This window comes from Eublepharis macularius, chromosome 2, assembly GCF_028583425.1.
Source record: "Eublepharis macularius isolate TG4126 chromosome 2, MPM_Emac_v1.0, whole genome shotgun sequence".
Classification (NCBI taxonomy): Eukaryota; Metazoa; Chordata; class Lepidosauria; order Squamata; family Eublepharidae; genus Eublepharis; species Eublepharis macularius.
The window spans coordinates 46,967,497-47,028,444 of record NC_072791.1 but is presented as its reverse complement, the minus strand read 5'-3'; the positions used below and the strand labels follow the sequence as shown (position 1 = coordinate 47,028,444).

Sequence of the window (60,948 nt, the reverse complement as noted above, 5' to 3'; positions counted from 1 at the left end):
GGTGGAGACACCAGGTGGAAGAACGCAGAAACCAACCCAAGCTGGACAGTTTCACAGACCTCTTACAATAACCCTGCAGGGTTGGGAACCACTGGCCTAACGCACAAAAAAAACCCGGTTCAGTTCTTCTCCAACTCTATATTCGATTTCTGCCGGTTTTAAATCTTTGCAAACTTACATTTATAGTCTCTATTACATTGTTTATTGAAATTCCCTTGAAATTGACTGAACCGCCTTCAATGACACAGGCATACTGTAAATGCTGTGAATAAATAAAATGCATTCAGCTTAACCCAAATGCTGGGATACTTTTTTTTTTTGTTTGGAAATCTTGAAGGTGCCATTAGGCCCGGTGCCTCTGGAACTAGCCGAATGACACCAAACTCGCGCCCGCTCTCAGATCTCTCAGAGACCGTCAACAAGCCAAGCCCCCTCCGTCGTTAGGAAGGAACAAATTAAGAACCCCGCGCCGCGCCTCTTCCCGGCATCCTCTTCGCCCTATAGAGAGCCGCGCTGCGTTTCCCTCGGAGAGGCCTGGCCCGGTGACGTCATCACACCGCGACGAGAGGAGAGGGCAGGTTCTGGGCGGTGGAGGCGGCAGCGGCTGGCGATTGCGCGGGTCGCTCTCTGACCGGCTGCTCCCCTTGTGCCGTGCCACTGCGGGTGCCGCGGATGGTAAGAAGGCGCCGGGAGGAGGGGGAGCCTGGAGGCTTCGCTCGCTCACTCGCAGGGCTTGGCCGCCTCGCTGATGTGGAGTGGTGGGCGAACTCCCGGAATTGTCAGAGGGCCGTTGCTAAACTATTCTTGTGAAGAGATCAGGAGCACGTTTGTCAGGCGAGTGGTGCTCCGGGGGGAGGGGGGACATACTCAGAAGTATACCTTCATTGAGCTCAGTGAGGTGTATTTCGTGGCCAGCCACGAAATAAACCTCATTGAGCCCAGTGAAGGTATACTTCTGAGTAAGTGGGCACGCAGACCAATCCTGTGCACCTTTTATTTGGAATATGTACAATGCTTTCTTATTAAACGTAAAGTTATTTTGCTGCTTAACATAAAATGCATCATTCATTATTTAGCAGATAACACTATACTGATTGGCATATTTATGGAATTTAAATTTGGAAGCATTGAACCCATGTCTGCCTGCATTGGATTGAGTCCTTAGACTCACACCACGGTCATTGTGGGGTAATGGTTAGTGTGTCTAACTATGGTTTGGGAGGCCTTGGGTCAAATTCCCACGCAGCTTCTAAGTGACTTCCTGTTTATGTTGCTGCTGTAGGATTGACCAGTCCTTCTGCTCTATGAATTCGATTGAATAACCTTGAGTTCTGCTTGTAGCTCAGCATTAGTGTTTGAATAGGTTTAAGATGTCTGGAAATTTTAAACACATGGGGGGATCATTTTGAACACTGTCTATTTTGGGAGAAATTTTTGCATGTGTGCACACACACACACACAGTCCTATCAAATCTAAAGTTATTTTTCTGCTTAAGCAACATAAAATGCATCATTCATGTCTCAGCATATAGTAATTGGCATATTTACAGAATTCAGATGTATAAACATGCCTTAGTTTTTTACAAGCAAAACTGCAAATATGCTCAGTATTACAGAGAGAGCTGCAAACTGCAGTACTCTTTGCTTGATATCTTGTCACACAGGCCTAACAGGTAGGAATATGTTGAAATTAGAAAACAGATTTTTTTGTCGGAAAGAAAATAACATTTCTTTTCAAATAATAGTCAGGTAGGACTAACAAGTAGGACTGCCCACCTGCTTTAATGCTAGGCTAAACTTTATAACATTGAAAACAACCATCTCTAATAATTTATCATGTAGCCCACCACAATGATTATTCTAAGTATCACCTGCTTTTACTGCTTTCTCTTTACCTTGTAATCCATTGTATTGTTTACAGTATACCTGTGCCTTAAATAGGTTGTTTGCATACTTTTGTAATTCTGTAAACCTAGTTGTATTGCAGTGCTCATTGGTCATTTTATGTGCTGTTGATTGCAGTACTTTATATCCTGTAATCTGCTTTGAATCTCAGCAAGAACGGCAGACCTAAACAATTCCAAAGGCTGTCCATAGTTGTTATTCTGTTATAGATGGAGAATGAGAATTGTTGGTTCCCATGGCCTGTGATGGGTAGTATGCAACGGTTGTAAATTTTGGTCTAATGCAGTTAATGTTGACAAACGTTGAGTCCTTCCCTATTCTGAATGGCTGAGGTAACAGTGAGGACCTGTGTTCTGTGTCAGCTTCAACTTGAATAGTCCCTACTGGGAAAGACAAAGATCCGTATGATCAGAATCCTGTGTGGCCAGTCCAGTGCCTCAGAAGTTCACACATAAGACATGAAGGTAACAGCATTCACCTTCCATTCTTTTTCACCTTCCATTCTTTTCCCCACTTTACTTGTATTTGGTGCCATGCTGCTTCTGAACTTGTAGGTGCCATTTAGCAATCATAGCTAATAGAGTTATCAACAGCTGTCCTTCATGATTTTTCGAGTCCATTTTAAAGCCAGCTGCAGCTACCTCCACATCTTGTATCAGTGAATTCTTTTTTTCTCCCAGTTCTGCTGCCAGTCAGTTTCATTGTGGGGGGGGGGCTCTGTTCTACTGTTATGTGCAGCCGTTCTTACTACTCACTTTTTCCAGGTCAGTCTCTATGCCACACACAACCTTTTGAGCTCAGAAAAATATGCCCCCCCTAGACATTGTCTCCCTAGGAGGAATGTTCAGCCTTTTAATCATTTTGGTGGTTCTTTTCTGAACCTCTCCTAGCTCACTGATAGGTTTTTGAAATAGGGTGTCTAGAAGTGTCAAAGTATTCCAAATACAGCCACATCATAGATCTGTATAAAGGTGTTGTGATGCTGGTAATTGCCTTAAATTCCTTTTATAATAATTTTTTCCATGTTAATGATACGATGTTTTGGAGGTCTTTCATGCATAGGGTCGCCATAGTTCGGAGGCGACTTGACAGCCCATAACGCACATGCACTATAATATTTAATGTGAAATTTGCTTCTTTTTAAAAATTGCTGCTGCTTACTTGAGTCGACATTTTCATTTTCTATGACTATCCACCAAGAATTTTTCCTGGTTAGTCACTGCTAATTTAGACCCCCCTCCCCGTGTGCGAGGGAGGGGGTTGTGTGACAATTTATGCCTCAGTCTGCATCACTTTACACTAAAGCTCAGCAGTGCCTTCATTTCACAGATAAAGGAGGTAACAGGTTAGTTAGGCTTTCCTAGGAGGTCAACCCTAGATAAGGGTGTAAAGTTTTAAGGTACGCTGCAATTCTTTTTATACTTACTGGAAGTAAACCTCATGTAAGTTGGACTTACATTGGAGTTAACAGGATTCAGTGTAATATTTAATAGAATATTGAACATCCCTCCTGAATACATGATAGCTCCAGTAGTTATTTTTTATCACTGGTCAGATCAAAACTTCTAGAAATAAAGGGCACCAATCTAGAATATTTTTAAACGGCCAAATACTATATCCCTTCAGAGTGGAGATGTCTGAAATAAAAAACATGTGGTGTTCTTACACTGTGATATAGTAGGACAGAGCAATTCTTAAAATGCCCAGAAACGTGTCCAAATTTTCTGTTTAATTGGTTGTCCTTAAATGCCCAGAATTTAGACATTTCATAAGTTCTACAAGATGGAATTCAGAGTAAATTTGTATTACACCAGGCAGGGATGGGAAGGTGAGAGAGAGAGAGAGAAATACCCCAACTAGTTGTGTGAAGTTGAAACACCTCAAAGTATTTAGTGAAAGACCTCAAGGACTCATCTGAGCTCCATTTTTCCTGTGTCTTTTTGACAGGACTTCCAGAGATATAAATTGTTATGTAAGTTGTATTAATGTCTGCAACTGTCTCGCTTCTGCCTCCAGTGTCTCTATCAGTTCAAAGGAACTGAAGTTACATTTGAGGAGACTGGAGGAAGTTCTTTTCTTGATAGATGGAAGACATACTGTGAAAAGGTTTAGGGTGGTAATCTTTATTTAAAACAGATCTACAAACAGCTTTCCTACTTTGTGCCTTGACAGATAAAGAGGGGGCAGGAGGGAAGGAAAGTATTACCTTTGAGGAGAAGGAGCATTCTTGCTGATCACTATATAAGACAATCTGCAGTATTAGTTATAATTCCTATATACTGTGGATATGTGCAACTCTCAAATTCTTTCACTAGCTTCAGCTTTTCCTATCTTGTGCGGCGTGCTTTTTAAAATTATTGTTATTAATTAACATATCCCACCTTTTCTCTTGGCTCAAGGAAAGAAACTCCTATGTGTTTAGAAGTATACACACCAAATCAACACACACACATGGAAAAAGAGAAGTTTTGTTCCTTCTATTTTTAAAAAAATTCTATGAAAATAAAAATAGAAATTCAGAAATCGAAGCTATTGATGTTTGAGGATGCGAAAAAATCATCTTAATATGGTGATATTTTTAAGGTACCTTATTGTTTGAGTGACATAATTGGTTTCATGCAGCTCATTGGGTCTGCAGTTACTATGGCACTTATTCAATGCAGTTATGATACCTGAATGAAAAAATCAATTTTAAAAAGTTTAACAATATCCAGGTTTACTGATAGTCCTTAATATTGTTATCTGTTAGGCTAGAGGCAGACTCTTGGCCTTTTTCAGAGGGCTGGACACAGTTTGAAAGAGGAATATAATAGTTTGTGACGTCTATGCTAATCCCACAGGCAGGGGGAGAGTTGCATTGTTTCTGGCTAATGCTGACTGGAGAAGAAACTGAGTTTTTGTTGTTTTAAGTTGATTATTTCTATTTTCAACTTAGTTTTTTGTCAGTTGGGAGAAGAAGAAGAAAAAAAATTGGGTACTTTGGGGATGTCTGTTACTTATACTTTTAAATCTGCCTTGAGTCTCAGTGAGAAAGGTGGACTATAAGTAACATAAATAAAGATAAATTACAAAAACATACCAAACAATAACATTTTATGTATTAATCGTATACGTAATGCATCCTATGTTCTTTATTGCAAATCGTATTTTCACGACTGATTAAAAAATACATATTTCAGATTTTCATCATTTCAGGGGTCCCCCTCGAAAAAGTAATAGGACCCCTACCTCATGGCTTCAGAATTTCCAGGAATCATACACCTTTAAGTAAATGATGTTATAGCATGTCCTTGGCTGAAGGCAATGTTCATCAAATTTTGATTTATCAGTCTTAAACAGGGGTTAGGTTTTCTTTTAAGAGATCCAGTTAAGAGCTTAGGGGTGATCTTGGACATGGCCTTATTCATGGATAAACAGGTCAGTACTGTTGGAATGGGGTGCCTTTGGTTATGTCTTGCTTGTAAGGTGGACCTTTATTTAGACTCTGTCAATCTAGCCACACTAATCTATGTGCTAACAGAACCTCCAGATTGTACTGCTGTAACACTCTCTACTTTGCAAACATCTCAGAGACTTTGTACAAAATGTGGCGAGCAGGACCCTAGTCTAGAGCCATGTAGAACACATGACTCTAGGGCTTTGCCAACTGTACATGTTACCTGTCTGCATCGTGACCCAATTCAAAGTGCTGGTTATTGCCTTTGAAGCTCTTTATAGCTTAGGGCACTCATACTTAGCAAACTCCTTCTGGTATATTCCAGTCCTATGTACCAGCTGTGCTCTTCAGACAGCTTTCTCCTAGTGTAGTGCCTTGGCTTTGTGCCAACAGTCAGAACAAAGGTGTTTCCTGCCTTTGGAATGTCATATTAGAGTGGTAGTGGAGGGCAGCTTCTTTTCCCACATTCAGGAAAGCATGTCAAACAGTCTTGTTTCAGGTAGGTAACCATGTTGGTATGCAGCAGAACAGCAGGATTTGAATCCACTGGCACTTTAGAAACCAACAAGATTTTCTGGGTATAAGTTTTCAAAAGTCAAAGCTCCCTTCTTCAGATACAAGGAAATTTGTGTGTGAAGAAAGGAGCTTTAGCTCTCCAGAGCTTAACAAAGCACCTCTCTAAGGTGCCAGCCACTGAATTCAAAGCCTGCTAATCTTATTTCAGAGATCATTTGGGTGAAATTTTTGTGGGGGTGATCAAGCTATGATGTTTTTATCTTATTGGACAGTTATTACATTATTTTATGTTTTTAGCTGCCACATCTAAGGAAAAATGAAATGTAGGATGTAATAATATTAAATAAGCAAATAAATGTGCAGAAGCAAAGGTGGGACTCATATCTGTGAAATAGTCCCTAATTTCATTGATCAGCTTTTAGTTCAGTAAGATGTGCAGTACAAAATGATGCTCATCTCTTTTCTGATTTTCTTAGGGTGTTTCTTCCGCAGAAGGCAATTTTACAATAAAGAGTGCCTGGAACGGACCAGAGGCTGTGCCCTTGAAGAAAGCAAGATGGATAAGAAAGCATTTGAGATGGTGCTTGATGAAATTAGAAAGGTAATTTGTTGGTTAGGCAAATAGCATGTTGTAAGTGCAACACAATATTTAAAGAAAAGAAAATCAAAATTAAAATAAGGAACAAGCTGTTTCTTGTGTATAGTACAATGAAAAATGCATGTTTTGAGTTGAGATGTGGAAACAATGGAAGGCATTAAGTAATTGAAATATTCTTATGGTCATGTGCAAAACAATGCAAAAATGCTTGAACTCTTGAAACACCTTCAACTTATTATTCTGTTGAGTAATATTTAAACTGCTGTCACCATAATTTGTCAGAAATATACCTTTTAATGAAATTGATTCTTACCATTTTAATGAGTTCTGTATATTTTCATACATCCTACCTGTGCTTTGATCTCTTTCACTGAAGTACATGGGTTGGATCCAGTGATCTGTCAACAGACGACTCTTCCGCAAATCTTTCCTGCATTCCTCCTCCCTTTAGCAGTCCATTCCATCCTCAGGAAGGTTAATTCCTGGGGCCACAGGACTCTCATGACCTAATAACCCCATGGTTCAGGTGGCAGCAGTGGAGCTCACTACTGCAGCCTGCTGACTGCTAGTCCACAAGGATCTTGCAACCCTGAAAATAAACTTCCCCAGGACTGGAAAGAATTTCTTGGTGAGAGGAATGTGGGAAAGTCTTTGCATCCCAGTTCACATCTTCAGGATCATCATGTACGCTCTTGCTAAATCCAGTGAGACTTTCTTCATACATTGCTGCTGAAATCAGCATTTTTAGAATGTATACAGACAGTTTATTCCTATCTAAAATGCTCTGGCTTCTGATTGGCCAGCAGTCTTAATTTCTGTAGCATTGCAAACTATAACATCTAGTCAGACTTTGACAGCTACTTTTTTTTGTATTTTGTAGGCCGTGTTGATGGAATACAAATTAAAAGCCATTGAATATGTACATGGATACTTTTCTAGTGAGCAGGTAATGACAAGTCTAAAAAGTATTATCTCATTAGACAGTCCAGTGAAGGGACCCTAGTTATTCTTCATTCAGTTTAGGATGGTGGGGTCCGTGTCCCTGTTATGAAATACTACAATCAGAAATTGATACGTCTGGTGTCATCATCTCTCCCCTCCTCTGAAACTACAAATTGGGAATTTTTTGAGCCTGATTCTGTACTCAGTTGGTGCTGAGCAATGTGCTGGTCTCATGACACACGCAGGGCAGGGATTCATCCCTTTGACCCATTCCTCAGTGCCAGGAAAGGCAGCTGCCACCAGTGTTTCTTCACCTGCCTTCACATTTAAATTACAATAGCCAAATGTTGACTCAAAAAGCGAGTCTCCATGTTCAGAGGCAGTGAACTCTGAATATCGGTGCCAGGAGGCAACGTCAGGGGAGAGCCTCAGCCTCTATGCTCTGTTGGTCTTCCATAGCAACTGGCTGGCCACTGTGTGAGACAGGATGCTGGACTAGATGGACCACTGGTCTGATCCAGCGTGGATTTCCTTGTGTTCTGATGTTAAAAACCTAGTCTTAAAATACAGACATTTTAGATTTTGTTTTTTAATAATTGTTAAATTGGTTCTCATCTTTGCTACAGTTTGAAGGAATATCTTGGAGAATTCAGTAGCTGCAAATATTTCACTTGTTGGGCGAGGGGAGCTGTGTGTATGTATGATATATAGGAGGGTTGGTTTTTGTTTCTTTGCAGATTGTGGAGTTGCTGAGGTACTTCTCTTGGGCTGAACCACAATTAAAGGCAATGAAGGCATTGCAACATGTAAGTTCTCGTTGAAGCAATAGATTGATTGAATCAAATGTATCTGCTGCGCCTTTCTGTAGAGACATGCGTCTATCTTTCTTTGTGGCTTATGATGATTAGTTTTGCCTTTTGATTGAGAGCATGCAGTATCAGCTGCCTTCATGTTGTGATAAGTAACTTCACTCTGCTTCACTCTGGAGAAGAATATGTACTGCTATAGCACACACTAAAACAAAAAAGAAGCAGTGTCTTAGATCTTAGATACTGCTGAAAGATTGCTACCCACCTTTTCTTGAAAATTTCAGATGCAGTCTTCTAGGACATCTTTTTATTAACTGCTGTTGTTTCATAAGACGTATAAGAGAGCTCTCTCTTTTTTTTGCCCTCTTCTATGCATAGAGAGGACACTGCTGTTCCCTTTGCCCTTTCTGGATCCTTTTCCATGTCTACCCTGTTGCCATTTTCAAAGATATGCCCAGTTTTTTCACTTTTTCATATTATTCAAGTTCTAGACTTTTTATCATCCTATTAGTTTTCTTTGGAATTCTTTCAGACTTCCCCTTTTTTGTGTTGTGTGGCCTGGAAGTTCAAATGAAATCTCACCAGTGCTGAAGAAATTGGCCCTGCTTTGAAATAGATGTTCATTCTTAGTTAAACACCGTCATGCAGTTTTTTCACCATAATATCACATGGTTGACTTGTATAGTCCTCTCACCATCTGCTGTAACCCTAAATCATCCTCCATGCTGTTGCTTAGCTAATTACCCTCCTCTTGTATCTGTGCATCTTTGCTTTTTCTTTTGCTCTGTGTAACAATTTATTTCTCCTAATTCAGTTTCACTTTGTTGCCCTCTCCTCAGGTCACTTGTTGAGTGTTCAGATAAGTGTGTGTATGACCCATTCATAATTTTATCAAGATTCTATCTTTTGTGTACTACCAGTGCTGTTTAATTAAGTTGTCCTGATAATTCCAGTTTTCTTCTTATTGTCATTCAATGACATTTTGAAATTAATTTATCATTTACAATTCTTTTTGAGTGTTTTTTAAATACCGATATTGATCTTAAGATGAGAGCTCTGCTTCCCATTTCTCAAGATACCATATAGTCTACATATGTCAGCTGCTTCCCTCAATCCACATCCCTTAAGTAAATGAGAAATTTTATCAGAAGGCAAGTAGGTTTGGCTGCTAGAAATCATTTTATTTTCCTCTGCGTGCTTGCAAAGTGATACTTATGGTGTTCTGGTGTCTGTAGCTCTGTCGTAATTCACGTGATTTTCCTTACTTCCCTTTTTCCCCCCTCTCACTTAAGTAGTACAGATACTCTTGGCTAATGTTTTAAAGCCCTCCAAATTCTGAGAAGTGATAGCCATTGCTCCAACTCCTTCTCCCTTAAATTTTTGCAGAGTGAATAATTCTGGCATACTCACTTTTGGTCCTTTTAGTTGCCTTGTTACACCTTCCGGTTTTTTGCAATTTTAGCTAATGATACGGCTGGGATCCTAAGTGACCTTTACACTTGTGGTGGGCACTTCTACTTGCAGAAGGGGGGAAGGCAGTTTTTTTGTTAATTCTTCTCCCTTTGTATAGCCCTCTACTTTGACCCTCTGGGACCTGAGGATCCATTTTCCCAAAGGGGTAAAACCTCTGGTGGAGGGAGTAACCAGAAGACAGTAGTGGAAGGGGAGACAGGAAGTCACTATGTGGCGTAGTTCCATTCATACCACATTGGATCCAAGCCTAAGTAAGTCACACACCATTTTTGTCAGTATCTCTCTGGAGCTGAGCAGCCAGTCTAGCAGTGTCCTTTGAGTTTGTGCCTTCTTTCTGTGACCCACTTCAGAGTTGAAACGTGCCATATAATTCAAATTTCTTTTGCAGCCAGCTGAAATGTTAATTGTGTGAGCTTAAAGCAGACATGTGATAGGGACTGAGGCAACTTGCATTTTCTTTTGTTTCTAGAAAATGGTAGCTGTTTCTGCCTCAAAAGTGGTTAACATCCTCAACTGTTTCACTTTTAGCAAAGACAAGCTTATTGCACTAGAACTGCTGGCTTCGTAAGTATCAGCTGTTGATTTGCTTTGCATGCCTTCTTTTAATGCGTAATTTAAATTTTGTCAATGTTTTTTTTATGACAGAGGCTTGAACGCTTAAGAAACTTGATCTAACCAATTGATGGGCTGTGACTACTAGGTGTTAAATATATCTTGCTTTACGTACATCATTTAGATACACCTTTTCCTCTATCATTTAAAAACAAATTCAGTGCTAAATCTTAATCATATAATGCCCTGTTAAAATGCAATGAGTATTACTGATTTTAGGCATGAGGATCAGTCATTGTTTCTAAATAAATTGCTTCTTTTTCATAGCAATATTGTTGATGCTCAGAATTACCGCCTGATCGAAGACCTCTTCAAAATTAGCCTGTCTGAGAAGAAGAGGTGTAGGAGAATTCTTGAGCAGGTATTGCTGCATGGCTGCCACTTTATATCCAAAGTGTAGCTCAAGTCATAAGCCCCTCTGCAGTGTCAGATCTGAAGTATTGAAGTGTAAGATCTTGTGATGTGTAGGGACTGCTGGAGCACATGAGGAAAGGCTGGAGGGTCTGGGGCTCTTCAGTCTAGAAAAGACAGCTAAGAGGACACATGATAGAAGTTTATAAAATTATACATGGGGTGCAGAAAGTGGATAGAAGGAGATTGTTTCCTCTCCCATAATACTAGAACTGGAGACAACAATGAAATTGTGGGGAAATGAGTTCCTAGCAGACAAAAGGAAATACCTTCTTTACTCAAAGTAATTAAACTGGAATTCACTTCTGGGGGAGGTAGTGATGGTCACAAGCATAGATACCTTTAAAAGGGGGCTAGACAGATACATGGAGGAGAGGTGCATCAATGGGTACCAGCCATGGTGACTGAAAGGAGCATTCATACCTGGGGCAGCAAACCTCTGAATACCAGAGATGGGTGGCAGCTGCAAGGGCAGGCTTCAGCCTCTGTGCTTTGTTTGTTTCCCAGGGCAACTAGTTGGCCACTAAGTGAGATAAGATGCTGGACTGGATGGGCCACTGGTCTGATCCAGCAGGGCTCTTCTTATGATAGGAACACAGGGATGAAATGCCACAGTGTTAAGTAATAAACAGTTCTCTTTAGGAAAGTTTTCTGGTTGTTGCAGTGTGTTACTGTTGCACAATATAAAAATGGAGGTTGAACTAAACTGTGGCTACATGTAATCCCAAGGGATGGGTTGAGTGAGGCAGGGGCAGTTGCTCCCACTCTTATCTGAGTGTAGAGTCATGCCTGATCAGAGCTGCTGGAGGGAAACTGATACTCAGTGCTGTGATCAAGGAGATTAGCATCAGGAGGCTGCATCTGTGGGTGTTGCAATAAGTAGGAAGGGCAAAGGTTGGAAAGAACAAATAGAGTTGGGGATGACGAGGCTAAGATAAAATGAGAGTTGTGGGCAAGAAAACCTTGAATAAGAACAAGGTGGTGGTTGGAGCAGAAATTGAAAAGACTTGTGAGGCATTCGAGAAGTAGGGAGAGAGGGGCAGCTGCTAGGACACCAGCCTGTGTTGAGCCTGGGAAGGCATTTCAGAGCAGGTATTCAGAAGATCTTTTGTTTAGCTGCATTATGTAGAAGACAGAACTGAGTTCCTAAAAGCGAAGAGTCTAGGAAGTTGCTGCGTTCAAAACAAAGCTGGCCATGAAGAATCTGGTAACCTAAATTTTACTGTTAAGGCTGTACCTTCATAAACTCTGATGGTTTATCCACACACAAATTTGGGCTCTCATAGGTCAATCCAGTTGATGGTTGCTTTGTTCTTATATTTCAGGCTTCCAAAGGAGGTTGCAAAGCACCTCATGCTATGATCTCTTCCTGCGGTATGATTCCTGGAAACCCTTATCCCAAGGGGAGGCCCAGCCGGATAAATGGCATCTTCCCAGTATGTGCTGTCGTAATGAATTTTGGTCATGTTCAGTTTTGCGGGGAGCTGTTGGGGTATTATTAACTCCTGCCCATTATTAACTCCTCCTGTACTGAGTCTCTTCAAATATGTGCATGTTATGTGAATTGCTTACAAGAATGTGAGTGATATAAAGCAACTTGCATCAGAACAAAGATAATATAAAGAATTTGTTCCTACAAAACATAATTTTTTCATCATCCATTCAAGTGTAAGTAAATTCAGATATTTCTGAATGCTAAGAGAATCGATTGTTCTAAAATAGTGTTGTGGTTGTGCTGTCTTTAGTGCAGTTGTTTGTTTGTGAAGTGGCTTGCACTTGGAAAGTACAGTGGTGATTTATGAGCTGTCTTCCTCTACTTTGAGGGAGGAAAAATACCATGGCTCCATGTGCAGAGATCATTGGTCATAGCTGTCTTAATCAGTAACAAAGAAACAAAATCTAAAATCCATCTAGCATGCTATAACATGTTTATTTCCTTCATTTATGGTCTTTATCTTGCTAAGACTCAAGGTGGATTACAAAATATTTTTAAAAATTCAATAAGATAGCATAAAACATCTCACGGACAATGCAAACAGACTAGAATCACAGAATCCTGGTATACCATAAACAATGCAGAAAGTGGATTACATCAGTAGAAGATGATGTATACAATAAACATGGCAATAGATGACAATGAAATTCCCTTATAAAAGTGCTCTCCTGAACTATTCCATGATATTGCAATTCTAATCCATTTATAAAAATGACCTCCCAAACATTTGCTTTGCACATTTTGTGGAATGAAGCCTTCCTGACCTCCATGGACAGATCCTTCCGCAAGGTGGAAGCCACTACAGAGCATGCGTGTGAACAGGCAGTTGCCAGTCTTACCCATTTGCAGATTTTCACCTTCGGTTGGTTTTGCTGAGTTAAGCAAAGCTGCCATGGCGGAGCATAGCAGGAGATGTAGTCCTGCAGATATGAGGGTCCAAGACCCTGAAGGGTTTTATTGGTGATAACAAAAACCTTCACCTGAGCCTGGTAATTCATTGGTAACCAATGGAGTAACTGCAGAATGTGTGGGCTATCCATGCTCTACCTACCTCCAGAAGTCGGTTTTGTTTTGAAAATTGCCAGTGTCATTCTTTCAAAGTAACATCCCAAAACAAACTTTAAGAAAACCTATTTTATGACTCTGAACTACCATTCAGATGGTAGTCTACCATAGTTATCAATAGTTTAAGATAATGTACAGGGCTGAATGGTTGTAGTTGGACAAAGGCCTTGTACTATAGCTGCAATCTTAGAGACCAACAAACCATTTGACACATACACCCCCACCCCAAGAAAGAGGGGCAGATATTTCATCTCCATGTTTGGCATGTTTTTGCTTTTCACATTCCATAGATGCTTAATAGTGGATTCTCTGTATGTTCTAGGGGTCACCTATCAAAAAGGAGAATGAAGAGTATACGAATGAAGGCAAAGGAATTGCAGCCCGTATTCTTGGCCCATCCAAGCCAGTATGTCTTAGTAATTACATTAGTAGCTTTATTCATGCTGTTGGAAATAAAATGCATTTTGTTGGGAGCCGTACATTTCAGGGCAGCCAGTATACTCTGTCGCACCAGCTGCTAATGTCATTGGGCATGACAGACTATATCCTCTGCCCTGGCACCTTCTCGGCAGTCTCAACTGCTGCCTTCTCTGCTGGCCTCTTTGCAAAGAGGCCAGCTAGAAACAGGTGACAATATGTGGTACTGTCACATTCCAGCACAAAAAAGCCCTGGTTGTGGGAGAGAAATGTAATGTTAAGAGCAATAATGGATTGGATTCTGCAGCTGCTGAGATTGCCAGATCTTCCTCAACATCCCCTCCCCTCAGGAGCTATTTTGGATCCCAGGAAAGTTTCCTCCTGAGGTTGAGGGACTTGCATGTACTAATATCTGCGCAAGGTGATCAGCTGTAGCGGAGAGAGGGAAGAGGACAAAATCATTCCTTTCTTTTCCATGAGAAGATCTCCCCTTAACACAAGAAGCAAAAATGGTGGTCTCATTCTCTCCCCAATACAGATGCCTGAGTAGTACATGCAAGTCCTTCAGCCATGGGAATAAAAATTCCTGGGATCAGAAATGGCTCAGAGGGAAGGGAAGGAGAAATATGACTGTGAGTGCTTTCCGCTAGCAGTTCACAAGATCCAAGATGCTCTTGTTTATGAAGCAGTTGGGTTGGGTACAATAATTAAATGATAAAGATAAATATTTAGGAAGGAATAAGTCTCATCAGGAAAGGGAAGGTTAGAAGTGGCCTCCAATATCCAGGTTTGGGGAGTGGGTTTAGGAGTATGAAACGCTTTAGCTGACATTTTTTTGGCAACGTTTGGGAAAAAATCTTTCCCTTTGCAGTTATTCTGTATGAAAATTAGTATAAAGCTTCTGATATCGACTGTGGAAGATATTGAAGGTATATGTTACAGTTACACATGAATTACCTTAATATGCAAGGGCACGAGTTTGCCTAAATATGGTCACTCTTCCTTAGGCTCCGGCAACATACAATCCACACAAGCCTGTTCCTTATCCTATCCCTCCTTGTCGACCTCATGCAACCATCGCACCAAGTAAGCTGGGGGGTTTCTGCTGTTATTTCTCCACTGACAATATTTCTACTGCAGATCACAAGATCCAAGCTGCTCTTGTTTATGAAGCACCTGGATTGGGTACAATGCATAAATTATATAAGGATATAAAGCTGAAGACCTTTGATTCAGTTTAGCAACAAAGGTGGCAGACCAATAAAATGTGCACTATTGGCACAGTAGGTCCTGGAGTCTGTAGCTTTTGGAAGATGACCAAAAATCAACCAATTGATGCAAGCAAAGACAGGTAGTGGTTAGAGTGCTGAACTAGGATCTGGGAGACCCAGGTTTGAAACCCTACTCTGCCATGGGAGCTCACCGGCTGATCTTGAGCTACTTAGTGTTTCTCTTAGCCTAATTTTCCCAAGAGGATGGTGGTTGTGAGGATGAAAAGGAGAAAAGGAAAACATTTCAAGCTACTTTGGACTCCACTATGGGGGTGAAGTGGGGTATAAATAACCAAAAAAATAAGCCCTTAAACTCTTTCCTGGCTTCTTGTTCATAACTATTCAACATAAATTCCTTGTGTTTACAAGACTGTGTTTAGACATGTTCCTTTTTTTTTAAAGGGCAAACTAAAAATGCAGAAATCCATGAATGTCTGTGAATTCCATGCCAAAGGGCAGTATTCTGCATTTTGGCCTGCAATTTCAGCTGTACACGTATTTTGTTATTGGGAGTTGATCTGCAACCTAGAGATTTGTCTGTGTAACTTTATTATTTTGCAGTCATAAAGAGCAAGAATCCAGTAGCACCTATAAGACTACAAAATTTGTGGTAGGGTGTTTTCGTGAGTCACAGCTCAGTTCCTCAGATACCTGAAAAATGATGTCTGAGCTGTGACTCATGAAAACTCAGACCCTACCACAAATTTTGTTAGTCTTATAGGTGCTGCTGGGCTCTTGCTCTTTTCAACAGCTACAGACAGACTAACACAGCTACCCATCTTGCTATATTTTGCAGTCATTTATTGTCACTTTTTTTTTTCTTTACCAGGTGCTTACAACAATGCTGGTCTTGTTCCACTAGCCAGTGTCATAGCCCCTGGCTTGCCAGCTCCACCACCATATGCTACTAGTCATGTAGGAACAGGTAAAACAGGTATCCTGTTAATGGCCACTGTGACTTGGTTATGCTCCAGGGGGAGGGGCTGTGCAAGTGGCTTGGGACTGAAAGCCAATGGCTAGCTCCTTCCCCTAGCAATGGACACATCGCTATTTGACAGTTGCTGCTGTGGCTTCTGAATAAGAAGGGAGAAACTTGTCCCAGGCTGGGCTTGAGTGTCTGCCTCTGTCAAGAAATACCAAAGATGCTGAGGCAACAGTGTGAGGAGAGGTGCCTCATATGGGGAAGAGTGAGAGGATGGGGGGCCAGGGAGAACTTTTCCTTACAACATTAGCAAAGTGAAAGTTTGAGCAATAGGATAGGCATATCCAGCCACAGTTACATCCTGGATGTGAATGTTGTCTGCAGTAGAAAGAAACCACTGCTCTTGGACACTGTTAGGTCTATCTACCCTCAGGAGCCCACTCTTCCCTACAGGGATACCCTGGGCTTGTGCAGGGCTCACGAGAAATGTCTCCTTTTTGTCCACAGTGGTAATAATGATTGACGATATACTCGTTTTAATTAAATGTAAACAATGAATTATGTTCTTTATGTAGAAAATGAAGAGCTTTCCAATCAGGCAAAATCTTCCCAGAATGCAGGTAAGCTGTACATCTGTAGACCCAAGTTATAGTAAATTGAAATATAGCATTAAGAAAATTTTGTGCTAATAGTTCTGTTGAATGCTACTTTAGTAAAAGAAATTAATTTATATTTTAATAGTAGGAACTGACTGTACCACAGGCACTTAGATTTTTTTTCCAGTGATGGGTCTCAACCAGCAATAAATGTAGGGGTATATGTCATAATTGGGACGCCAAAAAATATTACTTAGAGTTTGAGTATTGTGAAAGAAGTTCCACACCTGCTGTGTAGACTTGTCCATTTAGGACTGTGATATATCATTTTAAAAAATCGTGCTTTCTATTACTTTGATTAAATCTGTTAGTGTCAATTTCTAAAGCTATGAGCTATTACAATAAAGTTTATGATGATCCTCACTTCGATTAAATACACTATAGCACTATAAACCAGACACACACAGAGATATATAAATGATAGCAGGATTTGTGTCCAGTGGCACCTTAAAGACCAGCAACTTTCGGAGTATAAGCTTTTAAGAGTGTCTGAAGAAGGGAGCTCCAAAGCTTAACACTCTGAAAATCTTGTTGGACTCTAAGGTGCCACTGGACTCAAATCCTCCTGTTCTACTGCAGACCAAAACAACTACCCACTTAATATGTAAATGATAGTTATATATGATAGGTTGAATTTTGCTCAGTAAATATGGCAGTAAGCATAAAAAGCAAATTAACTTGATGAAGCAGTTATAGCAAGTACAGTATGGTTTATGCTCTTCTCCCTTTTAATATTCAGATAAATAAAAGCAGTCTAAGTAGGAAACAAATCTCAGTGAATAAAAGGTTTGTGCTACATAGCCTTATTTGTTGCTCTCACAATTATTCCTGTACGATAAAACCCTCCTTTCACCCCAGAATATGTGCTCACTGAAGCTTCTTATTTTGCTGTACAATGATTGGCAACCTCAGACTTCTGAGGCAGAATACAAATCCTGTTTGTGTGGCGCGGGGGCGGGGAGGTGCTTTCTTGATGAGGGTAGAACCTGTTGCCTCTCCCTGACTTGTCTTCCAGTCCTCTAATGTAGTGTTTCACTTCCTGTCAGAGAGGCTAAGTGGCTGCTGTTTGACTACTTTGGCAAAAAATAACCATATGCACTTAATTACAGTTAGGAGAGTGTCAAAACCTGCCCTCCATTTCTCTCAGTCCCTCTGAGACCCCAATGTCAGGATTCCATTTATAGGAATTTTGTGGGTGATAGAGCACCCGCAGACTGTAAATAACATAAATAAATAACCTCCAGTGTATACTTTTCCTGTTCCCTACCCCACCCCATGATTGGGCTTGCTTCTGAATTTCCAAAATAATATTGGACTTAAGATACTTTTGCCATAGCTGTGCAAGTAAATTGGGATGCATTAGTGACAGCCATGGCTTCCATTGTTTAATAATAGCTATAAAAATAAGTAATTTTTGTGTTGATTGTGATCAGACCAGTCAAAGCTGTGCTCTGTAATCTCTCCATTTAACAGTTACTGCAGTACTTTCCTCAGAACAAATGGCCTGTTCCTTACTACTTTGCCCTCTCTCTATTTTCCCCAAACTAGCATTGTTTTCTTGTTTTATGGAAAGCTCCATGCTAGCCAAGGAAGTTTTGACTGCCAGTTGGAACTGATCCAGTTTTTGATTGTATTCTAATCTAGAGTATTTGGAAACTGAAATTATAACTGTGTATTCATAATATCCTTTATAATAAAAATACAAGTTATAAAACTTGCAGAAAAGAACACACTTTGCTGATCGCTCTTTGGAAAAGAAAGGCATATGCTCTCAAAACTTGCTATATTGACACATTTATGATCTAAAAGTTAATTATCACAACTGGACATGCAGAAGAATACAATACTGACTTCCAGCTAATTGTGATTAACAAATAGGCAGCCAGAAACAGCAGTAAAATCTCCCTTAGCTCAGTCCTCTTTTCTCCCTCCTTCCCTGTCCCTTCACTTAACAAAAATCAAGGAAGTAAGCATTGCTTCAGTAAGTGTTGGTTTCCCCTTAATCTGGGGTGGGCTACAGTGGTGGAGCCTGTGTTCCTGCAGGTGGCCTTCCAAGTACTTAAGCCCAGTGAATGGGGGCTGATGTTATATTTGCGCATTCTGAAAAAGGCAATTTGTGTTCTGCGCCCAAAAGAAACATTAGGATTGATTCCACAGGCATGCAATTCAATCACTTGTGGGTCAGAATGGATTTTGACTGGCACTAAAGCAGATCACCCCATGATGGTACCCATCTGCTCTCTGGATAGGCAGCTGGACATATTATGGGCCATATAATGTTCAAAAGGATGACCAGGACACCAGTTTTCAGCTGTTCTGTGGGCTGAATAACAGCATTCAGTCCTCGCCCTGCCACCTTGAAATTTCCTCATTGCATCCCAGGAGCTGGCAATGGGGAAATTTCCCATAGGATGTCAGGGTCAGAATGCTGTCTCAGCCCAGAGGACACCTAAGATTCAGTGTTCCACCCCCACCTCCCAATTGCTCCCTGTGTTCTTGCTCTTGGAAGTGGTGAGAATTTTGGGAGGTGGAGTCAGAACATCACCATGCTTGAACCTCCCTATCCCAGCCTCATTGGAACGGGGCAGCGTGGCTATGTCAGGTCACGTGCTGTGTAACCATGATTTGCACTAACATGCTTCCTTTGCACACATATTCAATTTGCATGTTGTTTTGGATCTGGTATTTAAGGGTTCATGGACATTAGAAAACATGGAAAGAGAAACAAGGGGGATTGTTAGTGGAGATCAGTACTTGAGATCATGAGAATGGCAGGCCAATACATACAGGACAAACATTGCTTTCCTGAAACTGTAGAATTCTCCAGATCCTGCCAGTATTTTTTCAAAAATATTTTCACAATTCTGAAAAGTAGAGAAAAATGCTTTCGAAGAACTAGTCTGCTTAGCAAATGAAAAGCCTTGTAATTATTGCCCCTTGTGTATTGAAGCTAGTGTACAAGCACAGGAAACTGGGTGCATTCCAATACCACTCATAGAGGATGTTGGGCTGCCTGGAGAATCTAAGCAATTTTTACCATACATGACTGAAACAGGCATCATACTTGGCAAAACAAACCAAGCCTGAACCCATGACAGTTACGTTGGTGTCCTTTTCTTACATGCCTCTGTAGATGAGCAGACAACAGCAGTTACGGAATTAGGGGAAAGAACAAATTCTGATTGTTCTGCAGCTTGTGTTGTTGAACCGTTTAAACAACAGTAACTGAACTGCTGGTCGTGTCTCTCTTGCATCCCATTTTTTTAAGTTGTGGTGCACTTTTTTATTTTGCTCCAACGCCTATGAGTTGCTGCGTGAATTGTGTTGAATAGTGCATTCATGTTGAATACAAGCATTTCCGCTGGTTTCCAAGAATTTTTACTGGTTTTGTTTCTTTCCAGCTTTTGCTACACAAACGAATCATCTCTTTACACCTCATGGTTCTAACCCTGCTGCTTCTCCAGCCCCAACCCCATCATCTGTTAAGGCAATAAGCCATTCATCAACACTGGCATCTCCAGCCATCCCAGGGATAAGCATGTCCACCCCTGTTCTTCCCACCTTCCCTGGGCAGGTCATCTCCTCCGTCCATCCACCTCAACCGTTGACGCCGACACCTACCCCCTCTGTTGTCAAATCCCATTCCTTGTCTGGTGTTCCTACCACATCTGCTCATTGTGCCACCTCTGCTTCTCTTCCTACCACTTTCTCTGGGCTGGCTTCTGTGCTGCCTGCTGCAGCAGCCCCTCATGGGCTTTCCACGCAGTGTACCACTCCTGCACCTAATGAAGCTTTTGCATCTGCCACGGCACCCTTTGCCAGCCTACCTTTTTCTGCAGTGTCTGTGGCTACCTCTACTAGTAACTCCAGTTCACTGCCGTCGGCTTTCACTGGCCTTCCTTTGTCCTTGACTCCTACTCCACAGGGGATAGCTAGTCCCATTCCATCTGCAGCTGCTGGTTCTCCTGCCACTAGCCTCCCATGTCCTCTTAACTTGCCAAATCCACTTCTGTCTGTCTTAAAGGGGTTTCTGTCAGTAAACGATAGCTCCGTAATGAGTTCAACACCTTTACCATCTACCATGACAGCTGAGCTTGCTTCTTTATCCAGTCTTACAAGCCAGAACTCTGAAGCCTCCTCTTCATCCAGTAACAAGTGTTACACTCCAACTGCTACCTCTGCCCTTCAGCATCCTTCCACTCCAGGACTGGCCATTTTCCCTGGGCTCCCATCTCAGTCTGGAACTAGCAACAGTGCAATCCCACCTGCATTACCATCGCAGTCTCCGTTGGCCACGTTGCCATCCTCCGTTGTTCCAGTCAGCAGTACCTCCTCAGTTGCTCTTTCCCATTGTACAAGCCCTGCTAATCCTGAACAGCAGGTTTCAGCCACCCCAACTTCCTCAACAATTCCCACCCTGGTCAAAACTGAACCCACCAGCCCTACTCTATCAGGTTTCAAAAGCCCTTTGCATTCTGCTGGGCCCTCTCATAGCACTTCCGGCTTATCAGCAGCACTTGGGCATGTGTATACCTCAACGACTTCCTTGCCGGTCAGCCTTCCCAGTTCCCTTAATCCAGCACTCTCCAGCCTCTCCTCCTTGAGTGCTCCTCTCATCAGCTCCCCTTCCATTGCTGCTCACGCTTCATCCACTCCAATAGCTCCCGTATATAATGCACTTCCGCCTTTCACTTCGCTGACCAGCAGTTTTGCTTTTCCTGGCAACCCAGCACTTACTCCAACAGGGTCTCTATTGCCCATTCCACTCACAACTTCATCGGCCATCTCTGCCTCTCATGCCAGCTCCACCAGCACTGTCCTCCCGACGCTCATTGCTTCAGCAGCTGCCCCAGCGCCTCCGTTCTCCCTTAACCTGTGCAGTGCTGTCCCTTCCTTGTTTTCTGTGCCTCAAGTCCCTCTAGGCTCATGCAGCTCATCCTTCCCGCCTTTCCCTGTCTCTAACACTCCCTCTGTCACTCCTGCTCTCCCTTCTTTCCCTGGGCTCCAGGCATCTTCTACAGTAGCAGCAGTCGCCCCGCTGCCGGCAGCTGCCACAGCCCCAGCGCCAGCTCCAGTGCTGCCAGGGTTTGCCTCGGCCTTTAGCTCAAACTTCAACTCGGCACTTGTTGCACAGGCTGGGTATGTCGTTTGCTTCCAAGAGCAGTTTGTTGGGCAGATTGCTTGATCTTTTATGTGTGGGTGTGGTTTTGAACAGAATGATAAAGTACAGATAATTCTTGAGCTGCATTCAGATATGTGTAGCTTGTAAACTAGAAAAATTTCCTTATAGTCTCTCCTGGGTTTTGGGAAGGTCTTTGAGCAGAGTTGTAGTGAATGGTTTTTCATTTCCAAGTTCAAGGTCTTAAATTACAGTTGGGTTTTGAGAGGTCCTAAAATAGGCCCTGTCAACAATAATGTTGGGCAGGGAGAAAAGGGGGGGTATGATATTGGTAACAGAATTTCTATGTTTTTTTTTAAAAAATCCTTTAATCAGTGCTGAGGACAGAAATAAAGGCGTGGTGCATGTAAGCTGTATGGCCATAGCTTGGGATGTGGTCCCTTTCAGAGCCTTCAGAGCGTTTGCATCTTTAACGTTGCTATGCCAAGGATGTTGAACATGTTCTCACTCTGGTTATTTCAGCCTGACTTCTGGGCTTCAAGCCCCTGGAAGTACAGTTTTCCCAGGACTCCTCTCTCTTCCCGGCATCCCTGGCCTTGCCCAGAGTGCCACACAGTCTTCCCTGCAGGAACTGCAGCAAACTGCAGCTGCACAGTCAGCATTGCTACAGGTAAATGGATGTTCTGGGTGAGTCGGGAATTTGGGGGAATAAGTGCTTAAGCCAAAAGAAACTGCAGGAATTGCATGCTAGGAGCTGGAACTTTGGTTTTCAAGGATCAGCTAAGGAAGTGCATATAAAATGTGTACTTGAGGTCTTGTTCTTGAAAACTTGGACTGGGATAGAGAAGGAAGATCCGAGCTAATGTATATGGACACATGATAGAGGCAACTGTGTAGGAAGGTGGGACTGGAAATCTCCAAATTTAAGCATGTCATTCAGTTTTCTTTTTAAGCTTTTTGTAGTAATTACAGACTTTTAATGGTTTACAGTTTTCCAGAAGATTTTGATTTGGAAAACATTCTGGGGGAAAATTCCAGTTCCCTAGAATAGACAATTATCTGATTCAGCATGTTTATCTTGATTTGTATTTTGACAAGAGCCATGTTTTATGTTTTAGTGGCAACAAAGACTTCAACTGAAATATTTGATTAGAGGATAAATAAATCAACTGTAGTTTAACATATTCCAATTCAAAGTTACATGTGGATTTTTTTGTTGGAAGAATGTTTTACATATTTATACGTATACATATGTATATGTATAACATATTTATATGTATATACAGTTTTACATGTATATGTGGATTTTTTTGTTGGAAGAATGTTTTACATATTTAAAACTTGACACTAATTTTAGCACAACCAAAGAATTGTGGTATATATGTGCTGGCAGTTCACTCATCTATTTTAACAAAATTTTACTTTCTTGCAAAGAGATCACTGGGACACCTTAATTTGACTGTTAATCTCTGTAGCATTATTTGGTGGTTCCATTTCAAATTTGTGATTACAATATCCCATCTACCATGTGAGAGAAGATACTCATGTTTTGTCTGTGTGCGTAAAATAAAAATCAAAGCTAATCAGATAATCTCATCATTTTTTTAATGCTTGGCTAATTTGTTTTATATTACCTCCAAGATTACAAATCAGTAAAACATACAAATACTAGAATGTTGGACTTGGATCTGGGAGCCACAGATTTGAATTTCTTCTCTGCCCTGAAACTTGCTGGGTGACCTTAAGCCAGTCACACACTCAGTTTAACCTATCTTATAGTGATTGTTGGGAAGTTAAAATGGAGGAGGAGGAAACAATACTGTACTTCTCTTTTGAGTCCTTATTGGTGAGAAAAGCATTGTACAGACTTCTAAATAAATACAAATCCTAGAGATAATCGCCTTTGAATGCCAAACTTGTAGCCAGTAGTATAAATTTATTATTAATTTTATATATCAATGAATGTTTAGAATGGAAACACTGAACATTTTTCTGCCCCACATCTCTGGTCATATGAGTGTGCAGGGGCAACAGCACTGTACATTTGCATGTTGGGGTTTTGTTAATACCCTGTTTCTTTTGTGTGTGTTTTTCTTAAAGGCCCACTCAGCTTCTGCTCTAGAAAATTACACATCTCAGCCTGATGGCTTTACTACGTATCCACCAGCATCAGGAACACCAGGAACACCTTTTACATTGCAGGCGAGTCTGCCCCAGAGTGGATGGCAATAAACAACAACAGTTTCTCCTGCAGAGAGAGGCCCTTCTGAAGGATGTTGTGGTAGCTTGGCAAAGCCACTGTTGATGCTCCCATTGAAGGCTTTGGAAAATTCTTACTTCAGTGTGTAGCGTTGAAGAGGAAGGATTCTGAGAAGCCATTTCTGACACACTACAAAAAACGAACTAATTCACTTTTTATCAATACCCTTAAAGCACTGAGCATCTCTAATTTTATTTTTAGCTAGTGAAAATTGAGGGTTCTTGAATCTTCACATGATCTAGCCTAGGGGATCAATTTTAAAAAAAAGTGAATTGGGGTAAAACGATACATGAAGTTGTCAGGACTAATTTTATGTGATGTATGGTATGTGATTTTTGATAAAAAGGAAATGTAAATCAGAGGCTCCCAGAATGTCAGATGTTCTCCTTTCTTTCCAGCCCATGTTCCGTATCAGATTCATAGCTGCTTTTCCCAGGCTATGGAAACTATTTACATAAGAGGCAGGTTACTGCAGAATCAATTCGATTCCCCTGCCTTTCATTTTTTAAAAATGTTCTGCATTGCCTTTCCAATTCATGTTTGCACATGTGTGTCTGAAAGCTATAATATGTATCAATTTGTCACTGTTTTTTACACCTACATGTTTCCAATCATCAGTATTCCTTTACCCTCCTCAAATGCCAGGAGGAATCTTGAGTATTAGTTTATTTTTAAAAGTATCCTTTATGCAAGTCCCAGACTTAAGTGCACAATTACTGTAGATTGTTAGGACTACAATCCATGGCTTGTGTTATGTGATTGTCTCCTCTTGGTAACACATTGGTAGAAGCTCCAGTGCATCAAATACATCACTTCAGATTCTACCTAACAGTGTCAAAGGCCTGCTGATTGGTGAATGAAGTAGTCATTCTTCTTAAATGAGAACTGCACTAATATATAATACTGTATTGTAGTCGGCAAGAATGAATTCCATGACTTAAAAAATGCATCTAAAACCCCCATGAAAATGCAAATTAAACGTTTAAATTGTATCCTTCCCGTCCTGCACCTACACAGTATAAGCAGCTGGCACTAGATTATCTCCTGCTTCCAGACTACAGAAGCCAGTAGTTTACTCACAAGGATTTTAAAGACAGGTGGCTCACTTCAACTAGGAATTATGCAATGTGAGATATAGATGATGTTCTTGTTATGTTAATGAAGTGCTCTATACTGTTTTTAGTATATGTAGTAATGAATAGAAAAATCCTAAAAGTCTTGATCATGTTCTACATCTACAGTAGTGATGTACTTGATTTGTTTTTTAATGTGAACTATCAGGAAAAGCAGAGCTTGACACCTTTTTTATAAAGTTGGAAGTCTACCAGATGAGATTAATATAGACGCTTCCATAAGTGAAAAGGCATGAAGAACACTAATGTGTATATATCTGTATTTTTATAAAGTTTTTCAAATAAAATGTGTAGGGATTGTACACAAGTTTCTACAGTAGACTAGAATAAAGAGTTCTTTAAAAATCGTTTTGCCTTTCATTGACAAGGTGAAGGGAAGTACGGTGAAACTTTTTGTGCTTTTTTGAGGTAGCAGGGATTTTCTGAAAATACTAAAAGTAGTGTATTTAAAAGACTCAGATTTGGGGAAAAAATGTTCATCGAATGTTCCCTAACTTAAAAGTAGTACTTAAGTAAGGTCTTTAAGCAGTTAGATACAAGACAGAATGAAGGGGTCTGACGAAATGAGCTTTGACTCATGAACCTTATACCCTGTTAAAATTTTGTTGATCTTTAAAGTGCTACTAGACTCCAGTTGTGTTCTGGAACTACAGATTAACACTGGCACCCATCTGAATATATCTATACACATTTCAGGTGAGTGGGGGTATAGAAGTATCTCATCATTCTGAAGCACACTTCATTTCATGCCTCCATTTTGCAAATTTAAAAACATACTTTGTACAGATGACAATGAATGGACACACAATTGTTTTTTACTGTATGCTATTTTTCTTTATACATGTGTAGAGCTGTCGCCCAAAGGCAGCTGGGGCAGGCGGCCAATGCCTTCCTGCTTCAAACCACAAGAAGAGAGACCGAGACTCTGAAAGGAACAAGCTGCTTTACTGAAGTACACGGGCCCGCAGGTGCCAAAGAGGAACCCCAAGGCTTCCTGAACAGACATTTTTATAGACTGTAAATCACTACTGATAATTGACAGATTCTAAGCATCCTATCCCCGTCCGCAATTTCCCTCTCCCTTTCCCCATTGGCTGAGGTATTTACGAGTTACACCTTTCCGGTTTTCGCCTAAAACTCCGCCTTAGTTTACATCTCCCACTACTCTTATAAGAAAGCTCCTCTACCCTTGTTTTATTCCTTATATAGTTTGTCACACATTAGCACACACACACACATCCCTGCTAGTTTAACCACAAAAACCTAGCTTCTGCGTTTCCTTAGCTGTATGTCTGAACGCACCTGTTCCTAGATGATGGAAACCACCGGCTTCCTCTAGCAGCTAGCTGAACCAGTTTCCTCTAGAAGCTGTCTGGCAATATCAAAGTTAAACTTTACTTAGAGCTAACAATTAAAAGCAATCAGCTATTTTGTGTATAATACTTGTAAAATATGAGAAAAGAGCATAGCAAATGATTACATATCTTTGGCTAACATACTGGTGGGGTCCAAGACAGAAGGGAACAAGGTGATCTTTTGTTTTCTGGTCCTGGCCTACAGAGCAATTCAGGGAAGGGCTGTGGTTCAGTGCTTGTTATGCAGAAGGTTCTAGGTTCAATCCCATGTGTCTCCAGTCAAAAGGAGCAAGCACTTCATGTTATTGATGCAAAAATTCTGCTATGAATTCCCTTGGTGTAACTAAACCAATCAATCACCCAAAACCGAGACCAAGAACAATGCACAGTTTATTTCAATGAAACAGAGGTGCAGAACTCAGTCATCTGAGAAATCAATGAACCTACCTGGAGGAAGGTTCCCACATCTTTTATGCAGCTGAGTAAACAATATTTCTGTGCATGTCTATTAAGCATCTATCAAATGGAATTTTCCTTTATGCTTCACACTTCCAAAGCCTTCTGTGCATGCTCTAATCAAGTGTCCAAAAACAAGTCTTAAGTCTTCCAGTGAGCTATTGTGGTGAGCCAAGTTCTTAGAATATTCAAACTTATGCTTTGCCCTTTTGATAAAATCACATCTCTAAGTTCAAACCAGGAAGGCTCTCAACCCCCAGAACAGCTCAGTTAGCAACTGCAACTTGAAATTACTTTTGCAGTGAAAAGCCTGCCTATGAGGTCAGAACAGCAAGTATACAATTGAAGCACTCAAAGGTTTTCCTGATTTTTCCATCATGAAGAATTCCCTTGTGTTATGAAGCCCTTTCCTTGAAGAGATTCAAAAGGTGGTACAAAAATGTATTGAAGTTGCACCTATGCAAGTCTTTCCTAACACCCTTGTTAGCCTTTTCATCAGTTGGCCCAAAAGGGTAAGAACGTTCCCCCACCCCAGTATTTGAAAATCTCTGCATGGAATAATTCTCACAATCCCCTGTTTTGCATTCTGGGTTGGAGAACAACTGGCTTTGAATTGGGATGACCTGTGTTTAAATCTGTTTTGTCATGAAAGTTTTAGCTAGGTTGGTCTGCAGTACAACATTAGGATTTGAGTCTGACTGTGACACTGAGAGATCTCTGTCTTTTGGTGCTACACCTCTGAAGATGCCAGCCACAGCTGCTGGCGAAACGTCAGGAACTACAATGCCAAGACCACGGCAATACAGCCCGGAAAACCCACAACAACCAATTTTGAAAGCTATTATACCCTGAAACTTGCTGGTCTCTAAAGTGCAACTGGATTCAAATCCTGCCATTTTGTCAAGAGGCTTACTACCTGGGTGGCTTCGGGGTAGACCACTCTCTCAGCCCAACGTACGGTTGGTATTAGTGAAGAAATACATTTAATAGGAAATTACCCCCCCAAAAAATAATTACCCCCACTCCTTTCCGTGAAATAACCACAGCCTGTCTACTCTGAAGCTCTCAAGCACAGTCTGTAGAGAAATTACTCTGGAGTCTCCAACTGTGTATTTCATTCCAACATACGGGCTCTCAAACCCAGAATAGAATCAATGCGCGCGCCAAATCGCCCATTCGCGAAGAAAAGCCTTCAAAAATACTCTCAAAAAGTGGGACAGTCGTCCCCCCCCCCCGCCCCCCGCGGGCTTTCAGCCGTCCCGCTTTCGCACGAGTTGATTCGAACGCGACAGCGCTTTTTTCTTCAGCGGCCTCCACCGCTGGGGGAGCGGCGCGTTGGTTTTGCGATTAGGTCGCAGCTGCGCCGTCATGAACAGCTTTGTTGCTTGCACATGCGTTTTGCCTTCCCCGTCGAAGAGTGCTACGCCGCTGGAGGGGCTGCGATGGAGCTGCCGGTCGAGGAGCTGATGCCGCGGCTTCTGCCCGTGGAGGACTGCGACCTCTCGGAGGATTTCGACCCTACTGTGCCCCCCAGAACACCCCAAGAGTACTTAAAGCGGGTTCAGTAAGTCGAGGGTCTGCGCCCGCCCCGGCGGAGAGAAGAGAGAACAGGGTTGGGAATGGGGACGCCCCTGGTGAGTGGAAAGAGCGGGCTGGGGTTGATCCGGCCATCCTTTCGGAGAGGGCCATGCAGCCGCCCCTTCTGCAAGATGACAGGGAAGCGTATAAATGTCGCGGGTGCTAAGAGTTACCTAGATCGGGCTGCCCCTTGCCTGCAGTTTCAGCAGGACACGCGTTTCCCGTGATAAACAAGCGCGTTCCGTTCTACCTGGATTTGGTAAATAGTATCTTATGGGGGTTGCCTGATCTTGATGAAGAATCAAGTTGATCTGTGTAGGTATGTAGTCACTGCTCAAAGCTTGTGGAGCAGAGGTACGTTTATTTTCTTTAATAGTCTGATTCTGAGTCTGCTTGTGTTTCTCCTTTAACATTATGACTCAGTCCAGTGGCAACTTAGAGACCAACAAGAAGTTTAGGGTATGACCTTGCCAGAGTCAAAGCTCCCTTCTTCAGAGACAGGACTCTGAGTTTTGACCCTGGAAAGTTCATACTCTGAAGATCTTGTTCGACTCTAAGATGCCGTTGGACTCAAAGCCTGCTGCAGACCAACACAGCTACTACCTACCAGAACCTTGGCTTGGCAGTAGTAGTGCATCATCAAGTAAGGGTAAAATCTAGGCAAGGTTAAGTGAAGTTAATGCAATGTTGATGCCCTTTTTTCTGGATTTCACTCTATATGCAAGAAGACTTGAAGGCATCCATTTGATCCGCTGCACAGTTTGTGATCCACCAAGCTGAACATGGCCCACCGACCACATGGCCTGACAGATGCTTCATCACTCCTCGGTTCGGACAAGGCAATCCATAAGAAACATATAGTCAGGCCACATGCGAGCCAAATAGTGAGCTGTGTGTGATTTGGCAGCTGGTCCAGCCCCATGTCCTGAAGTGAGAAGTCTCATACCTCTGATGCCTGTCCCGTATTGAGATGCGTGAAACTTTTAACTTTGGCTAAACTGATGTAAATTAACCTCCTATTATCTCAGATTTTCAGAACATGAGTACATGTGAATTAAATTAAGAACACCTTCGTCTTCTTTTTATACAGAGAAGTGCCATAAAAATTACACTCTCAAGTGTTCTGTTTCTCTAACTTCTGCCTAAAAATAAAGCAGCTTCTTTAAAAGAAATGAAACAAAAGACTGAAGCCGCCGAGAAATACTGGATTAAAAAGATAGGAACAAAGACCTTATGAGGAAGGCTTGATTGTCTTTAAAACTTCGGATGTGGTTTTGTAAATCCAAAACTTTCATCTTATTTGTAACAGAAGAATGGACATTTGGACAGCAGAATGTGGAGGGCTAGAATTTAAATGGCATGTTGATTGGCAAAAGTTTAGAAATAATTATTTTATTGGTTTTAAACATTTTTGTGCTGCCTTTCTTCCCAAATGGTGTCCTCAAGGAGGCAAACATCCAAACATTAATACATTAGTCAACGTGGTCTAGTGGTTAGAGTTTCAGACTAGGATCTGGGAGATCCTGGTTCATATCCCCACTCTGCCTTGGAAGCTTCCTGGGTGACTTTGAGCCAGTCTTGCACTCAGCCTAACCTACCTCTCAGGGTTGTAGTGAGGGTAAAATAGAGGAGAGGAGAATGATGTTAGCTGCTTGGGGTTCCTAATGGAGAGAAAGGTGGGAGTATAAGGAGGTATAAGTGAAGCAAATAAATAAATAAATGACATTTGAAATAGTTATTCAATTCAGTAAAAACATACAAGCACAGCACAACCAGGGAAGAGGGCCAGTAAGAGTTACTAAGGGTACACCAAACAAAATAAAATCTTCACTGAGAGAGTATTCCCAGGGCAGAGTTGCTATCTTTATATGAACCTTCCCCCACCCCCACCCCCATGAAAATAAGTAATGTGGAGAGCTGCTTAACTTCTGTGTGTCATACTACTATTAAAGAGACAGGAGCACCCCCCAAAGATGGCAACTCTACTCAAAAGTGGAGAGAGAGCAGCTGAGAGATCAGTGGACCAAAGAAGACTGGTGTGTTTCAGCTGTGAGACTGTGCGCTACGCTACAGCAAACAAGGAATTGTGGAATGTTGGTGTATAAAAATTTAGTTTGTTTTTTAAGAGGTCAGTATTGACACCATTGTTGTGAAGATCTCTGTAGTCACTGTCAAAAAGTTCAGATTATATAAAAAAGGAGAAAGCAATAGACAGGTCCTGTTGAAAGCCCAGCTAGGACAGAAGAGTAGGACAATGGTAACTTCCATAAGTCATTGCTGTGTTATTAATGTGAAACAAGATAAAATGCAAGAATTCTTGGATAATTTTTGTGCTTCTCCAAAAATTGGAAGACATTAAAAAACTGGGATACTTGTTTTCTTGTTTTGTAGAATTGAAGCTGCAAAATGTCCTGATGTTGTCGTGGCCCAGATAGATCCCAGAAAATTGAAAAAGAAGCAGACGGTGAATATTTCAGTAAGTTTTGAGGAATGATGGTGACAAAATTTCTTTTGCATGAGGTCTGAAAAAGGCTTATTATATGGGGAGAAGCATTTGAGTCTCATCACATTTTTATCTCCAAGGAGCTCAAGGCAGCAATATGCACTGAGACTTCCCTCCCCACCCCAGTTTAGTTTCTCAACAGCAGTGGCTGGTCCAGTTCATCCACTGAGCTTCATGGTTGAGCAGACATTTGAACCATTTCCCTCTGACCTTAGTCAGAGATTCTAGTCCCTGTACTACACTGTTCTCTTTTCATTTTCAAACTGCATGCTGCCAGTAACACTCTAAGTGAACAAAACTTAAGTTTGTTCACTTAGAGTTTTTGCCTTCCATCCTGATTATGCAAGGAGTTTAAAGGATTACCAGACTGAACAGATTGCAGAGTTCATATAGCTTGTATCTAGTCTTGCAGAACAAATCTTGGAACTGCAGTGGTATGGGCCAGCCTTAAAAGGTATTAGCAATAATGGGTCCAAACTGATGCACGACACGTATCTGGATCAATATTTCCACTGTTTCTGGGATTCTAGTTACTAATAAATTTTCATTTGTTCTGCAGTATACTCATTGCTTTACTTCTCTTACTGAATCTTAATGAGTTAATTTAACTATAAATAATCTTGTCTGGGCCAAGGGTTCAAAAATTTTAGCTAGGCCTGTTATTTCTAGCCTGCAAGACTGGGCTTTCTCATTTATTGCTCCACATAGACAAAATAAATGCAGTGTATGTAGTATTATAGGGGGGGGGGGGTCGCAGACAAGGTGGCATGAAGCTACCCTTTCTTTCTGACTCATGTCCTGGCATTTTGAAAATGGTATCCCCTGCTCTTCTCATGACTCTTGTGGCAGCATATGCTAGAAGCTGTCCCTGTTGGTTGCAACTTGCCAGCATGAAACTGTGTGTTACCATGGGTTGCTATAGCAACCATAGTTTATTTTATTTACTTCATTTTTCTCTGAGACTCAAGGCTGAATACAACATATAAAAAACAGTTCAATCAAACAAAAAAGACCTCCAATGAACAATGCAGTAGGATTAAGATTGCAGAATTCAAAAACAGTGCAGACAGCAACCTATCTGAGGCATGATGTAACATAATACAGAAGGTGGTTTACAAAGGTAGAAGAAAATGCTGTGGTCCTCTTCCGAGTTTCATCTACTTAAATAGGATTTGAGTTTTTTTATGATCTTGTCTGTAGTGGACAAACTTGCTTGTGTGGCTTTACTGCAATCACTCTCTCTCAGCCTAACTTACCTAAAGGATTATAATGGGGGGAGAAAAGGGCAAGGGTCAAGGGAGAATTTAAGAATTCAGAACTGGTATTGTCAGCCTAGTATTAATAACTCTCTCATTTCTTTTTGTAGCTCTCAGGATGCCTTCCTGCCCCTGAAGGATATTCACCAACCCTGAAATGGCAACAACAACAAGTGGCTCACTTTTCAGCTGTTCGCCAGGTGACTACTGCACGCACATAAAAATCCCAGCCATTTTATGAGGTGTTTTTCCTAGTCCAGGCTTGCAGCCATTTTACTTGGTTGGGTCCTGATCTCATTATGCCTGTTTTCAAGAGAGTTTACTGCAGTACCAATTCTAAAAGGCTTTATGTTCGCAGAGGCTTTCAGAGGCTTCTTTTAATGGCAAATACCTTACTGTGGTCTCAGCTTTTGTCCTCTGGAAAAATTATATATTTAAAAATTAACAAAACAGTCATGTCTGTCACTCATCGCTTTGGTTTTTTTCTTTGAAGATTTTATAGAAGTCTTTGGTGCTGTTCAGGCACCTTCATTTCTATTGCTGCTTGATACTGCAAAACTAGTAAAAAATCGTGTGACAGTGGAGCTTGGCTCCTGTACCTTTTTTCTGCATTCCTCTCCATCAGCTGCAGAGCGCATTACTCGTGCACTAGGCACTTCTTGGCTCCTTGAAAGGACTGTCTTGTCTGAGCAGAAGTGTGCTCTCCTGCAGAGGACTGTCTTGGAAGTGGTCAAAGAGGAATGCAAGGCCCACACCTGTCATTTGATTAAAGAAATCTCAGTTGGTGCATCATGCATGCTATCAGTGGAATTAGTTGATTTATTAAATCTTTATAAACTTGCATCTGAGTAAAAACAATTCTGAAGAAAAAGGCATGATTTTGTTTTGGGTCATATACATCTATTACAAAGAGTCTTTCTGTATGTCGTGGGCTGGGCCAGGGCAGCATGGGCCATGCCATTAGAGCGTGAAGTGAAGCAGGCCTGGGTGCCAGCCCAAGTAGCATGGTCAAGGGCCGTTCCGAGGTCAGGGCACAGAGTCAAGAGCTGTCAGTTGTCTGGTCTGAGGGGTGGTCTGAATAGCAAAGTCAGGAGATCCAAAGGTCAGTCATCAGCAGGTCTGAGGGCATGACGTAGGCAGAGTAAAGGAATGGTCCAGAGAGTCACAGGGAACAAGGCAAGGGTAGTGGTCACAGCACCAGTGGGCTTCCGACTGGTTGCATCCATGCCCGGCAGTTCCTTTGGCTGGTTTTTATCACCATGTGCTGTTTGCGGCCAGCTGCTTGGGAGTTCTCCTACAGCTACTCATCATTGCTGTCAGCAAGCAGCTGGCGTCGGGCCAGGTGACATGAACTGTGCCATCTCTCCTGTAACACCCCTCTTCACCTCCATCTACGGTGCTCTAAGAGTGTGGGCGATCCAGGAGGGCTGGAAACAGCTGGCTGGGCTTCACCTGTTGTGTCAGGGCTGTAGGGTGTCAGTGGTTCTGCCCCAGCCGTGGTACTGATCAGCCAGCAGCTTCTCCTCCTGTTTCTGGCTTTGGAACTGTCTGCATGGAGCTCCTTTTCTCCTGAGGAGTTCTTGCTATCACTGAGCCCTGGATCACCCAAACACTGTTATGAGCATGAAAGGGAATGCCTCTTCTAAGCTGTTGTTTGCCCTCTGTGGCATATAAAAGTACCAGTACTTTTAATCAAATTTTTAAATATCTGCTTGATTAATTGGGGGCACGTTTTTAGTTGGTCAGAAGGCTTTTAATCAGTCAGTTCAAGTAATAGACTAAACATTGCAGCTGTAGTAAAAAGTTCATTTGACATTTTATTTTTTCCAGAGTGTGAACAAACACAGGAACCACTGGAAGTCCCAGCATTTGGACAGCAACGTTACAATGGTGAGTAGAATTTAACATTATTATCTCGATTGTCTGATCATTTGTTCCAGAATACTGTCGTGTGAGCTGCTTGAGGACTACAGCCCTCTGGGAAACCTTCCTCTTCTTGTTGAGTAATGTTGAGATACAAAATGAGGCTGTGCCTTATTATAATCTAAACATATGGGATTAACATTTGCATGTGTACTGTATGTAATCATGGGAGGCACAATATTTTTGCTTTATTAAAATAAGAAAAATAACTTACTTGCTTGTTTGCTTTCTTTAGCCCAAATCAGATGATGAAGAAGGCTGGAAAAAATTTTGTCTGGGTGAAAAGTTATATTTAAATACAGGTGTTCAAGTACCCAGTGATGAAAATCAAGGAATTGATTATGTGCAGGTGAGTAGAAAGCACAAATAGAAAGGTCAATAGTTTGCACGTCTGCAATTAATTAAGATTTTTGGCAGTATTTCCTGCAGAATACTCTTGTATCTTACGTATTCTGATGGCTTTTCTTCCCAGGTTGGCTTTCCTCCATTGCTGAGCATTGTTAGCAGAATGAATCAGGTATCTCTATTAATATCATTCTTTCAATGTGGGTGATGACAAGTTCTTTTATAGGTCTATTGATACTTCTTTAGACCTCCTTTCCTAAGGGTACCCTGGTGCACATGACAGCGCCACATGTTCACTGAACATGCAGGGAGGGGGAGGGGGAGCGACAGCCTGGTCATCTGCAGGGGCAACTACACAAATTCTCCCTCCCCCTGTTCAGCAGGGAGAGACCGTTCACATGGTCGCTTCTTGCCTCAGTTACCCCTGGAGACAACCAGGTGGGCACATAAAGGCAGTGTGTGCGGCCAGCATGCTAGCTGCCTCTACCTGTGCATTTAGTGAATTCTTGACACTTAGCAAAGAGAACAGCTTCATGGAGATAGCTTGCCGAAAGTTTTACCATACGCAGATGCACAGTGTGATTATAATTTAACCAAAACACATTTGTATGGGCATATAGAAATATTTGTCACAGTCTGATCTTCCTGTTTGTGGGAAGATCTGGAAATAGTGTTTAAGATAGACTGTGCCAGTTTACTACCTTATAGTGACACAAAATATAAAGCTGCATTGACATTGTCACGTGGCTTTGTATGCGAACTTAAACAGTGGTGGCTATTTATTTGAACATCTGGTTGTTGGGTTGTCACTAGTGTTTGCATGAAACATCAGACAGAAATGTAGGTCTTTGTTAAGGGATTTCAGGCCCAAATTGGGTTTTTAGTGAATCCTTCTACAGTCTTAAAAACACAAAGACTATAAGGAAGCACCAGTCATTACCGGTATAAAGAGTTATTTTTCATAGTTGCTTCTTTTCTTCTTAAAAGGCAACAGTAACCAGCATTTTGGAATATCTGATAAACTGGTTTTCAGAGAAGGAATTTTCTTCAGAACTGGTAACTTTCACTTCTTGTGTTCATTTTGAAAAGCAGAAGAAATTGTCCCTCTTGAGGTTCTGCTGAAGTGAATTATATTTCATTACTTGTTTTGTGACTGCCTCCCTACCCCCTCCTTTCTTCCATCATGGAATACAAGGAGGCAACCATAGAGTTATAGGTCTCCTATCCAGGCACTGACTAGACCAGTTTAGCCTAAGTAAGATTGCTGGATTATAGGCCTTCCACCTGTACAGTGGGGCCGAGATGCACATTCACTCAGTTAGCGGGTCTCTCTTGGTGAAATGACTGCTTAGCAGTTGCTGACATGCCATTCTACAGCAGTATACTTTTCTGAATCTGTTTTCTGCATCCCAAGTTGGCTTATCTTTTAAGAAGATACGGCCCTTCTCTAGAAATACTGTGGTTACCCAGACTTACAGAAACATAAATAGATAGTATAAACTCCAAAAATGAAACAAAGTTTTTTGTGTTAGTTACCTCAGCAGGCATGAAGAAGGAACCTTTACACTCTATGTCTGCAATTCCAAAACTTGTGCACAACCTAAACCAGCATGCCTGGATAGAGACCTGTTACAAGCTAAATTGGACTTGCTTACTTAATGTGTAGATATGTATATACTGCTTTTCTTCCCAATGAGAACATCAAGCAGCTTACAACATTGATCCCTTCTCCTCTCCATTTTATCTTCCCAACAATCCTATGAGGTAGGTTAGGTTCAGTCACTGGCCCAAAGCCACCCAGCAAGCTTCCCTAGCAGAGTGGAGATTTGAACTTGGGTATTTCAGATCCTAGGTCAACAACTCAACCGTTACACTATGCTATGCATGTCTACTTTACATGGCCTTAAGAAACAATAATTTTTATTCTGGCTAGTTAACTTGTAGATCTGTTACAGTAATGCTCTTGGGATCAATACATTTGTGGGTGTACATTGAAGATGAAATGGACAATGCTATGGTTTTCCCCCACTTTGCTTGGATAAAGTGTCAATAGTGAAACATTACTTTCAGGATGCACTTTCCATTAAATTCCTCTAGGGCAGATGGCTCTACGGTCTGCTGGCCTGTCTTGAAAAACCACTGTTACCAGAGGCTCACTCCCTAATTCGGCAGCTGGCCAGAAGATGCTCTGAAGTGAGAGTCTTGGAGGTAAGCTGACTCTGCAAATTATTGGGGGGTGGGAATTAGAAATATTCTCTAATAGTATGTAGGTGTCATATTATCTGGGTTGAATTAGAATATTCTTTTCTTCAGAAAATATTTTTTCTGAGAATGAAACAAAATGAATGCAGAATACTTGCCTTTATATGCGATTGACATTCATATGAGAGTGTTGACCTTGACCGTCGTCACACGGGCTTTTATTTAGCGCTAAAATGGTGCTATTTCCCGGCAATCACCCACCTTATTCCAACACTGTAGCGATTTTCTCTCTTCTGCTTTGTGCTTGATAGTCGCGCTATTTTGTGCCTCAGTGTGAATGCCTCACATCGATGTATTTCGCCTCGCAATGTCCTATGCCCTCCCTTCAATCCCAGAATCCATTTCTTCCTGTGACTCACCTTTTTTTAATTTTATTATGTCCTTATAACGCCATAACGACATAACACAATGCAAACTTTCTGCTGAAGTAAAAATGACTCAATCGCCATGGCAGAGTCTTCAGCGATAGGGATCACGCCAGACAGGGAGTATTCTGCGGGCAAAGGGCTATTTATATAATTTCAAAGTTGGAAAAACAAAAGGGTCATAATGTTTTGCTCTAACAGAATGTTTATATGCTGTTATTCCGTTATAGCGGAATTAAACGCCAGAATAATTTTTAAAAAGGGGGGGGAGGAGCTGCTTCTGCACGGTTAGAGAGAACAGAACAGAGAGCTTCGGTGTGGACAGCTGGTGGCGCGAAGAGCCGTTAGGTGACCCAAAGAAACGTTACTGTGCCGATAACAGGTAGGACGCTATATGCTGTAAATTTAACGGAAGAGATGCCCGTGTGTCAACGGCCCTTCTCAGATATAATGTTGTGAATAACTGAAAACTAGTATTTTTCCACATTTTATACACCAGTGAATATTGATAAGCTGGTCACTGTTCACTGGCCTATCTTTGAGAAGTGTACATTTATCAGATTTGTCCAGAATTGTGAATGTTGATATGCTGCTTTCATCTTGGTTTTCTCTGTCGTAGGAGAACAAGAATGAAGAAAGAGTATCTGCTCTGAACTTGTTAATTTGCTTAGTTGGCAGGTATGACAGATAGTATGCTATAAATTGAGGAGAATCTCACAATAGAATTTAATTACTCTAGAATTTGTTGCTTTTCACTTTCAAGCAAGGGAGATGCTGACCATATTGCCAAAGCTGTATCTTTTTGTTGTTTTAATTCTGTACCTAGTATAACCACTTGTATGCATAACTTCTGCTCAAGCTTTCTGGCGTTCTGTCTAGTCCTAAACTTTCCTGGCTGTTTTTATTGAGGACAGTCACATTTGTTTTAACTTATTAAACTTTTAACTAATTTTAACGGAGAGCCAGTTCGGTGTAGTGGTTAAGAGCAACGGGACTCTAATCTGGAGAACCAGGTTCGATTCCCCAGTCCTCTGCTTGAAGCCAGCTGGGTGACCTTGGGTCAGTCACAGCTTCTAGGAGCTCTTTCAGCCCCACCCACCTCACAGGGTGATTGTTGTGAGGATAATAATAACATACTTTGTAAACCGCTCTGAATGGGTGTTGTTCTGAAGGGCAGTATATAATTCAAATGTTATTGCGTTATTATTTTCCCTTAGTTAATAACCATTGTTCAGTTAAAGGTAGATACTTGTGTCTCTAATACATTTGTGTCTCTAATACATTTAAGTCTTATACTTAAGGGTTTTTTATTCTTTCCATTTTTATGGTGTTTTTTTTTACCTCTTCCACCTGCCCCCAGGTATTTTGACCAGCATGACTTAGCAGATGCACCATCCTGATAAAGTATGGAGAGCAAGGAAGCATAGGCTATCATGACAGCTGAGAAGGAATGCCATGCCATGCTGGTATAATCATCCAGCTCTTCTGTGTCTTAAGGATGAAGAATTGCAGCTGTTCTCTACTTCCCAGCATGATGTTGCAGGATCTTGTGATCAACGAGAAGAATAATTTATAGTGGTTTTAGCAACAGTCCTGGATAACTCCACTTGAAAGGGGTCAACAGCAGAGCTCCTAAACACTGTCTTGTAGACTCCTTTGCCAGCAAGCTGCTGTGAGAACTGTATCCATATTGCAAGCTCATCCAGGTTAAATGGGGAGCAATCCTAATAATCTGTTTAAAATCCTGCAGATTTTAAAAACTCATATATAGGGCCTTTTTAAGTTTTACAATAAAGCTTTTTTAAGCTGTTTTGAATTATAAATGTGAGTACTTTGAGGTCTGTTAAGCCTCATTTTCTGTATGGTTTTAATATCACTCATAAAATGATAGTTAACCTGCTTAGATTCTAGTCAAATAACAAATGTTTAAAAGCTTATTGTGTATACTCCGGTGTGTTTCAGATTTACTGAGCTTCTTCTAAACACCCACACACATACACCCCTAACTGTCGCTATTGTGATGTAATGTCCCTATAGTTATAAAATCAACCACATTATTCATTGGATATAATGGAATAACATGCTCTCCCATGCAGAGACAGTACTATTAGTTCAACTCTTTTTTAAAAAATCCCTGAGTCCAATCATGCTCATCTGAATTTCTCTACCAATCACTGCATTTAAAATAGTGTCAGAGAATGACAAGGGTTATTCTGCGTCAACTTGATTGTGTTAGATACTTGCATTTGTTTTATCTGTGCCTTCTTGGCCCTGAATCTAGATTACTAACGCTTGTTGAGCAGTGTTTCAAGATTGTACTTCATAACTACTACTTGATCTCTGTTTTATTGTCGTATTCTGTAGCACCCCCTAAGCCCAAAATTCTAGTATTTATCTGCTGCAGCAAACACAATAGCAATCTGGCCATATTCATACTCTGCACTTGACTAGATTATGTTCCACCTGAAGATGCATCTACTCCCATGGAGTACAATAAACCACTTACTCCAATGTTATATGTACCACAATTTATAATATTAAAGTGCAAAGTGCTCAAACAGTGAATTATATACAGAACATTAGAAATATGTAAGCGATAGTCTATGCAGTATAAGTAGAAAACTCTTTCTGACCGGCACACCACATACCAACATTCACACCGAGGAGCCTCTATCAATAATTCAACTTGACAGTTAATAAATATATCATGAATGTAAGATAAAAATCCATTGATAAATACGTACTATAAATACAGTGTCAATTCAAAACTGATCGTGCTTGAAGTTAATTGACCTGATAATGCATCTTCTCGTGGAGAATTGTAGTAGCGTTCCTACGGAGTACAGCAGAACAATCAAGGGGCTCTCTCTGAACAAGGACCACCTGCCCTGGCTATGAATCTCTGAGACTTTACTGTCCTGGGCAGCTCTCTCTTTTGTTCTTGCTTGTTCTAGATATCTCTGCTAGGGCTGCCAACAGATGTGGGGGTGAGGGGAGAGATAACCAATAGCATGACTCAGAATGAGAGCTTTGATGGTTTTGCCATTTCAGTGTGTATGTGAAGAGTTGGATTTACACTCTAGGAACGCTACAACTGTCCACGAGAAGATGCAATTAACAGACGTCAAGCACAATCAGTTTTATGAATTGACACCATATTTATAGTATATATTTATCAATGGATTTTTATCTTACATTAATGATATATTTATTAACTGTCAAATTGAATTATTGACAGAGGATCTCCAGTGTGAGTGTTCTGTATGTGGTGTGCCAATTAGAAAGAGGTTTCTGATTATACTGCATAGACTATTGCTTACGTATTTCTAATGTTCTGTATATAATTCAGTGAGCACTTTGCACTTTAATATTCTGGTACATTTAACATTGGAGTGTTTTATTGTACTCCATGAAACGGTTCAACTCCTGGCTACCATTCTCAAAGCGTTGGTGCATAGCCGCTGAGACCCCTAGTAGTACTTGGGGGGGGGGGTTGAGGTCCTTTGATTTGTTGGGACTTCCCAGTCTCCAGGTTCCTTCTGAGAGAACTTGTGCACAAGTGGTCAGAGACTCTGATACAGGCTTAAATATAAGTGTTATTAATTTAGGGGAGAGTATGCAGGGCAGGAACCACTCTATAAGGCACAAGCAAAAGTCAATAACAGCTTACCTAACTTTAGCTAAAACTATCTGACTAGACATGAAGGCTTGCTAACTTGCATTTCTCTGAAGCTTCCAGGTTGTTCATACTCACAAAGTCAAACTGTGCTAGGCAGCTCTGGTCATTGTAGGGCCTGACCTGCAGCTAAGTCTCTCACATGCCGATAGAAAAATAGATGCAAATGGTCAAACTAAGTGTCCAAGCAAGAGCGTGTGATGATCTGTGCTGTGGGGAGCCATCTTTTCTACAACTGCCAGCCTATCAGGGCACACTTCAATATCAGCATTGCTAGGCCTGAGAAAGCGGGGAGAGATCTGGGTGCCTAAGTTAACGTATTTATTCCATACGATACCTATAGGACTTAGTACAAAAAAGATAGAAAACGAATAGAAAAATAAGTGGATATTTGGCAGTAAAAAAATGTAGGATTCAAAAAAGGTTGGTATACAGTCACAGAACAGAATTGAGCTGGGGAGTTCCAGATTTGAATAGTAGTTATGAAGCCTTTCAATTAAAGTTTTTACTAGAGATAGGGGAAGGAAGAGATCAGAAATGGGTGAGATTTGAAAATGAGATTAACGACATAGGAAGTTTTGGTATTTTCTCAAAAGTTATAAATAAAGATTTAAAATCGACTATAGGGCCCAGGTGCTCAACATTAGAAGTATGGAGGAAATGGCAACCTTTATGGTTAAGGAGACCTTCAAGATAGGCACCGCTAGAGACTATGTATAACAAGATGAGAGAAACTAAATGGTGGGAAATCTTAAGAGGAAAAGGATATTATAGACTGGGAGATACGTATAGAGGAGGAACTCTAAAATCTCTACAGGATATAGTAGAAGAGAGAGGCAAGAAATACTGGCTAAAAATAATAGGACTCTATAATAGGGTTAAAACAATCAATGGAAAGGAGGAAATATGGACAGATGAACCAATGGAAGAAATATATAAACAAATGCAAGAGTCAAAACAAGGTTTAGCAGGAAGAATTTATAGGAGAATGATATCAAATAAAGGTAAGACAATAGCATATTTACAAAAAACTTGGGAGTAAGGAGGGTCAGATATCAGAAGAGACAGCAATTAGCGAATATGTTTTCGGGACTAAGCCCTAGGTGCTGGCACTGTAGACAGTCTAAAGGGTGGTTTTCCCACATGTGGTGGGAATGCCAAGAGGTCAAGGTCTTTTGGACAAAAATATTAAAAATTATAGGAAGGATATGCAAAGTATCCTTAACTATAGACTTTAACCTAATGGTAATGAGTATAACAGGGAACCTGACAGTGAATAAGGGGGACCAAGCCACTTTTAAGGCTATGTTATTAGCAAGTAAAGCAGTTATTGCGCTGGGCTGGAAGGATAAAAGTAAATGGACTGTAGAAATCTGGCACAACTATCTGTTTGAATTCATACAGTCGGATATCGTCGAGGATACGCCAGAAGACTACATGGCAAGAAAAGAATGAAGAAATAAGTAGATGGAAGACCTACCTAGAGTGGATGTCAACGGAAGGAAGAAAAGACATTTGGTGGAAGATTCAGACTTTGTGCCCGTGGCTGGGGATAAAAGACTAGAGACTATAAGGGGAAGGGGAGGGGGGAGGAAGGGGCAAAAAAAGGCAAAGCGAAAACAACGATATATGAACAATGTATGTGCACATGCAACAGATACTAAAAACTCGAATTAAAAAGATACATTTTTTAAAAAGTTTTTTTAAAAAAAGCGGGGAGAGAAAGCGGAGCTGAGACCCTTTCCACCCAAGGACATCTTGGTCTGCAATAACAGGCTGCAGGTGCAATTAATTAAGGCACCTGTTAATTCCATGCCCAGAGTGGCAAGCCAGAACTGGGCCTGTGAGAACTTACGAGCCTGAACCAAGGTGCTCAGGCCATGTGTGTGGCTTTCCTATACAGAGATGATTCATCTTCAGGTATTGCAGGCTTAAACTCATGGAAGCCTTGTTTTGTCTTTATGTTCCAAGAAGCTGTTTAGGTTTCCATTCAGTTTTGTGTATGGTTCTGCCTGGTATTGCGACAGAGTGATTTAACTCTACCTCTGGGAGAGGACAGAGTTGTGATGACTGTCTTTGATGATGAGTAGCCCTCATACACTTTAGTCTGACTCTTGGGAAAGGACAGGCTGGTGTGAGTGGATTCCTATGCACGTGTGCAAGGTTCTAACCTGATAGCTAGTCAGTGAAAGCTCATTTGTACTTGAAAGCATTAAAGGGAATTAAAATCACAATCTTAAGACATAACTAGCTTAAATTTATGTGCCTCAGCCAGGTTTCTCCCTTGAACATTGAGAGACCTGGGATGCTTATCTCTTCTTTAAAACCAACCTGTAAATAAATCAAGCATCTGTGTTGTTTAATTAAACATCCTGCTTCAGAGATTCAGAGTTGTTCCACAGACAAACCTTATGGCAGAGAACCTGACGCCTTTACACTTGCTACCATAAGAACATCTAGCAACTGAAAAGAAAGTTTATATTTCAAAATAAACCTAAATTCCCCAAATTATAGGAAGTTGTGTGGGTTCCCTCAGTTGGAAGAAAAGGCTGTTCACAATCCCCATCAGCAAATACATAATATTTCCAAAGATGCTGATAAGCTGGTAGCTCAGAGTCTGCCCATTTATAAGGCAGCTCAATTAAATCTTCACTGCTGGACCAAAGCAACAAATCAGATATCCAAACTCTGTATTTAATCAGGTTTCCAACTCTACCTTTACATTCTTGTAAAATACACTGTATTGGAAACATGCACAAATGGAACATTTACTAAAAATCTACAAGAGAAATACTTATCACTTATCTGAGAACTAGCATGTTAGAAAGTTTGGCAGAACAGATGTTTCGCATAAACACAGGACATTGCATCAAACTACAGTTATAAATAAATATACATTTAAAAGATATTACAAGGCAGGTATTCTGTTTTATACATGTTCTAAATCTTCTGTATCATCACCTGAAATTTACCTGCCAAAAAAAAAAAACAGAAGAAAATTATAAATTAAGCAAAAACCAATATTCATCTAGGTCAAGAAATGCAGTTACCTGAGGCAACAGCTTATTCTATTATCTTATTCAATACATCCCACCATGGCTGTTGTGGGTTTTCCGGGCTGTATTGCTGTGGTCTTGGCCAAGACCACAGCAATACAGCCCGGAAAACCCACAACCCACAACAGCCATCGTTCTCCGGCCGTGAAAGCCTTCGACAATACATCCCACCATATTGAAACAAACCAGAGCTGGTCCATCTTCTGCAAGAGGAGTGCATCTCTAAGTAGAACTGTGCTTTTCCAAGCCTAATGAAGTCTATAGGCTTAGACGAATATAACTTTGCTTAGGACTGCATTGCTAGTGGTTAGAATGTCAAACTAGGAACTGGAATACCCAAGTTCAAATCCCATTACCTTGTACCTATCACTCTCAGACCGAACTATCTCACGGGGTTGTTGCACGAGGATAAAATGAAGAAACTGAAATAATAAGCTCCTTTGGGTCCCCATCCGCAATAAGATGTAAAAGCTACATTCCTTTTACAAGGTCACAAAAATGGCTTGAAGACTAGAGGCTTCATGATCCCTGGATATTTCAACCGAAAAGATAGATAACGCAATGCATAAAGACTCTCTAACTGATACATGAGAGGGCTACGAGAAGCCTTGCACAACCACTCCAGCAGTCCAAAACCACAGCCATATTAAACTTGGCTCAGCACGGAGAGAACAAACAAAGCAAGCCATGATGACATCTACATTTTGGGTTTTAGAAAGGTCTGTGGATAGTCCTTTAAGCTTGTACAGCTAAACTGGAAATCAGCAAAAACAACACTTCTTTCCACTCTAGAATTCATTTCTTTCAGAGCTGGATTTATGCACAAAATAAGTAAGCTATACAGTTTAGGATCTCTGATTCCGAGGAGCCTTTAAATACAAATAAGTTACCTTGTGCAAGGCGTGGTGGTGGCATAGATTAGGGCCTCAGTATGTCTTAATCCAGCCTTGATTGCTTTTATCATAGTCTTTCTTTCTCATAACAATCTTTTAAGAGCAACGGTTTTACAGCTGCTGACAACTAGTCTTTGGTCTCACTAGTTTTAAAGAATGCACCCAACAACAATTTATTTAAATTAAGGCACAACTTAATTTTTAAAGCTTTTTTCCCCTTCAAATTAAAAGCGCACTTACATGCAGGCATTGCAGAAACTTCCGCTGTCACGATACTCTTTATTCCCAAATTTGATAAAGCACCTCTGATCAATCCACAAGTAAATGCTAAATACTGGAATGTAATAATACATTAAAAGAATGGCTAAAAAGGATCACATTTTTGCTTATTGGAGTCAGGACAGATTGCATCTGCTACGCATACAGAAGCCATCCCTAAAAGCAGACTGACTCACATAACAACCTCATCACACATGCAAGAAGTACAGACAGAGGGTCAATGAGCACACCTCTCCTCCTGTTAATACTAGCATGCATACAAAGAAATGAACCACGTGACCAGTGGACATTGCACAGGACAGGCTAAGTATACATCCCTTCCCCTAACTTGCAATAATCTGTTTCCATATAGTGTACATGTGGATCATTCTGATCAATGCTATTAGTTTGTATTTCTATTCAAAGATCTTTTAAAAACATTTTAGGACCATTTCTACCCTCTCCAGTTTTGAGAAGAACTCCCTGCAAGCGTTCATCAGAGCTATTTACATATTGGAGGGGGTCATGCTTGTGGCAGCCTCTTCCAAATCTCTACAGATCCGTAGACACAAATGCATGCAAGTCAGCGCAGATGCTATGTCCAACATGCAGACAATGGATGTGCAGAAGGGCTAGAGGCTACTACCTTGATTATGATCCCCCTCCCCACTTAAGACATAGAAAAGAACATCTTCACAGAGCTTGAGTTTCAACTGAATGAAGAACTCTAGTTTTGTATCTATTATTATTAACCCACATAGGGTATGATAAAATACGTACCTTAGGTGCATGTTCCAAATACTGTTTACCAGCAGACATTTGAGTCAGGAGACGAAATTTGTTGTCCTGGAGTACATAGATACCCTGCAGAAATGAATAACCATCTCCATTTCAGACAGAAGGCAAGATTAGTCACAGAAGAATGGTATAGAAGCATGAACATCACTCCCATCTTACAGTCGCTCCACTGGCTACCCATCATTTACCATGCTCAGTTCAAGGTATTAGTTATTACATACAAAGTTTTTCACAGCTTTGGTCCAGCATACCTACAGGACCGCCTCCCTCCCTATGTTCCTCCCTATGTTCCCCCCCACTCTCCCGGCTTTCCGTAAACAATGCAAAACCAATCTATTCAAAAAGGTTTTTTACTCAAATGGGAGGGCTGTCTTGTAGGGATGGGGTCTCAGATGCTTCACTAACGAGTTGGGGATCACAGACTTCATCACTATTTTTGCCTTATATATTATCTGCTGCATTAAATATGTACTCCTATGTACAACCAGCGCTCCATGTTGTCTAATGTTAGTCCTAAAATTGATTATGTTTTGCTTCAGTATTTTTTCTACTCTGTCTTCGATCCTTGCTAATGCTATGTCTTTTAAACTTGTATCTGTTTACCTTATGGTATTGTATTGAAATGTACTTGATACTGATTGTATTAACCTCATACTGTGTAATCCACCTTGAGTCTTAATAAGAAAGGCAGACTATAAATGATGTAAATAAATAAATAAAAAATATAGTAACATCCCAATCCAGCTAGGAATCATATGCACATGGAACACATTCCTAGCTGGATGGAGGAATCAAGCATACAGAAATAGATGCCGTGTGTTGGTTTTGCTAGACCAGTTCAACATGTCTTTACATGCATGATCCTGCATTTGTACCTCTCAGCTCACACATCTCTCTCAAGAAAGACCATCTTCAGAATTTAACTTCAATTTTATTTCAACTTTTAAAACTTCTGTGTACTTCGCGCAAAAAGATTTTCCAACCATTGCCATTTTTAAAAATTCTCTTTCAGTACTGGGTACCATGAATTTAACATTTACGTGGGTATGTGAAGAGACTTTAACCATTAATGACTGTCACTCTGTCTCATATTCAGGGGTCATTTCATAGAAAAAGAGCTGCAGGAACTCATTAGCATATGCCACAGCCATTGATCGGGCCGAAATGACCGGGATTTGGCTGCTGCCAGATGGGGAGTGTTCCCCCACCTGGCAGTGGCCCGATGAGGGCCCTTTTGGCCCCAATCCAGGCCGAAACAGGCACAAAACAGCCATTTGGGGCACGTTTTGGCCTGGATCGAGCCCAAAATGGCCCAGATTGGGTCAGTGCTGGGCAGGGGAGGGGTTCACTGCCAGGCACCGACCCAATCCTGGAGGTTTTGGTCCTGATCCTGGCTGAAATGGGCCCCAAATGGCCAAAAATGGCCGAAACAGCCAGGACTAGGTCAGTGCTGGGCAGGAGAGGGTTCCCCCACCTGGCACCGACCTAATCCCAGCCTTTCTGGCCCCGATCCCAGTGGGAATGGGGACAAAATGACAGAAAATTGCAATTTTGGGTCCATTTCGGCCCGGATCAGGGCTGAAATGGCCAGGACTGGGTCCGTGCCAGGAGGGGGAGGCTTCCCCTGCCCGGCACCGACCCAATCCCAGCCATTTTGGCCCCAATCCCAGCAGAAAATGGCCCCAAATGGCTGAAAGTGGCCATTTGGGGCCTTTCAGGCCTGCTGGAGCCAGGCGGGGGGACCCTCCCCTGACTGGCACTGACCCAGTCCGGGCTGTTTTGGCCCTGATCTGGGTCCTTTTGGACCAGTATTGGGGCTGAAACAACCGGGGTCGGGTCAATAACAGGTGGGGGAGGCCGACCCAATCCAGGCCCATTCAGCCCCAAAACAGCAAAAAATGGCCATTTGGGGCCTGTTTCAACCCGGATCAGGACTGAAACGGTTGGAACCGGATTGGTGCCAGGTAGGGGAAGGTTCCCCCACCTGGCACCGACCTGCCATTTTGGCCCAGATTTGGGCTATTTTGGCCCCAATTGAGGCCTAAACGGCCCTAAAGTCACGTGGACGAGACTGACTTGGGGGAACTGCCGGAATGCTGTTCCAGTGTGTTCCCCCTCAAAATGAGCTGTTTACCCTGTATGATTGCCAGGTTGATTGAGAGGTGTGTTTTTCGGTGCTTGTAATTTTCCTTGTATTGTAAGATCCTCAATCTATTGTTCTATTTTACATGTTGGCCTTGCCTTCCAACACTGTAAGTCTAACAAATAGGCTACAAGAACTATCCTTGCAATACAATACTTGTTTTCTTTGAAAGGACACAGATGAATGGAATGCAACTCTACAAATACTGCTCTAAAGAAAGAATCCACCTATGTTATTAGAAAAAGCAGAATTCCTGGACAATATGGGGTCCTATGTTTGAATGATCCCAAGATACTGTTTAAAAAAAACTCCTACCAATACATAGAAAATTAGAATATAAGGAGATCAACCTTTATACATGTTCATGTTCTGTGTTGTGAATTCTTTTGATGGGAGAGCATATCTCCACCTACAGTAGAAAATGGTCTAATCCAGAAACAGCTGCATAACATGATTTTACTGAAAGGTTTAAGTCTATAATTTCAGCTCCTTGTAGGATCAGAGCTAAAATCAATATATTTCTCTTTCAAACTATGTCAAGTATATGTAATTACAACTTTCTATTTTGTAGACAACACAGGTATGCAACATGCCCAATGGCTCTACAAATTCACAATATTAATACCTGATGGTTGGTCCTGAGGTTATCAATCTGTTTTTTGAAAACAGTAGTCCAAAAATCTTTGCAAATAAACTTCATTATATCTAATTCATCCTTGAATCTGGCAGTGTCTTTGGTAAACCTAAAAGAAGCCAATTCAGAGTAGAGGTATTTTGTTAATTATTTTGAAGCAACTTATCAAATACAATAATCCTTTCTGGTAACAAAATATGCCTTTAATCCAATTATGTCCACTGACAGAAGCAATTTCCTTCAGCACATCACAAATATGTCACCACTCTCAGAAATGCTGCTCCTGAGGGACAGGTAACACACCCCGCCCCTGGAACCTCATGAACATGGAATGGAAGGTCTGGTGCAGAAAGGGAGAAACTAGTGAAAACTGAGCCCCTCTCTTCCATTCCATTTGCTGGATCCAATGCTATGTGTAAAAGAAATTTATATGGCTTACTTAAAAAGTACAGGCACAATCCAGAAAGCATTAAACACTGGCATCACAGATTTCAGTGGGAGATAGCTGAACATTTAACTCTCCTATGAAAATCTAAGGGACATGAAAATTAAGCCCATAGTTGCTACAGCTACTTTCATTATGCTTTTTTTACCTCTACCCAGTGCTATTTTTCTGGGGGGACGCATACTCCTAAACATTTTGTGAATCTAACAAGAGAAAGTAAAAATTTTAAAATGTTGGAATTCCCACGTACTCAGAGTATCCCTAAACATTTTTTTAGAAAAAAAGCACTGCCTCTACCCAATGTAATAACAGTTGTTGTGATGCTATTAACTATGCACACTTATTCCTTTCCCAAATCAAAGTTCCATTATACTATTTTAAATTGTTTTCTCTTTTAATTGTTCTTTAAAAGCACTGATGTGTTTCCTGGTGCCCACTTCATTCTTCTCCAAAGCAAAGAGCCAACCCTGGCTTTCATCTATTTCACTAGAGTAGGAGGCCAGGAGCGATCTATTTGGAAACCACTGCCTCCATCATAAAAGGTTGCTTGGCTTGGAACCTCCAAACATTCTGTGGAGCATTCCAGTGTTTTGAATGTGGCTCCAACCCTCCTGGCAGCCATTTTGCAGTGGTGCCTATAATGATTTAAGTGTGTGCATTTCTTTAAATGTTTGGTGTGATACTGATGAAGAGTGGAGGTGCAAGAGAGGGATGCGTGAGTGAGATGACTGGTTGATAACAGAGTGTGGGAGGAGTGAATGCAGTTTTTAGTTACTGAGTGGAGAGAAAAGATTCAGTCTGAGCAAAGCAGGCAAGCTGTGTGTAGCCTGAGGGTGTTACTGTCTATGCATTTCTGAAAGAAATGCTGGGTCTGGACAAAGCAGGCAACCTGTGTGGAAGCCTGAAGGAATTCTCATTCTAGTTCAGTTAGACAACCTGTGTGGAAGTCTGAACTGTGTGTGTCTTTGAGAGAACATTGTCTAAAGCAGGCAAACTGTGTGTGCGCCTGAGAGTGGAAGCCTATGTGTATTTGAGCGAGAAATTGATATCTGAAGCAAACTGTATGTGAGCCTGAGAGAGAAAGTTTATGAAGACCTGTGTGACTGAGCCTATGTGAGGAAACTTTAAGAACTGAGAACCATCTTTGAAACCATCAAGCTTAAGTACTAGAGTGAAACTGATACACTTCTTGTAAAAATAAATGTTTATTTTGGTCTTTTTTTTATCCCAGGATATCTGTCATTCCTATATATCCCATTCCTATTTTCAGGGCCACATAGTCCCACAAAGGAGCCTGATAGTTGGACACATTATTAAAGGGGAAATTTTATTTATTTTGGAATATAATTCCTGGTGGCAACTATCTACCCAGAGGATGTAAGAGAAGGATTAAAGGCAAAATCTAACTACACAACAGAAAGGGAGTCATAACAGTGCCCATTGCCTGGTCTCAAAATTCATTAAATGCCCACAGGTTCAACAAGGTGGGGACCCTATATTAGACAATCAAATAGTTTAAATACAAAGAGTTCAAATATGAACACAACTTCATAGGGATTTCAGTTACCAAATCAAATTATACACTTTAAATTTCAGAAACAAAAGCACCACCACATTGTTCAAAGTCTCCAGAATAATATGTATGAACCACATAAAAATACATTCCCCCAAAAAAGAAAAAGCAATTTGAATGGCGAAACTGGAGGACAGTCACAAATGAGACCTACAGGGCATTTCAAAAACAGAATCAAAAACAGGCTAGAACAGTAATTGTTCGGCTTCTTCAAACTCAGGATCCACATTTATTCCTAAAATGCAATATGGCATCTGTGTACCATATCAGTTTCTTTCCTACGCTAAAAAAAAGAAAAGAAAATGTTCTAGGGTGCTACAGATGCAACCAATCTTTGGTACTCCTGCCCCTGAATCTGTCCCTGCACAAAGTAAACAGCATCTTTTGAAAGTTATCATCATATATTTCCTAGAAAGACATACAGAACCAGATTGAGTATTTAAAGTCAAGCTATGTATGAAAAAGTAGTTTTTACTCACCTTTCTATTAATCCCTGTCCTACTCTAAAGCCCATATTCTCCAGTTTTGTGATGCATCGTCCATTTTCCTGAAAGTACAAACATTTCCCTTCACTTATCTTTTAACTATTTATCACATTTCAATCCCGCCCTTTCTCTAAGATGCTGAGAGCAGCATGCATGCAACCCTGAGATCAGATTGTGAGACTGACTGGCACAATATCACTCAGTAACCTGCAGGACTGAATGGGCCTGTGTAGCCAGGTCTCCTCCCCACTCTTGCAGCACAATCCTAAGCAAAGTTTCTTTCTTTATTTCATTTATCTGAGTGTTACACCATTGTAAGTCCACCGATGTCAATGGAGTTAGAAGAGTGAAACGATGCTGAAGATTCCATTGTTAGTTCATTGCCACAACAGTTCTTGCAATGGAGAGCCTATGTGGTGTAGTGATTAGAGCATCATACTAAGATTTGGGAGACCTAGGTCCGAATCTCTACTCTGTCACAGAAGCTTGCTGGGTGGCCTAGAGCCCATTACTCGGTTTCAGTGTAACCTACCTCACTGGGTTATTGAGAGTATAAAATGAAGGATAGGGAAATGATGTAAGCTACTTTGGGTCCTCACTGGGAAGAAAGGCAGGGTATGAATGAAGTAAGTAAATAAGATGTCTACATCAATTTCCTGTGACACTTGTACAGTGTGCTCTCCTTTGCTATTTTAGAAAACAGAGTGACACTCACACTGTTCAGTTGAGGAATGAGAGTGCATTCAGTTCCATGTTATAAAACTCTGGTAAATATCTTTTAAAAGCAATGGCCAACTCATAACAAGTTCCTTATGAAAGGCCTACTACTTACTCAAACAGCATGATCTCTTGCAGGATTCCCAAAACCCAACACCTCTAAAAGGGCAGTTTTTGTCATTTGGATTACAGCCTGCTACTTACTATAGGCAAGGAACAATCGTGGGGCACTAGGGCAACATACAGGCAGAATTGGTTAAATCAATTCATGGCTTTATAGAAGAGTAACAGATAAATAGGACCCGTTGGATTATAATTTTCAAAAGTGAAGCACTAATTAAGTTAATGGGGGGCTCACTTCCTAATAGTTCACCAACAGAGCAATCCTACACAGCCTTATCCCAGTCTCAACTCACTGAAACTAATGGGCTTTGATCAGAGTAACTCTGCATGGGATTGTAGGACTTGTCTCTCTGCTTCAACTTTGAGGGGGAGAGAAAGAGGCTTCTCCTCCTCCCACCCCATTTGCCAATAAGGGAAACTACACATTGAATATGAGGTCTAACCAGCCTGTTCATGCAGCAAAGCCAGAAAGATGGGGCAACCCTAAAACCACTGTTGCCACGAGGGGAGGGTGGGGGATGTGTGGAAGAGCTTGAGAAATATCCGTTGCCCCCCTCGAGACTTTCGTGGAATCTGAAGGAACAGACGCTTTTGAGCAACAAAGGGCTCCTGCGCCCAGTCCCGAGGGCCATCTGAACAGAGCCGAAATAAACCGGAGTCCTGCAGGTTCCTTGTGGCACAGCCCAGCTGGCCTGGGGCTCGGTGCCACGACCGCTCTGAGCGTCCTTACGGGGCCATAAGACCACAGCTCACATCCAGACTAGGCTGGACTCACTACAATCTCCCTCTCTCAACTGGGAAGCGCCGGACGCCGCCCCTTCACTCACCCCGTCGCCCTGCTCCGCAGCGCGGTACAGACCAGACACCATCTCGTTGTGCAACAACAGGAACAGCGCCTCGTCCGCCATCTCCGACTTGTTCATGCCGACCCCTTCCCGCTTGGAGAGGACCCGCCAGGGCCACTCTCCGGCGCGTACCCCGTCACGGCCGACCGGGCCCTCCTTAGCGCCCGAGACCGACCTGTCTCGTCGCGTCTACCGGCTGCGGCTCCCGGGCGGGGTTTCTGCTAGTCTCCGCCTCAGTTCGCCTGCGCTCTCAACACTGGAAGGCTGGAGAGCCACTGAGAAGGCTCTAGAGAAATGGACGTAGGATCCAAGTCTTATGGGTGGCTTGGAGAGGCACAATTGGGAATTCTCTTTTGGGCGCCTCGATCCTTTGCATGTTCCCCCGACTATCAAGGAAATATATACAGGAGTGCCCCTTTCCAATGCTGCCCCATCCTACCATTACTTTAAATAACTCAAATATCGCGAGATGGTGCGTGTATTGGTGAGAATGGCCACGTTCGGGAAAAGCTTTAAATGCTCGGAAAGATACACACGACGTATTGTTATTATTGCATAGTCACAAACGAAGAAAAAGTTTAAGTACTTGTCGATCCAATGCTCTTGCCATTCAGGCGCGTAGTTATAATAAAGTTCGTTAATTTCAGGTAGGTAGCCGTGTTGGTCTGCACTGCAGTAGAACAGCAGGATTTGAGTCCAGTGACTCCTTAAAGACCAAGATTTCTAGAGTGTAAGCTTTCGAGAGTCAGAGGTCCCTTCTTCAGACACTTACTTCGTAAGATTTCAACTCTATGTGGCCGAATGTGGTGCCTTCCATGATGATAGTTTAGGTGGGTATCTGTGATGGTCTGCAGTAGAACAGGATTTGAGTCCAGGGGCAGAGGCCAATAAAGTTTTCAGGGTATGAGCTTTTAAGAGTCAATGCACCCTGGAGATGCCTGAGCATTTATATCCCAGTCAGGAGATGGGAGGGATGAGTCACAGAAAGGAGTCAGGATGCAAAGGTACATGGTTACCAGGCAGCTTGATTAGAGCAGAAATCAGTAAGTGTAGAGAGATAAGAGTCTATGTCTCTGTAGAGATGTTAATTGGTCAAATTCTAGAATTCACAAATCCCAGAATGTTATAATCTCACAACAGCACTATGGAGTAGGTGAGGCTGAGAGAGATTAAAGAGCATCTAACAGCACTGGTTTATGCTGTAACTCACTGCCCAGAACACCACCAACAGACATTAGCTAACTGCAAATCACATACTAAGTACACTGATACATAACTGGTACGCTCATGCCTGGTGTTCCAAAATTGTTTTTTAAAGTTTATTGTTCTCACAATTTAGAAAATCAATTTCTTCATAATGCTCTTACTTATAGTTTTTGAGAGGCAGGATAGAAATATTATAAACAAATATTGATTTCAGTAGCTGGAAAGTGTTGTAAAATAGCATAAATAGTGCAACCAGTTCTATTAGTTTATGAACTTGCCTCCACTTCCCATGCTTTGGTAAACTCTTATTTGGATTACTATGTGTTTTATGGAAGACTGCCTTGAAAACAGTTCCAAAGGTTCAGCTAGTTCTGAATACAATTGCTCATCTCTTAGGTGGAGTGCTAAAAAGATTCTTAACTCTAGTGGGCTAGATTCTTATTTGCCAATTCAGTTTCTTCCTTCCGAAGCTCTGAATGTCTTCAGAAATCCTGACCATAAGCGAAGTCATCCCAGATAGACCATTTGAACTATTAGCCCTCCAGATTATGCTGCTGCAGCACTACCCTTTGTGACTAATTGATGTCTATTCATGACATTGCTTTTCTATGTATTTTCTTGTACTTCTATTAGGGATTAATATTGGATTCTTTGGGCAATGCTTACATATTGAAACTATATTCCCTTGCATATAATTTACACTGTCTTGTGAAATATTGGTACCTGCTACAGAATTTGTTCATCAGTATATAGAACACATGTGTCTATGCATAAGTGTCTTAATAATGCAGAGTGTTTCACTTGTGATAAGAAATCTCAAAAGAAACAAAGGGGGGGATTTGTGGGATTAGCAAATTTTAGTAGAGATCTTGGATCAATCATGTAATCATGAATTTACACTAGTAAGAGACACAAAATGTATTCTCTATGCATGTCTTAAATAACTAGTCCCCGCAGGGCCTCTCTGCCTACATACCAAAGAAGAGGGGAGAAGTTTAGTCTTCAGGAGATAGATAACTGGACATTCCTGAAACGCAGAGGCAGAGGCAGAGACAAAGGGAGAATTATGAGTTTTCCCCCTCCCTTTGGAGAAGTGTGTGTGTGCAAAAAGTAACAAGTTATGGAATGGAGAGAGATGCTACCATGAAGACAAGGAGGGTAATAAAGCTGTCGGGAGACTGAGAAATGGAGAATGGCCAATCTAAAGGTGTAAAAGAGATCAGATGTTTATTTTGAATGTGACTTTCGTTTCTCCAAAATGATGCCATAAGCCCTTAAAAATAGCATGTGCTCCTTTGTTCTCTGGTACACTCTGAGCTCACTTTGTAGCCTGTACCCTATTTGCAAATATATGTTGTTCTTTACATCAGCCCTTGTCTGTCTCTCTCTTTTGCTAGGCGAATTGGAAGGAGCAAGGGGGAAGGCACTTTTGTGCAACACCTTCAAGAGCATTTCCTCCTCCCATTCATTTTATCAGGTGTGCTCTTGGCCCAGTTTCCCTTGTTTATGGTAATTCTTTATTAGAGGTTACAGAGCCTTCTCTCTTGAAGTGCTCAACCTGTGGAACTCCCTCACCAACGAGCCTGGCCCAGTCATGCAGCTTCTGCCAACTGGAAATGTTTAACTGCAAATATTTCCAACTGATATTACTGAACATGCTAGGGTAGTTTTCTACTGGTGTTTTACCTATTGTTTTTATTATGTTTTAGAAAGTTTACATATAGATGGAAAGCATCTGTGAAATTTTACAAACAATATGATAGTTGGTCTGTTATGACAAAAACAGTCAAACTAGCAGGTTACTCTTACCTTTTAGTTGCTTTCCTTAGATCCAAATAATGTGGCATGTCTGACCAAGCTTTTTATAATAAAAAGAAATCTGTGGCATTTTAAATACAAATAAAACTGCATTCCAACATAAGTTTTCAGACTTCACTTTGTCAGAGGCAAGAGTATGCTGGAATGAAATTGTTTAGGTCTGTTATGAGCCATGAGTATCCTATTTATTTTTGCTGAAACAAACTATCCCTCTGGAATTATTTATAGTCTATTTCACTCGTGTGAAATAAGTAAAGCTGCGCCTATTTACTTAGAAATAAAGCTACTTAACTCTTTGCTTAAAAAAGCTTTTGTACACAGTAGCCTAATTTTTTTCTCATCTAGAAATAAGGTCCAGAGTTAAATGAAATTTATTTCCAATGAGTTAAATACAGCCTCCAGGAGCCTAGAGGACAATAGAGTCTATGGGAAGCTGCGCCCGTCAAAGCAAAATTCAAAAACACACATCACCTTACTCTTAAGAACGAGTTAAAATAACACAATGCTCCCACTCGCTCATGGCACTGAACCTAAACTTCAAAGCACCTTATAAACTGAAAAGGGCGCGAAAACGGGGGAGGGGGGAACCTGGTCGTGTAGAGAAGAAAGAGCAAAACCCCCACCTCCGCTGTCTAGTGGACCACGATTGGCAATTTAGACATCAGTCCGCTCTGGCATGTGGTGATTGGCCAGATGCTTTAAGCCAAACAAGTGACTGGAAGGGTTGTCACTCTTAAACAAACGGGTCGGTGATTGGCTCAAAGAGAAAGCCGATTATTGGATTATTCTGATGCTACTTAAACGCATAAGGCGGCCATACGGTAGGGATTTTCAGCAGTTATTGGGTAATAGAATTGTCGCTCCAAACTCTGAGTGACGATTGGCAAGTTGTTTGGAGGAGACGCGTGACGTATGGGGTGAGCCGGCCCTCTCCCCTCTCCCGCCTATTCCTTCCCCCCCGCGGTTCCTCTGGCCTTGGTTTCTGCTGGGTAGGCCGCGCTGTGGTGGCCAGGATGGCGGTAGCAGTGCGCGCTTTGCAGGAGCAGCTCGAAAAGGCGAAGGAGAGCCTGAAGCACGTCGATGAGAACATCCGCAAGCTCACCGGGAGGGACCCCAACGATGTGCGGTGAGGCTCCGGAGAGGCCGGGCGGGGGGGGGGCGGCAGCAGCTGTGAGGCCGATAGTAAGTGGAGCCAAAGAAGCTCGTTAGCCAACTAAGGGACTCCTTTGCAGCTAATTCTTCCTTAGGTTCACGACCTAATTTGGGCTTTTGTTACAGTTCTCAAGCAAGGTGGGGGGGGGGAGGGGGTTCTCGTGCGTTTTTACTGCACAGGGCAGCTGTAGTGCGAGTTGCGTTTTCGTATCGGAAATGGCCAGCCGAGGCTAGAAACTGGGGGTGGTCAGAAACAGCCTGCGAGTTCTTTTGGGAAAGTGAGGCCAGGGGTGAGAAAAAAGTGATGAAGGGGAAGGAAGTAGCCAGCGTGGTGATAAGGGCTAGAACGTTATCCCAAGAGCTCGGATTTCTAAATCTACAGAGATTTGTTTCGTTATACATGAACTTTATCACAAAGAGGGGTTAATGTGTTTAAATCGGTAAATGTGCTGGAATTATTTTTTAACTGTGCTAATACTCGTATGAATTACTGTTTTGAAAATGTTTTAAGAAATGTTGTCAAGGTACGATAAAAATTTGTATTTGCATATGTGTTTGTTGCATTAAAAATTATTTTTTTTAACAAAAAACTTGTTATCCTAGGGTCTTTCAGACCCAGGTTCAGGTTTTCAATCTGCTGTGGAATTTCGCTAGGCAGTCTTGGTTCAATCACTTGTTTTCAATCCTCAAGTCATCTCATAGTATTGCTATGAAGATAAAAGGAGAAGATAAAAATGTGCTAAACAAATAATGTTCTGTTTAGCTGCTAGAGATAATACTGAATTTGACACCTTTCTGAGTTGTGCACTAATCTGTCTAGAAGAATTGTATATAAGTGCAGTATATTATTATAAGGAGGATGCTTCTTGAGGGTGGCCTAGTGCTGCCCATATTTCTGGGAAGTGCAGCGGCTCCAAATGTGAGAACTCCTGAAATATTCTTTGAATGTGCATCGATGTTTTGTTTTCCTTTATCTAATGTTTGTAGCTTTGTTTTCTAGGCCTGCTCAAGGTAGATTGTTGACCCTCACAGGCCCTGGTGGAGGTAGGGGGCGAGGAAATATATTGCTGAGGTAAGAATCGGCATCCCAATGTATGAAACTGGTTGTGAAGGGAAATGCTGGGCAGTTCTTATGCTGTATCGTTTTACTGCTTCACTTTATGCTGTGTCACTTTACTGCTTTGTCACTACTGCTTTCAGTAAAATTACTTATATAACGTGTGCAAACCATATGATAATTTCTGCAGATTTCTTTTGGGTTGTGTAGCTGTCGTGAATGCTTTCATATGGGGTATATGCTTCAAAATTAAAACTAATGTGGTGCAGAGTATTAAGGTGCTCTTAGTATATTTCATATTATGGGATTGTATTGAAAATTGGCTTAGACATTACAACAAAAATACTAGAATAATATGAAGACACTGGTTATTAACAAGGCAGGTCGATGTTCTTAATTTGCTTTTCAGATAGCTACTCATGGCTGAAAATCCAGTCTATTCATTTGTGCAGCTGCTCCTCATTCAGTGGTTTAGCAGCCATTTAAAGCTCCTGACCTCTTGTCTTGATGTTACTCCCTGATGTTGCTTGTAGCACAAAATCGGCAGTAGAAATAGAGCAGAGCATGGGACCATATCAGCACATGTTTCTCTTAGCTGATAAGAGGCTGCTGACGTTAGTCTGAAAGATAGGTGCATCTCTTCATTGTAAGATTTTACTTTGCTGCCTGAAACATCTCAGTGTCATAGAGGCTACATGTGCCTCTCTTATTTCTGCTTGGGATAGTAGCTTTTCCCATTAGATGTGGCAAATTTAGCACCTGTTCTAAAGCTTCTCGCATGCGAAACAAGGTATTCATCTCTGTAAAAGGTTATGTGGAAACTTGGATGTTCACTGTATTTCACTGATCTCATGCACACTTCTGCTTTGTTTCAGGCGTGGATTCTCGGATAGCGGAGGAGGACCTCCAGCCAAACAGAGGGATTTAGAAGGGGCGACCAATAGGTGGGTGAAAAACAAAGACTTGAGATTGACTTCTCTTTAGGTGCCTTAAACCCACTTGCCTCTGTTCAGGGAGGACTCAAAAAGCTTACAGTGTAAAAAAAAAAAAACTTCCTCCCAACAATAGAAAATCATGATATGCTACATACAGTTTAATCTAAGTGTCCCATTAACAGACTAATCCATTGCTTGGGGAGCAGCTCTGCTGTTGGTTGAAACATTTTCTCCCCATGCACTTCTTAGAGAGATCCTTGAATATATTGTGTAGGAATTGTGGTCCGTCAACATTTTCTATAGAAGCATGAAGATCAGTGGTTTGTGATGGAGTTTTTCCTTTCATCATAATAAAGCAACAAATTCATTAAGCAGCTATTTCCATAATCTTAGGACTACATTATGCTTTGGCAAATGTCTGTGCAGAAATCAATTATATGTGAAGTGTTATGAAAAAAATTTCATGGATATCTCATGAAGAAACAGAGATGCATATTTATTTTCTGAATTCTGGAATCAAGACATCCCCTGGCCCTCCCTTTCTACTGTAGGTCTCTGTGCTGCCTGCAAAGGTGTTCCCTAAAGTTGCAAAATTTACACTAAGCACAGGAAGCTGCAGTCATCAGAGGAAGTAGTGCAAGTTGAAACATCTGGTCATCAACAGTGAACATAGTAGATCCCAGTAAGCAACTTGCTAATAAGGTTGGATCAAAATAGATTTAGAAGCACTAAATCTTGATCCTGCTAACTTCTTCAGATACAAAGTGTAAAATATCCCAATATTTATTGGGATAAATACTGTTAACCTTTAAGCTGCCACTGGGTTTTTCTTTGGTATTGTTGATATTTTTAATCCCATTTAAATTATTGCTACGATGCCAGTGTTTGACCTGTTCTTAATTTAGGCTGGCTGGGGAGCGTCGAACGAGGAGAGAATCACGCCATGAAAGCGACGCAGAGGATGATGATGTTAAAAAAGTAAAGTATACCTGAATGTTCGTATGGGGAAAGGAGGGCAGAAATACATAAAAATTTAAATTTAATGTTTTTGTACTATTTTTGCAGCCAGCGTTGCAGTCTTCTGTTGTTGCTACCTCCAAAGAGCGAACACGTCGAGACCTTATTCAAGATCAAAACATGGATGAAAAAGGGAAACAAAGGTATATGAGATTTGCGTTTCATATGACATGAGGTGTTTTCAAACTACAAGAACTAGTACAGCCTCAGGATGGCAGGAGTGAATGCCATTCTAGTTTTGATACAGAGTTGTAAAGCTACAGCTAGAGGTCTGCTTCTTTTATTCCATAAAATTGAGCATTTCTGTTTTTGATGTTATTGGGACTTAGCGTACTTTCCAATACTGTCCCGTGTTTTATCTTTATCATCTTTTTGCTTTTGAAATTTACACAACCTGATAAACATGTTTTCAAATCTGCTTTTTCTGTCATGTCATCTGTTACCTTGTTTTATAATTTCTGTATTGGTAGCTGGCAGCTGCTCTTTGAAAATCTTGTTATGATACTCCTTAAGTGTCTGGAGTAATCATGCTTTTCTTCCTTCTTCTGTATTCTGTTAGGAATCGGCGTATATTTGGCCTGTTGATGGGTACTCTTCAGAAGTTCAAACAAGAATCTACAGTTGCTACTGAGAGGGTACTAATTTTCAGTCCCTAGAAATTTGAACTAGAGGACAGAGTTTTTAAATGCTTCCTTACAATGAAGTTCATATCCCACTTGTGGAAAGAGTCTTGCTTTTGGTTGCTCAGAAGTTTCAGATGTATGTCTATCTTTTTCAGAATGTCATTTTCATGTGGAAAGGCAAATGGGAAGAATTTCTAAATATGATTGGCCCAAACTAGCTAAGTTAAATACACTTAGAACTTGATAAAATATGAGACATGGGTTTGTTGTGTCACTTACCTGTGAGCTGACTGGGTTACTTTGCACTGGTCACACTCTCAGCCTAACCTACCTCACAGGGTTGTTGCTAGGATAAAATAGATCTGTGTATGCTGCCCTGAGCTGCAAAAAATAACAGGAAAAAATTACGTA

At 41.3% G+C, this 60,948-nt stretch overlaps 4 protein-coding genes across 6 annotated transcripts in view; 3 read left to right on the top strand and 1 right to left on the bottom strand.

The window, feature by feature from the left end:
• The first annotated feature begins 598 nt into the window (after window positions 1-598).
• PROSER1 (proline and serine rich 1) lies at window positions 599-25,387 on the top strand. Of its 3 annotated transcripts, XM_054972612.1 has the most exons (14): window positions 599-675; window positions 6,334-6,458; window positions 7,336-7,401; window positions 8,135-8,203; window positions 10,149-10,243; window positions 10,559-10,652; window positions 12,028-12,138; window positions 13,585-13,668; window positions 14,687-14,765; window positions 15,780-15,884; window positions 16,448-16,492; window positions 19,930-21,667; window positions 22,170-22,317; window positions 23,748-25,387. In XM_054972612.1, exons 2-14 carry the CDS (start codon window positions 6,414-6,416, stop codon window positions 23,877-23,879), a joined length of 2,811 nt encoding a protein of 936 aa, XP_054828587.1. In that variant the 5' UTR covers window positions 599-675; window positions 6,334-6,413; the 3' UTR covers window positions 23,880-25,387. The 3 variants fall into 3 exon arrangements, with proteins under 3 accessions (XP_054828587.1, XP_054828586.1, XP_054828585.1); XM_054972611.1 differs by lacking the exon at window positions 599-675 and having other exon boundaries at window positions 6,241-6,458; window positions 15,780-15,875; XM_054972610.1 differs by lacking the exon at window positions 599-675 and having other exon boundaries at window positions 6,241-6,458.
• A 2,845-nt stretch (window positions 25,388-28,232) lies between these two features.
• GEMIN2 (gem nuclear organelle associated protein 2) lies at window positions 28,233-38,892 on the top strand. The gene is made up of 10 exons (XM_054972605.1): window positions 28,233-28,415; window positions 30,821-30,905; window positions 32,299-32,388; window positions 34,019-34,078; window positions 34,347-34,460; window positions 34,584-34,628; window positions 35,444-35,512; window positions 36,554-36,664; window positions 37,703-37,761; window positions 38,444-38,892. The coding sequence occupies exons 1-10, from the start codon at window positions 28,243-28,245 to the stop codon at window positions 38,481-38,483; spliced, it is 846 nt and encodes a 281-aa protein (XP_054828580.1). The 5' UTR covers window positions 28,233-28,242; the 3' UTR covers window positions 38,484-38,892.
• Window positions 38,893-43,439: 4,547 nt separating this feature from the next.
• Window positions 43,440-53,091, bottom strand: TRAPPC6B (trafficking protein particle complex subunit 6B). The gene is made up of 6 exons (XM_054971851.1): window positions 52,712-53,091; window positions 51,039-51,106; window positions 48,533-48,650; window positions 45,747-45,830; window positions 44,949-45,042; window positions 43,440-43,731 (listed from the first exon to the last, which is right to left on the bottom strand). Exons 1-6 carry the CDS (start codon window positions 52,805-52,807, stop codon window positions 43,700-43,702), a joined length of 492 nt encoding a protein of 163 aa, XP_054827826.1. The 5' UTR covers window positions 52,808-53,091; the 3' UTR covers window positions 43,440-43,699.
• Window positions 53,092-56,680: 3,589 nt separating this feature from the next.
• PNN (pinin, desmosome associated protein) overlaps window positions 56,681-60,948 on the top strand; it is an 8,773-nt gene continuing 4,505 nt past the window's right edge. The window contains exons 1-6 of the mRNA XM_054971756.1: window positions 56,681-56,879; window positions 57,906-57,977; window positions 58,838-58,906; window positions 59,803-59,875; window positions 59,963-60,057; window positions 60,474-60,549. Of these exons, the coding sequence (XP_054827731.1) occupies window positions 56,767-56,879; window positions 57,906-57,977; window positions 58,838-58,906; window positions 59,803-59,875; window positions 59,963-60,057; window positions 60,474-60,549 (498 nt within the window). The 5' untranslated portion in view covers window positions 56,681-56,766. The remainder of the gene's footprint in view (window positions 56,880-57,905; window positions 57,978-58,837; window positions 58,907-59,802; window positions 59,876-59,962; window positions 60,058-60,473; window positions 60,550-60,948) is intronic.

What these genes read in the sequence shown, in the direction of transcription:
- GEMIN2 (XM_054972605.1), top strand. Translation starts at nt 28,243, where the DNA reads ATGCGTTTTGCCTTCCCCGTCGAAGAGTGCTACGCCGCTGGAGGGGCT. An exon ending in AGGAATTTTCTTCAGAACTG is followed by an intron (nt 35,513 to 36,553) that starts GTAACTTTCACT and finishes AAATTCCTCTAG; the next exon opens with GGCAGATGGCTCTACGGTCT. An exon ending in TTAATTTGCTTAGTTGGCAG is followed by an intron (nt 37,762 to 38,443) that starts GTATGACAGATA and finishes ACCTGCCCCCAG; the next exon opens with GTATTTTGACCAGCATGACT.
- PROSER1 (XM_054972610.1), top strand. Translation starts at nt 6,303, where the DNA reads ATGATGCTCATCTCTTTTCTGATTTTCTTAGGGTGTTTCTTCCGCAGA. An exon ending in GGATAAATGGCATCTTCCCA is followed by an intron (nt 12,139 to 13,584) that starts GTATGTGCTGTC and finishes TGTATGTTCTAG; the next exon opens with GGGTCACCTATCAAAAAGGA. An exon ending in TCATGCAACCATCGCACCAA is followed by an intron (nt 14,766 to 15,779) that starts GTAAGCTGGGGG and finishes TTTCTTTACCAG; the next exon opens with GTGCTTACAACAATGCTGGT.
- TRAPPC6B (XM_054971851.1), bottom strand. Translation starts at nt 52,807, where the DNA reads ATGAACAAGTCGGAGATGGCGGACGAGGCGCTGTTCCTGTTGTTGCAC. An exon ending in CTGCGGAGCAGGGCGACGGG is followed by an intron (nt 51,107 to 52,711) that starts GTGAGTGAAGGG and finishes TTGTACTTTCAG; the next exon opens with GAAAATGGACGATGCATCAC. An exon ending in GGACAGGGATTAATAGAAAG is followed by an intron (nt 48,651 to 51,038) that starts GTGAGTAAAAAC and finishes GGCTTCTTTTAG; the next exon opens with GTTTACCAAAGACACTGCCA.